At 36.6% G+C, this 72,089-nt stretch overlaps 3 protein-coding genes and 1 pseudogene across 3 annotated transcripts; all 4 read left to right on the top strand.

Annotated features, from left to right (window-relative positions):
• The first annotated feature begins 4,098 nt into the window (after positions 1 to 4,098).
• LOC124992523 (keratin-associated protein 27-1) lies at positions 4,099 to 4,716 on the top strand. The gene has a single exon (XM_047563372.1). The coding sequence runs from the start codon at positions 4,099 to 4,101 to the stop codon at positions 4,714 to 4,716; it is 618 nt and encodes a 205-aa protein (XP_047419328.1).
• A 33,319-nt stretch (positions 4,717 to 38,035) lies between these two features.
• LOC124993749 (keratin-associated protein 26-1-like) lies at positions 38,036 to 38,680 on the top strand. The gene has a single exon (XM_047565525.1). It carries the CDS (start codon positions 38,051 to 38,053, stop codon positions 38,678 to 38,680), a length of 630 nt encoding a protein of 209 aa, XP_047421481.1. The 5' UTR covers positions 38,036 to 38,050.
• An 18,901-nt stretch (positions 38,681 to 57,581) lies between these two features.
• LOC124993748 (keratin-associated protein 26-1-like) lies at positions 57,582 to 58,166 on the top strand. Its single transcript, XM_047565524.1, has one exon. It carries the CDS (start codon positions 57,582 to 57,584, stop codon positions 58,164 to 58,166), a length of 585 nt encoding a protein of 194 aa, XP_047421480.1.
• Positions 58,167 to 62,514: 4,348 nt separating this feature from the next.
• Positions 62,515 to 64,542, top strand: LOC124993747 (14-3-3 protein epsilon-like; annotated as a pseudogene).
• Positions 64,543 to 72,089: the final 7,547 nt, after the last annotated feature.

Here is a 72,089-nt window from a genome sequence, read left to right as displayed (position 1 = left end):
CCCTGCAAGTTCTCTGCATGAGTGACTTGTGGGATGGAGAAGAGCAACGGGTATAAATTAACTAGGCCACTTGGCATATGTTTGTCCATGTGACAAAGCCGAAGAAGGACAAAGAAAATAAATGCTGGGAGCACTGGAATGAAATATGTTACTGAAGAAAATTCTAATGTTTTATTTTATTTTACTTTAATGTGACTGAACAAGCGATTTGAACTCTGGCATAACCACACAATCAAATATAAAATTTGGCCATTCTATCTTTAATGGGAATGATCCAACCTTTAAAATAGATAAGCACATGAAAAATTACAGACAAAAACAACATAACCTCACACTTTTTATTTTTTCAAGAACTGGGAATTGAACTCAAAGTCTCATACAGTCATGCCAGGCACCCTATCTCTGAGCTATACCCCCAGCCCTACAGTGCAATCCTAAACATGGAAAGCATACTATGCATGTATACTCTTATAATTTATCCCAGATTAATAATGCTCTGAGTCTTTGACTGCACAAAGGTCCTTACCCTGTTCAGAAACAATAGCTACTAATATTTTATGTACTCACACAAACTGTGATAAGCAAGTTGGTACTACCTACATAACTTCATTTAATCAGTCGGTTTGTAGTCATAATTCGCATTTTAAAAAACGAAGAAATCAAGGCAAAGAGAGATTAAGACAATTATTCTAGGTTATGATATGGGAATGCTGGCATTCTGGCTCTAGAATTTCTTATATTTAATTGCTTCCCACACCAAATTGTAATATTCCACCCTCTGGTGGTTAGGCCATGTTCCTGCAGCAGTAATCATTTGTATTTCAAGACCAGGGAGTAACCTGGGCAATTGTTTAGTACCCAGGCTCCATATACAATTAAGGAATTAGTTGAGTCTACTTCTTAAGAATACTCAGAGATAGACTATGTCACTGTCATCACCCAAGTGCCTACCAAGCTAATACTTAGTTTTTAGTAGGCTGCCTGAAACAAATCCAAGGTGACCAATCTCTCTAGCCTTCTCCATTCCGTAGTAACAGTCAGGGAACTCCCTCTATAAATCCAACAATGACTGAAATCTGTAGGGACATATACTCATTGAATCAAAATTACATGGTGAAATACCTTCTAACTTAGTAATTAAACAGAATGTGCAAGTTAATGTCTCATCTCAAAGAAAAAAGAACTTAGGGAATGTCCTTATGGACAAATGATAGACCTAACGTCACCATTTGAATATTTGGAGAGTAGGATCTGCACGGGTTTGTGCTAATTTGCTACACATTGTGAGGTTAATAACAGGGCTGTCTGCTGAAGAGAACTGTGTGAATTCCATCCTGCATGCTGTCCTGCTTTACCCACACGATTTGGCAATAGGACTCTGTGACTGCCGTGAAAAGTAGTGCCCTTCTTACCGAAAAAGCTTTTGAAAACACACCTACGTACAGTGAAACATTACTTTAAAATAATTGATGTCAGCTTGTGCTCTACTAATAAGAGACTTTCTTGGTAATTTTATTCTTTCTCTCACAAAAGGAGAACTAAAAGGTAGGCAGAAGTGGGTGTTTGTTGTTGTTATTGTTTTGCTTTGTTTTTTAAGCTCAGTACTCTTGCCAATTCTTTAACATTTGAGATACATCAAGGTTTTAAAAACTGTGTATCTCCATGCATCTAGTTACAGTTTAGCATACATTTTTATTCAGCACCTTTCATTCATTAATCTTATAAGACATATTTTTGGAGATCTTATTCTGTGGCAGGCACTAGGTTGAGACTCACTGTTGCAGGTACAATAGTGAAGAAATAAATAGTAAGCAGGCTCTTGCCTTCATTGAACACAGTATAAAGGCAAAGACATGACAAGGAAACAAAAAAAAATCATACTAAATTTTCTGAAGGGAAAGAATTCGATTCTAAGAATGAAATCCTTTCTTTAGATGCAGTGGTGGAGAGTTCCAATAAGAGGTAACTCTGAAATTGGAATCAAGAGAAGAACTGCATATAGAGGGGTCAGGGGAAGGCAGGAAAGAGCCAAACAAAGAGGAAACTGTGTGTTGGACACCAAGGCAAAGATCTCAGACTGAGTCAATGCCTCTAGAAATGGAGCATGCTGGCCAGAGGGAAAGGACAAGAGTGAGGGTCAGAAAAAGGTGCTGACCAGGTGTTGTAAGGTGCTGCAGTCTAGGCTGAGGGAAACAGGTCAATTCTAAGGACAATTTAATCCCTTTATGGAGAGTCACAAGCTTCAGTGGAAATCTCTGTCCAATAGCATATAAAATACAGTCTGCATAAGAATCAAATTGGTTATGGTAGGGCTCTGGTGGCAGACATTTGGGGGCCTTCAAACATATATGAATGGTCTTTCAAACTATCCATAACTCAGAAGTACTGAATACATGCTGAAAGTACAGTCAGTCAAGCTGAAAATATTTACATGTGTCCTTTTCCATATACGATGTGTCCTTTTCAATATATGATATTACCCACAGTCCTTCAAATATCGAGGATGGGCTTTTTGGAGAGTTATTCAAAGATCCTAGATAGTCTTCATTTTCTTCAAATATGAAAACAAGACGAGGTCCCTGGGCTAAGAAGTATTTCTGTTCAGTTTCATTGTCGTTTCAGTGGTGGTTGGTAAATTGCAGAATGTGTTCTAGAAATTATGCTGGCAGATTCTGTGTCGTGGGCATGAAACTGCTAAGTGCTGCATGCAAATGTAAACCATGTAGGAGGTGAACATCTGCCGGCAGTCACAGACCAAAACCAAAATAAACACAAATGAAAACACGTCAGAAACCGGGTTGTTCCGAGGGAAAACTACCAACCTGAGAAGCACAAACACAAGCACAGTGCTCGATATAAAGCACAATTATAATAAAAAGGGGCTGAAATTTATTGAAATAGTGGATATGGAGACTAGGAATACAGAGGAGGTGGGAACAAAAGAAGTTACATAATAGGTACCAAAATAAAGTTAGGAGGAGTGAGTCCTAATCTGTAGACTGGCGGACAAGTATAATCAACACCATCTATGATGAATTTCACAAATAACTTGAGGAATCCAAAGTTCTTTGGCACATAGAAATGACAATTGTTTGATAAGATGCAAACTTGGATTACTCTGAATTAATGATCACACATGGTATACATGTATCAAGTTATCCCATGTACCCCATAGATATATACAGCTATTATGTCAATTTAAAAATTATAATGAACTCACTGCTTTGTAACTCCCATTCCCACAGGACACACTATAAACCATATAATGCATCTTCTTTTACTTAATTTTATAATTTTCATTGTTTTCTTTATTTCAACAGTAGTATACCATCCTCATTAAATCTTATTTAATGTGTACAAGCAAAGAGAAAAGGTAAAAAATGACCTATTTTCCATTTAAAAAAATCAATTAGTAATTTGGAGGAAGAAGCAGTAGCCTCTAAATGGGAATGGGAATTGGCTCCAGGAAGGGCTTTCAAGGAGACAAGGAAAACAGAATTCCGTCACAGAGGGAGGTATTGGCAAAGCAATGACCACATTCAGTTTGTTGAGTGGACAGGAGGAAGGACTGCTTTAGTGGAGTCCTCTTGCATCTGAATGTAGTCCACTGGATCCACCTCTGACTCAGAATGTCTACATCATCTTACCACATCTGCTCAGTGGGCATTCTTAAAACTCCAGCACGGAATGTAAACCAGCATTCAGTTGGTAGTTTCCACACATTACTGCTGTCCACCTACCAATATAAAGAGTTGGTGGCTAAGGGAAAAAAATTGTCAGCTTGAAGGACACGTTGGAACTCGCATCTGACAAACCCCACCCTAATGAGTCACCTTTGGAGCCAACATGAAAGCCATTTTGAAGATCCAAAATGGACTTGCATCTTTGTTCATAAGACATCATTTGCTATATAACTAAACAGTGTGTTAATGAGATGTTATCCTTCAAATTAGCTTTAGCAATGAAATGCAAAGGAGTCTTGAAAAAAGCCAACACCCAGTTTTCTGAGTGGTATAAAATCTCCCCTGCAACAAATTTGATCTTCAAACTTGGCATCTTGAGTCCTTTTGACTAACTTCAATTAGAGGTTTTAGCAATATGTCTGAGAACCACTGCCACTCACTCAAGGGCTTCCGTAATGCCCCACCACTCTCTGCCATTGTGCATGACTCTAATCCTGTGAGCTTTGAAGATGGGTTCTGTTTGCCCAGCAGCTGCCACAACAGAACCTGGCTCTTGGACAGCTCTCAAGAAACCTGCAGTGAAACCACCACCTGCCAAGTGACCAGTTGTAAACAGGACCAGTTCAGAGAGGATGCCTGTGCACAGAGTACCTGCCACTCCAGAGTTGTCCAAACAACGTGTTCCAATTCCGAGCCCTGTGAAAGGACAACATGCCCACCAGGAAGTTGTGCACTGCAGCCAGAGTGTGCCTCTCAGCCTTGCCAGCCAGCACGCAGTAGGCACAGAGTTTTTGTAGCCCAGAGATGCCAACCTGCAAGCTACATGGTGAAGTATTGTCCACTAAAGTCTTCAGTGTCCAGGCATCACCAAACTCTGGACTATGAATCCAGCCAGTGCCAATCTCAGACCCTTTCATACAATTCCTATAGCCCTTGGGTCCAGGGTGCACCTGGGTCACAACTCCTGGAATCTTCTAGCACTTATGAGCCAACTTGCTGTGTTACTGGTGGTTTGCAATTGCCTAGTAAGTGAAAAATTATGTAGATTGATTTCTGAGATAATTAGGAACTTCACCTCTCTAAATGTAAAATATTGTGTTTGTGAGTAAATGAGCTTGTCTTTTTCTTCTACTCTCTCAAAAGTAAGACTTTTTTTTTCTCTTTTGGAGATTTCTGGTGGTATATTGGGATTGGAAAGCAAGTTATATAATTTAGATCTCTAGACATTCTTTATTATAGAGAAATAAGTTCTATCAGGGAATAAAATGAATCCTTCAAAAGTTAACCTTATAGATTGTTCTAGTAGTTACTATCTTTGGAAATATTTGACATAGGATCTACTTATTTACCATTGTGCTACTAAATCAGAAATCTAAAAATGTTGGAATTTAAGAGAGACCTAAAGCCCATATAGTCTTACGAATTAAATAGGTTCAACTCTGTCAGAGAGATGAACATGTAGTTATTAACATCAGAAACATAACTAAACTCTGGGCCTATTCATTGGCCATTCACTATTTTACCCACTGCTTCAATACACTCTCAAGAGAGCAAAGAGATGAAATCTTTTACTTCAAAAGTGCAAGAAAATTCTGAGTTCATTTGCATGTTCTTTAGAGTCACAAAGTTCCCAGACATCTTTGAAAATGATGAACTCAAGTTTAGTATCCTCACTCTCCTGCTATACCTCTTCCATTTTTGCTGCTTCTTAAGTGATTTATGAGTTGGGAAAATGTTCTTTCTGTTAAATAAATTTACTTCATTTGGAATTATAGACTTAGTTGTCAAAATATTATTCCTATATGACTCTTTCATGAGTCTTGTGCTATAAAATTTTAAATGGTTTTTACCTAATGAAAATAGGTAAGTATATATTTTTCTACTATGGTTAAGTATATATTTTTCTACTATGAATCAGAATAGGAGAACATGGTAGTGGCAGTAACCAAAAGATGGGAAAGCATACTTAATGTGAAAATCATAAAACTATGGGGTATGTGTAGAATTCATTTGATATTGACTTGATAGTATTACTATCCTGAGACGTTGGGTATGCTCTTATTTGGGGGAGCAACACTAGAAATGGTTAAGAGTGTGGGTTTTGAAGACACATTTCCTGGGGTTGAAATCTGAGCCGTCCTGGGTGAATGCTATTTGAATCCCTATCGTGACTGTGCCAGTTATTTAACCACTCTATCACTCAGTTTCCTCAACCCCAAACGTGAGGCAATATGGGGTTTAAGGTAATAAACTAAAAGTTGTCAGGACATAGTAGATGTCCAGTAAGATTTAACAATCCAGACAGCACAGAAGAGGGAGTGGAGATTAATAAATCCAGATAACCATGGAAGATTAGGAAATTTAGTCATCCCACAAAACAAAGATGAGCTGTTTCATATTTTGGAAGATACAGGTAATATCATCTATCAAAGGGAAAGGATTAAGAAACAATTATAGGAGACTAAAGCTATTGATAATTTGCCAGTCAGTTTTGCAGTTGAGTGTGACAAGAATTCCATGAGTCAAATTGCTTAAGTCGAGAGGCAGCCGGATGAAATCATTTATGGACATGTCTCTGAGGAGTTTCTCTGGATGAGATTAGCATTTGAATCAGTGGACTCAGTAGATTGACTTCCCTAATGTAAGTGGGCTTCATTCAGTTCATCAGGGGCCTGATAAAAGCAAAAAAGCAGAGGAAGGAGAAATTTGTTCCACTTTGTTTCCTGCCTTCCTGCTTGAGATGGGACATGGGTCTTCCCTGCCCTTGAAGTGGGATTCACATTGTCAGCTCCTAGGTTGTCATTATTCCTACTCAGATTGGAACGAAACCACAGGATTCCCTGTGCCTCAGATGGCAGAATTTAGGCCGTCTTAATCATCATCCACGATCTTGTGAACATTCTTCATAATCAATCTCTTTACATATATACAAAAATGTGTGAAATTAACAAACACAAATACACACACACACAAACACGCCCACACATCCTATGGTTGGTTCTGTTTCCCTGGATAACGTGATTTATAAAGCATTATAGAGTCACAGGAAGGTTTGAACCTAAATTCTATAAACCAGCACCTACACAGGTGCTTTGTAGAGGGTGGAAGTGAAGGAGAACTGAGGGTTGTCTAAGAGAGGCCCCAAACTGCTCTTAGTAACATTGATAGTAACAGAGCCTGGAAACAGAAGAGCATCCCTGAAGCCAGAGACATTGACAGAAAGCTTCCGGCCTTAGCAGTGGCGGCAGGAACACAGCAATACAATAACCAAGGGGGACCTAGTCTCATGGCAGCTTGTCAGGATTCCAATCACAGCCAATCATATGAACACAGATCAAATTTCTTCACAATGAAGACTGTTGCTAATGAATCTCAAATTGGACTGTTGGAGTGGAACTCAATTCACTTGAGCCACTGTTTCTGAAGACAAGAGGAAAAGCAATCAGTGTGTGTGCCTTCCAAGTACATGCTCCTTTATGGACATAGCTTATTGAGAAGACAGGACTTGGTTGAAAATTGGCTATGAGCGGTGGATGTGTTTGCAGATGGGAAAATGCCAGGAATGAGGGGCAACAGTGTTGCATGAGTTACATTTTCCAATCTACCCTGCTCATCATTCTAGACCCTAACTCATCCTTTCCAAGCTGAGCTTGGCTTCTCCCTCAAAGAGAAATTAGCTGAAAAAGGGGCCAATATTGAACCTAACCCAACATAAAGCAAATTCAAGCTCTTCATAGAGACAAATTGTGAGGCTTCAAGAACAAATGACTTTTGATATTTGAATAGATGATAGCATAATTGCAAGAAAAGATCCTGCTAGAAAATTTAGCGTAAGGGGAAGATCATTACAAAGCCTTGCCCAATTCCAAAATTTATCAATTATTAGCTGTGCACCACCCTGGAAGAAACTGGTATTTCAGACTCAATTTTTTTTCACTATAGAACAGAGAAAATAATGCCTGATTCAATAGGTAATTATGGAAGCTAAGTGACATAATGCCAATTAAATATTTTTAATACATGATACTTTTGTAGTCCATGATAGATATGATTTGATACTTCATTTGATATTTGATTCTTGGAATTCAATCTCAGTTTGCTTTATAATTGAGTATACTGAATTCATTCCCAGGACAGAAACCAAGAGAACCTTCCATTACATGTGGAAAGGATGTGAGTAGCATAGAACATAACCTGTATGCTCCATGAAGAACTCACTTTCAATAATATGAAAACAACATGGTACAAGCTGCAGAAGATTTCTTATAGAACAAGACACTTTGCAGCTTCCACCTGTTAGAGAAGACATCTAACCTTTGGTTTGGGGGGACTGGCTTACTTCAGTCATATAAACTAAGAAGAATCAATAAATCGAAAAAGAGAGATAGAGACTGTATAGAAAGATTCCAGCGGTACTTGGGTGCTGGTTCTTGAGACCCATCAGGACATAAATGACCTAACTATGTGCTTCTCTCCTAGAATGTAAGTGTAATGACCATCAGGAGCTTTCACTTTCCTGTACAGCGCTGTTGCAAGAACCGTAACAGAGCTCTTGGTGATCAAGCATTTATTTACCAAACATTGTATCTGTATCTTGTCATTTTAAATGTAATTTGATGGAAGAAGTACTATTTTGTATTTTTTTAAATATACATGATAGTAGATTGTATTTTGACATATTATATGTACACAGAGTGTAACTTCCCATTCTTGTGGTTGTACATAAGATGGAGTAAGTACTATTTTTAATGCACACTTATCAAGTGGAGATGAAGGTTCAGATAAATTGAAACAGTTTTCCAATTGGGATTGAAAATGCAAAACTAGATTTTCAACATATGAGTTAGGCATCAAAGCTTGAGTTAGGTTTCCTAATTACCTTGATCTGATTCCACTTTTGGCCATCAGAGTAGTTTCAAAGGTGAGAGAACTACTTGTGCCATGTGGAATGTCTGTACAAATAATTTGACAATTATTCATCCGGCAATACTCTATGGCTATTTCTCTGTAGAGCGAGATTGAGAGAACTATATATAGTTGACCGATGGTTTATCTGTAATTCAGGAATGAATGTAATAAGGGAAATGGGCACATGTTTATTAGAGTTTTGTAAAATGTGCATTTGAAATATCTCAATAATGAATACTAACTTCAGATCATGTGAAATTCTCAAAGTCTGGGTACCAGGGAAGGTGTTGAGGTGGCATAGAGTCAGACTCCCCTACGACATAAACTTTGTTACCTTAATCTTTTCATTCCACACCCCTCAGGGATTGCCATGTTTTAGTTAACTGAAGTTCTTTTTGTAAGCTTGATGCCCCTGGAGATGGGGCCAGGACTTTGCTCCAAGTTGGATGAGACACACACCATTCTTAAGACAGACTGTCCTTCCTAGTTCTGCTTCCTTTTTCTACCTTCAGGACTCTGATTTACTTGGCTTGAAATTATTTCATTTGTTCCAGATACTTCTACTTGGACTCAAATTGATACTTGATTGAAAAAAATGTAATTAAGGTAGACACACTCAGTATCAAGCAAGAGCATTAAACTTCTTTGAACAACTAATAATTCACCACTCCAAGTTATAATAGAGCTATGATTTGGATAAGGGACAAAATTCACCCTAGGCAGACACGGACAAGCATATTAAATACCTAAAATTAAAATTAAAATTAGAAGAAAAAGTTTTTGGTGGCATAGTAGAAAATATTTTGCCTGACTTTTTGTGTAACTTTCACTAACTTTATGGAAACAAATGTACTAATGAGATTCAAAGAGAAGTGTTCTTGGAGGCCAAAGGCAAAACCAATGTTGTTGCCTTCACACACTTCACACACTTCAGATATTTACCTCTGAGATTTCTCGAGATTTCTCAGAGGTAAATATCTGAAAATTGTTAAGTCAATTTTTATTTTTCCATTGCTCTATAGGCTATCACTTCAAATGCTGGGCCAATGCCCCTGCAGGAGGTCAGTAAGTACCAATCGGCAAAGATAATGAGAAAAAGAGACTGAAAATCAAAGAGAAGGCTAAGAATAGCACTGCTTAGTTCACAGTCTTGTCATTGCACTTATGGCAGGGACATGTTCCTAAATTAAATTGACTATGTACAGTGATACACCTGGATCAAAAATCCCTCTTCTGGTATAAACCATGTCAAAATTCAGACTAGGGTTATTAACTATTGTTCTTGTTTCGCCCTTGGCATGAACTATAGATTTGCATTGGCACTTTCTATGTTCGCAAACCTATCTAAGAAGGCACATTGAACTTTTCAAGAATACCATAACTTCCTTCGTCCTTGTATTTTATTGATGTACAAAAGAGAGTAAAATCGGAAAAAAATTAAATTTTACCAGTGTTGATATTCACAAAGTCTGCAATGCAATGTACTCATTTAGTGATGAGATATACAGTAAACCAAAGTAAGGTTGGTAATGATTATAAGAGTACTAACCAGCTTAAAGTTAGGATATCCATTACCACCACTGAATGAAATACATGTCTGGAAAAATGGAAGTAGGCTTCCTCAATTCCTCAATGTCGTTTTCATTTTTCAAGTCTATATTTGTCCAGCAAGTTGCTGAAAGCAGATCCGCTCCCACTTTCCTCTTTCCCTGGGGCTGCAACTGATGGCAGCTTGGTCCCCAGGAGTCTGGTTTAATTTCCTGCAGTGAATGACTGAGGAGATCAAAACATTGATCTTGAGAAGGGTCCTGGAGGGACTTTTAATACAAGGCCAGTCCTCTGGGGCCCCAAGGCTGCAAATGGAAGGATAAACAATCAAAAAACCACATCCTGCACTCTGAGCCATTGAACTTTCCTCCCAGGACAAATCTCAGCCCAAGCTGTGCTTTGCTCTGAACAGTGTCTAATCAGAGCTATGCATTACCCATGTCTTCCCCAGGGTGTTAAACGAAATGCTGATGGCTGAAGTATTCACAGCAAGGACTAATTGATCTTTTCTGCTTGGTTTTATTTGTGTCCTCATTTTTAATACAGTTATGTTTTCACAGAATCATAATTATGTCTCAATGTGTAAGAGCCTCACTTGTTATGGAGTTGAACAAATCCACCTGCCAAGATTAAATGTCTTACTCAAGTACCTACAGCTCATAACCAGCAGAGTCAGGCTAGAACTCAGGCCTTGTGACCCTCATTCCACTGCCCCATTGACTGTACCTCAAAGTGCCCGTCGTGAGAAGTTTATTAAGCATTTTAAATGCACTAAGCACAATAATCGTTAATGACACCTATATGTACATTAAAGGCTGCATATAGCACATAAAAACCCTTTATTAGATCATAAATGTGGCCCATCTGAGTATATGCTAGCTCTAATAAACATTAATCTAGCCATAGAATTTTAAATATCTTTAAATAAAAATTTGTAGAAAATTATTTTTCTAAATGTATGCCTTACTGAATGGCAAGTAAGACCATGGGTCCCTTAATTTAAAGATCCAATGAGCACATTTTCAGGACCATAGCATCATCCGTGGCATCTAAATAATTGAGTTGCATTCATCATCGTGTTCAAAACAGTGAGTCAGAATAAATTCTGCACTAAATGCCAAGAGCCATTACTAAAAACTTCTAGACCGCAGCACAGAAGGGAAATAGAACTCAGTGAGTGTAGCTACTTTGCCTAGAAACTAAATGAAGGTCATCTTGTCTTTGGGTAATTGCTCAGCTGGAAACTACAGCTGTCATTCCCTAGGGGTTGCCATGTTTCTGTTTCTGTCATCTCCCCTAATAGTCCTTTCCTCCATGTGAGCCTCGAAGGTGCCCTTTGCTAACCCAGTATCAGCCACAGCAAAGAACCCAGTTTCTGAACAACTGCCAAGACACCTAAGGGGAACCACCTGCTGCCAACCAGCATGCTGTATCCAGTCCTGTGAAACCACTCCTACACTGTTCTGCTCGTGATGTGTCCATACAACCATCTTCTGCCTTTTTCTTTCTAAGTCTTTACATCCTTCCACCTAATAATCTGCATTCAAAAATGTTGAGCTAGCATGGCATCGATGACTGTCCCAGGATTCCCAAGTCTCAGCTGTTGTCCTCTGGGAGACGACGGGTATCTCAGCCTGGGAGTAAGCAGCTGCTGACCCCTAGTGGACCTTTAGCTTGTTAACAAATGAACTTGGTGTTCAACACCTCTTGCCACTGCCTTCCACATCTTGATCTCTGAGGCATTTTGAAAAATCCCTCCTGTCTGCCAACTGCTAAAAAAAAGTATCCAGATAATTCTACCTGGCATAGTTAGAGGGTGTTCTCATCCATGCAGCTGGATGACTTCAACAAAAGTTCTATTAGACCCATCAGTTGCTATACCATTCAGCCACAAGACTTTATTTGCTCTACCAGGTTTCACATTTATGCCTTTTCTGTCAAATTTTTCTTTTAATGTCTTTTAGGACTTAAGGATATGTTTTCAATGTGGTATCAAGTTTCTTTATCTTCTAATAACTTTAATTAATCTCTACTAGTTCCTGCTTCCTAAATCGCCTATCATTATTTTAATATTGCTGTGACTACTGTATTGCTACCAAAAAATTCAATGTCTTATTAAATAATTGTCAAAACAACAGAGTTGGTTATCAGGATGGCACTGCAGAAACAACTAGAAAATAGCAATCTTTAGAAACAGGCATTGGGAACTGTGAAAAGTCAAATAAAATACTTTACCCTATGTTCATACTAACAAGTGAACGTGTCATAGTTTCAAGAATGATAGCAGTGAACTTGAGACACTGAGGTCAGAGGCAAAGACTTATTCATGGCAATAACAGAATACTGACTTGAATATTTTTGGCCGGTTCCCTGAGTTCCAGTTCCCACAGGGCTGAGCAACACCTGCATTTCCAGAGAGTTGTTTTATAGGAGAGAAACTCTGAGCTTAGGAACCCTGGAAATTGGACATGATAATGGACAGTAAGCATGCTTGGCATTCACAGCAGATAGAAAAAAACGTATCTATTTTCAAAGGCTCTTTTCTATACAAACATCCTTGGAATAATAATTCAGAACAAAGGAAACAGTTATGCTCCCAAGACATACAGAAATACATGACCCTCTTGAGGATGATTTACCCCAACAACATCCAATCATTGTCTCTCCATGTACTGTTCCTGGAGAATTTTCCAATGAGTATTCCAGTCGACTGACTACTCCGATTAGTCTGACCTAAAGAGATTGTAACCAAATCTACCCAGTATTTTTTAGACAGCATTCAAATAAGACTCATATAAGCCAGACCTCAGGCACCACTCAGTGGGTGGAGCCAGTGTCCCTTTGTATCTGATCGTCTCTGAATCAGCAAAACCATCCCTCAGACTAACTTGTGGCCGAAAGGGTATGATCACTTCTCTAGGGACTGGTCACCATCAGGAGAATCCTCCTGGAAACATACGGACGGGGAAATATAAGCATATCATTCTGACAACAATACAATGATTTGGTTCAAAGGGACCTACCTGGAAGGTCACAATACCATTCATTCCTTCATCACTATGATTTCTCTAAAACCAACTCGAGGGAAATCTAAGCATTTCCTGCTTCACTTGTTCACTGCACTGTAAAGAAAGCAACATGGACATGTCCATCCAAATTACAATGAAACATCGGATACCTCTTTTCCCTGACATACCCCAGCATATTTGAATGCATGCATATGGCCTCAATCTCCATTGAGGAGAGAAAGAATGAAAGTCCTATCCTGAATCATGATTCTTCTCACAATGACGAACATCAGAATAGAGAGACAGTCAGGGATCAACAGGTATAGAAAGAGAGAAAGAAGACCTTGGTATCGGAAAGTAAGGTGTCCTTACTCTCATTTTGAGCAGCTAAACACTTGTTAGAGACTTAACCAAAGACATTTCTAAGGTTTTTAGCTCACTCAATGTCCTATAATTAAGCAATAACAAATTTAATACTGACACCATTTATCTAAGTCTTGGAATTCTGTGGACTCAGCAGCCTCACCTATGTTGCTTTCCAGCTGGGAAAATAAGGTTTGTTCCTGTGGCCAGACATGAGACACATAGAATAAATCATTTTTAATCTGGAGCATATAATGCCCATATTGTTTGGATGTGAAGTGACCCCCAAAGCTTATGTGTGAGCCAATGAAAGAAGGTTTAGAGGAGAAAGGATTGGGTTTTGAGGGCCTTAACCTAATCAGTACATTAATTCATTGATATGAATTGTCTGGGTCGAATTATGGGCAGGTAGGGTGTGGCTGGAAGTTTATATTTTGTTCCTGGTGAGGACAGCTCTCTCTGCTTCCTTGCTTCCTTGTTACCACATTCTGAGAGCTGCTTTCCTTGGACACACTCTTCTGCCTAACAACATCCAATCGTTGTCTCTCCATGTACTGTTCCTGGAGAATTTTCCAATGAGTATTCCAGCCAACTGACTACTCAAATTAGTCTGACCTAAAGAGTCCTGCCTCACCTTGGAAGCAGGCCTATGGAATTGGCCATCTATGGACTGAGACCTCTGAAACCATGACCCAAATAAACTTTTCATTCTCAAAATATTCTTGTCAGGTCTTTTGGTCATAGTGATAGAAGAACTACCTAAAATATCTCTATAATTGTCTAAAAAAGAACAGAACCCATTCCCACCCAGGTGAGTTTTTGAATTAATTATTGTACTATGGGAAACTTGAGACTCATTGCCAGATTAGGGTTCCCCATGCTCCAATCCAGGCATTGTTTGATTGGCTATTTTTGGAACCGTTTCCGAGAAATTGGCTTTCAGTCACCTCCTCAATTCCTCTTCTTCAACAAACAATGGTGTGGGTTATCATATATTATCTCGATTTGGTCAACATATCTACTACTGAGTCCAGTGAGATTTTTTTCAAATCCCATTAACTCATCTACAAGTTCCTTTACGTCCCTTTTCCAAAAGTCACGTCTTATCAACATCTGTATTTGTACATTTCACACAGAAAATATGAACTACTTATTTCTAGTTTGGATTAGTGGTACTTCTCTTTCTTTATATATTGATTTCAAAGTCAATATATCAAGAGAAAGACAGCACTTAAGCAAGCAGGGTGGTTGAAAAAAGTTCTGTAACAGCTATGGTCACTATAGTGTGAGACTTTTTCATTACTTGAATTGTATACATACCCTTTAAACCTGCAGGCAGTTCATTCCGGATCACACCTCAGGTAGAAATGCTAGGTGTTGAGTGACTATAAAAGTATCCCAAGCCAATCCATGGACATTTCAGACAGGAAAGTACCCTCCATTCTTTTTTGAATGACTCTGCATTCCTTGGGAGAAGGGGTTCTTGGTGAGATCACAAAGGTGAGAATTGAATAAAGGTCTTTTTCCCCACTCCCAAAATGAAAGAAAATGAAGCTGCCATTTACATTCACCAATCTCAGATTTCTATCACCAATATTCCTCAAACATAAAAGAAGACATACCCAAAATTGTTAGTCCAGAAAACAAATAAGTTTTAAATAGGAGAAAACTTGCAGGAGAGAAAACTTCCTCAATGCAGAGGGAACAATTCTCTCTCCACTTGGGAATGGCATAGAGCTGGATGAGCAATTGAATCACTGAAACTCACTGAAAGATGCTCTATCTTTTGTGAAGTTTTACAACATAAAGTTTCAGAGGAAGTCAATATTTTGGCCAACTCAGAATCTTCATTGGACCCCAAGTGCTGTTTGAGGGCATAAAGGTTTCCTAGGGTCAAACTCCCAAAGAGCACCTGCTGATGTTAACAGGAATGCTGAGTTGCTGACAGATCATAATGTCCCTATTTTGAATCTCATATTCTATTAGAAAAATGGTCTACTGTGGATTCTGAGATGATATTTCTTATCATATTGTTCACCAGAGTTCCTATGTCCTTAGAGAATTTGGAGTACAAAAAGTCAAGGGAGTGACTTACAGTTGGCAAGGAAATAAGTGAGCTAGAAAACCCTGGGAGGCAACTGCATTTTTCCCCTTGTTGGAAACAGGTTAAAGGGAAAACTCGAGACTTCCATGACAAGTAACATTAGAGACCAATGCCTCACTTTTTGTAGGAAATATATAGAAACTTTTGCTTTTGCTCAAAGTTCTCAAAGAAACAAAGACAATGATAGTTTTTTATTTTTTTATTTATCTTTTAATTTTTTACAGACTGCATTTTGATTCATTGTACACAAATGGGGTACATCATTTTGTGTGTACGATTGTTCACAATGTAGATTCATACCATTCGTGTAATCATACATGTACATAGGGTAATGATGTCTGTCTCATTCCACCAATTTTCATACCCCCTCCCTCTCATTTCCTTCTACATATTCTAAAATTCCCCCATTCTTCTCTCATTCCCTACTCCACCTCCCCCATTATATATCATTCTCCACTTATCAGGGAAAACATTTGACCTTTGGTTTTTGGGGCTTGGCTTATTTCACTTAGCATGATATTCTCCAATTCCATCCATTTATTTGCAAATGCCATAATATTATTCTTCTTTATGGCTGAATAGTATTCCATTGTGTATATATACCAGAGTTTCTTTATCCATTCATCTGTTGAGGGACATCTAGGTTGGTTCCACAATCTAGCTATTGCAAACTGAGCTGCTATAAACATTGATGTGGCTGTGTTACTGTAGTTTGCTACTTTTAGGTCCTTTGGGTATAAGCTGAGGAGTGGGATAACTGGGTTGAAAGGCGGGTCCATTCCAAGTTTTCTGAGGTTTCTCCATACTGCTTTCCAGAGTGGCTGCACCAATTTGCAACTCCATCAGCAATGTAAAAGTGTGCCTTTTCCCCCACATCCATGTCAACATCTATTATCATTTGTGTTCTTGATAATAGCCATTCTAATTGGTATATGTCGGCTTAGGATCAGACTTCCTCAACAAGACTCCCAAAGCACAAGAAATCAAAGCAAAAATCAATAAATAGGATGGACTCCAACTAAAAAGCTTTTTTTCAGCAAAGGATACAATCAAGAATGTGAAGAGAGAGCCTACAGAGTGCGAGAAAATCTTTTCCACACACTTCAGATAGAGCACTTATTTCCAAAATTTATAAAGAACTTATAAAACTACACCAAAAATACCAAAACCCAATCAATAAATGGGCCAAGGAATTGGACAGACACTTACAGAAAAGACATACAGGCAATTAATAAATATATGAAAAAAATGTTCAACAATGATAGATTTTAATGTATAAAATTAAGGGTTATCAGTTGGATGTGTAATGGACATCTAAACATATGTGAACACATTGGAATCAACCAGAAACTCATAACTACATTAAGAAAATCCTTGCCAATTCCCAATTTTCCTCAACAGCTATTAGCCATCCTATATATCAATCTACATGAAATTCTTCATTCTGATGTGAAAAATACTTAAAGAGAAAATAAAATGTATGAACTTAATAAGAAAATAGTGACTAATATCTTTTCATGCCCTTACTTTTTATTTACTTACAAAAGCAGATAGCATGTTTGGTATTTTTAGCAATATAAGCATAAACTAGCTTATAATAAAATTATCACTCAGAAGCACACAGATTGAATAAAATGTTAGGTGTGAAACAATCAGTGTAATAGGAGATATGGAAAGTTGAAAAGAATGCAAAAGGATAAGATATTACTTTTGGTTAGGAAGAAATGAAGGTTTCCTTGTAGTGATTATATTAGACCTGAGCTGTAAGAATAAGTAGGGTGCAGGTAAGTATAGACAGAATAGAAGAACATTCAAATCACTAAACCGGAAAGCAACAACAAAATTGAGACAGTTGTTGATAAGGACAAATAAATCATTTAGAGTTCCATATATAATAAGAGCTGAAGAACTCAGGATTGGAAAATTATGTTGGAGTTACATTGTAAATAACTTTGAAAGACAACGTAAAAATCTTCAACTTTATTCTGTGGGCAATTGAAAGATAATGAAGATAACTGTGACCAAGGGAGAAATATCACCATAGGTGTACTTTACGTATAATCTCACCTTTGGGAAGATGACCCAGATGGAGGTATCCATGAGGGTAGTTTATATGTTAAGCCTCTGTGACTAAGAAAATGTATACCATAAGTAGGTAAACTTCATGGAAGGAGGAAACAACTTTGGAGAAAGTACTCCGTGTATATAAATATTCAATTTGAAATGTAAGATACCCTCAGTGGAATAATCTAGAAGACAGTTGCAAATGCAGAAATGGAGATCAAGATAAAACCATGCCTGTAATCAAGAACATAAGAGAATTCTTATGGAGTTATTAATTGCATGCTTGTGATAAACGAATATTGATAAGCAGGTAGAAGGAGAGGACTGAGATATATCTATAACCTAGAAGAAGAAAAGAGAGACAAATATGAATATAAACAGGTATTGATTACAGTATAAATCAAACCATGTGATGAAAGCACTTCTAAAATTGAAGTAGGTCAAAATGTAAAATAGAGAATAAGGATAGCAATATCAATTGTGTGATCAAATTAAAATGAGAGCAAAACATGCATTGGATATAAAGAATTAATCACTGATAATTTTTACAAAAAATTAAAATATTGGTGAGAAAGCTAGAGTTTTTAAAAAAGATGAGAAAACCTTAAGATATTAGATTTAGCAAATTTTCTTAGACACAATATAAAAAATAAAATGCAGTAATTAAAAATTAATAAACTTCATAATAATTAAAAATATCTGCTCTTCAAGACTCACTATTAAATGAATGAAAATACAGATTGGTAGGAACTATTTGAAAATCATACCTAATAAAGGAGTTTTATCTAAAATATTTAAAGAACTCTCCAAACTTGCCAATGAAAAAGCAAACAAGTGAATGAAAATAAAGATAAAATCTGGAACATACCTTTCAATGAAGAACATAGAGAAATGGCAAATGAACAGTGAACATACCCAACATCATTTGTCACTAGTATATTAAAATCAAAATGACATGCCACTGTACACTTGGTAGAATGATAGAATTTTTAAATGTTTGATTATACCTAATTCTGGAAAAAGAGATGATTATACATTTTCTTGGGAAAAAAAAAACAATTCTTATACACTTGTGTTGAAACTGTAAAATGGTGCAGTCATTTGTGAAACAGTTTGACAGTTTCTTAAGAAGTTACAACAATGACCAACCATATGACTGGGTCATTCCACTCTTCCCATTTACTCATAAATGAATGCATTTGTCTGTTAAAATGGTACAAAAACATTTGTAACATTTACATTTTCAATTTCCCCAAATATGCACAATTCAAATGTCCATCCCCATGCGAATGAATAAACTTTATATCCCTACAACCAGACACTACACAGAAATACTACTAAAATATTAAATAGAAATCCTGGAGCTGAAGAATAAAATGAGTAAACTAAAAAATGAAAATATTTTTGTAGATTATTTCAACAATAAATTCAATCATGCACAAGGAAAGAGACAAAAATCAAAGACTTGTTTTTGTTTGTTTGTTTTTGTCTTTTTGTTGTTGTTGTTGTTGTTTTTCCATGCTGAGAATCTTGCCTGGGGCCTTGTGCATGCTAAGCAAGAGTTTTACCACTAAGCTTCACTCAGTCTCAGGTCATTTAAAATTGACCAGTTAAGGAAAAGATATTTTTAAAAGTATAAGGAAAGCCTACATGACATATGGATGACATCAAGTAGACCAATATACGCATATAGAAGTTATAGAAGGAGGACAGAATGAAAAAGAGGCAGAAAACATAGTTAAAGAAGCAATAATCAAAAATTTGCCAAATCTAGGGAGGGAAATTCACACTTAGATCTATGAAATCCAAAGAACCACAATAGAGCGAACATGGAGAGATTTTCACCAAGATATATGTATTAATCACCTTTTCAGCATTGTGACCAAAATAATATCTGACTAGAACTTTGGACTCATGCTTCAAAGGTTCAGTCCATGTTCAGTGGACTCCATTGCTATGGGCATGAGGTGAGGCAGAGCATCATGGTGGAAGGGCAGGATGCAGGAAAGCAGCCCAGAACATGGAAGTTGAGGAGGACAGCAGAGAGAGAGGGCATGGAGTCAGAGACAATATATAATCCAAGTGTACATCCATGCCAGTGATTTACTTCCTCCAGCCACGATCCACCTGCCTAGATATAGGTTGGTTTTAAGAGTCTTTTCAAATTATTAATCCATCAAGTGGATTAAAACACAGATTGGGTCACAGCTCTAATAATCTAATCATTTCACTTTTGAACTTTGCTACATTGTCTTGGGAGCTTTGGGGGACAGTTTATATTTGAATCATAATAAAACATTATAATAAAATTGACAAAAGTCAAAGACCATCTTGAAAGCTATGAAGTAAATTTACTCATCACAAACAATGAAACCTATGCAGGATTCTCAGTCAATTTCTCAGCAGAATCCTTCCAGGCCAGTAGAACACATAGGATGGTATATCCAAAGTGTTGAAAGAAGAAAAACTACTGCCAAACAAGAATGCTGTCTATAGCGGAGCTAGTCTTCAGAAGCACAGGAGAGATGAAGACTCTCTCAAACAAAAGCCAAGAGAGACCTGCCCTACTAGAAAAGCTAAAGGGAATTTCTTCAGTTTGAAATGAAAGGACACTAAACAGCAACATGAAAATAGAAGAAAGCATAAAATTTACTATTAAAGTTAAGTATGTATTAAAATTAAGAGTACTAATAAACAACTTTTTACTTTACTAAAAATGTTAAAAGACAAAAACCAAAACAACAAAAACCCAATTCTAGCTCTTTCGATGCTTAATTTTATGTCAGTTTGACTGAGTGAAGGGTTACCCAAAGACCCACAAAAGATTATTTCTAGATAGGTATTTGGGGGATGTTTCTAGAAAATATTAGCATTTGAATCCTTATATTTAATAAAGAAGAGCGAATGTGGTCAACCATCACTGAATCTATTGGGGGTGGGAGGAAACACGAAGATAGAGTGAATTCCCTTTTTTTCTTGAACAGCTCTCAGACATTGGAGGTCCTGGTTCTCAGGACCTTGAAACCCAGGACTTAAGCTTGCACCACCACCCCCTTCAATGGTTCTCAGGCCCTTGGACTCACTGCATTGATCACTGACTTTTCTGGCTATCCAATTTTCAGATGGGATACCTCATGGGAATTTTTGGCCTCCATAATCTTGTGAGCCAATTCTCATAATAAATACCTTCTAATATATCATTATTCTTTCTATTATTTCTGACTCTCTGGAGAACTTTGAGTAACATAGATAAAATAATTTATTAATGGATATACAATAATAAGACTGTAATGATGATATCAATAACATTGCATGTGTGGTTAGGGGAAGTGCAGGGTTTTTATATGTGATCATTGTTAAGCTCTTACTTTTCATTAGACTGTTATAATTATGGTGTGTTTTATGTGATCACAAAAAAATTTGTTGTAAGTTCACAAAAGAGAAGGAAATCAAAGCACACCACTTGGGAGGGAACATCAAATCATGAAGAAGATAGCCACAGCAGAGAGAATAAAAGAACTACAAAACAGAAAAAAAAAATCAGGAAACAACACAATGACAATAGTAATTCTTTGTTTCCCAATAAGTACTTTACATGTAAATGGATCAAATTTTCTAGTCAAAAGACACTGAGTAACAATTGATTTTAAAGAAAACGAGATCTAACTGTACACTATTGGAGACTCACTTTAAATTTTAGGACACACAGGTTGAAAATGAAGGGATGGAGGCAGATTTTGTGTGCAAATGATAAACCAATAGGAGCAGGGATGGTTATACATATATCAGACAAATTAGACTTTGTGTCAAAAACTGTTGTAAGAGAGAGAAAAGGTCACTGTAAAATGAAAATGGGGTCAATTCATAAAGAGAATATAACAATCACAGGGAACACTTACATAAAGCAAACATTAGCACTGCTGAAGGGAGAAATAGCAATATCAGAGCAGGGAACGTCAATATGCAACTTTCACTAATGTACAGATCATCCAGAAAGAATATTAATAATGAAGCAACAGTTAGAACAACTGCAGACTAAAACTGACAGCTACATAAGGAACATCCCATCTAACAGCAACAGAATATACATCCTTCTTTTTCAAGTTTTTATTTTGAGCTAATTGTACATTGATACTTTGCAGTTGTTATAAATAAAAGAGAGCAGTACCCTTTACCTGATATTCCCCAATAATAACATCTTAGGAAACTATAATACAATATCATAACCCAGATATTGATATTGATAGTTAAGGCACAAAATTTTTCTTTTACATTTTTTTGTTTTTAATTTGGTACTAGGGATTGAACCAGGAGCTCTCAACTACTAAACCACATCCCCAGATCTTTTTAAATTTTTTATTTAGATATTTAAAGTCAGGGTCTTGCTAAATTGCTTAGGCCCTCACTAAACGGCTGGGGTTGACCTTGAACTTGTAATCCTCCTGCCTCAGGCTCCAGAGTGGCTGGGATTATAGACATGTGCCACTTCACCTGGTGAGATACAAAACATTTCACTAGGATACCTCACATTGCTCTTTTATAGCCACATTCACTGTTCTCCAACTTCATACCCTTCCTATCCCCTAGTGACTCCTAATCCACCCTCCATTTCTGTAACTTTGTCATTTCAAGAATATTATACAGATGGAATCATACCTTTGGATAGACTTTTTTCACTCTGTGTAAGTTTCAAAGAATTGAACTAGACTGTTGTATATATTAATAAAAACGTGTTTCTTTTTATTTCTGAGTAGTATTATATTGTGGGGATGAAACATAGCTTGTTTAACCATTTATGTGTTCCAAGACATCTGGGTTGTTTCAGTTTTCAGAACACTACAAACCAAGCTGCTATGCATGTTTATGTACCTGTTTTTGTATAAACATTAGCTTTTATTTCCTGATAAAATGATCAAGAATATAATTATTAGGCACCTCATACCTGCATATTTAATTTTTCAAGAAACACTGAAGTTTATTCAGAGCAGATATACCATTTTACATTTTTATTTCCTTTTAATGTTTTCTTACTGTATTATATAGCCTTATATAAAAGTGGGGTTCATTTTGACATAATCACATATGCAAGGAATATAATTTGTTCCTTTTTCTCCAGTTACCTCTTCCCTCCCCATCCTTCTCCCTCCTCATTCATTGTCTTCTACTCCACAGATCTTCTGACCATCTATTTATTGTTTTTAAAAACTGGTACTTTATAGGTATGCATAAGGGTGAAAACCACCATGGTACATTCACACATGCACACAGCATGATTTGGTCAACTTCATTCCACATTTTCTTCCATTTCCTGTCCCTCCCTTTCCCTAAACCCTCCCCCACCCTTCCATTTTTGTGGTGCCCACACTCATTCCCCTTGTTTTGCTCTACCTTCACATAAGACAGAAAACATTCCACTCTTGACTTTTCTGGGTCTGGCTCATTTCACTTAGCATGATGTTCTCCCTTTCTCTCCATTTACCAGCAAATGCTGTAATTTAATTGTTTTTTATAACTGAGTAAAATTTCACATTTTCCTTATCCATTTATCTGTTGACAAGTATCTGGGCTAATTCCATAGCATGGCTAATGTGAATTGCACTACTATAAATATTTATGTGCCAGTACTCTAGTGGATGTTAGTTCCTTTGGATAAAATACAAAAGAATCATACTTGGATTCTACTCCTAAACTTTGGAGGAACCGCCATATGACTTTTCAAGGTGGTCAGACTAATTTGCAGTCCCACTAACAATGTAGGAGTGTAATTATTTCCTCAAATCTCACCAGCATTTATTATTAATTGTGTCTTTGGTAATTGCCATTAGAATTGAAGATGACATCTCAATGTAGTTATAATTTGCATTTCCCTGATTTAATGGAGATGTGAAGTATTTTTTCATATATTTGTTATCCATTTGCATTTATTATTTTTAAAATGTATATTTTGTTCTTTCACCTATTTCTTAATAAGAGTATTTGTTTTTCTGGTGTTAAGTTTTTTGAGTTTTTTATATATTATGGATATTAATCCCCTGCCCAAGGAGTAGCTAGCAAAGATTTTCTCCCATTCTGTGAGTCATCTCTTTATACTCTTAATTGTTTCTTTTACTGTGTTGAAGCTTTTTAATTTGTTGTCATCCCAATTATTGATTCTTGGTTTTATTTATTGAGCTTTAGGGGTTTAAAGAAGGTGGTACTAGTGCCAATATGTTGGAGTGTCAAGACTAGGTTTTCTTCTAGAAGTTGCAAAGTTTTTGGCACAATTTCTGGTTCTTTGATCCACTTTCAGATGACATGTGTGTAGGATAAAACATAAGGGTGTATTTTCATTCTGCTTCATAGGAATAAGCTGTTCTCCCAGCAAAGTTTGTTAAAAGACTTTCTTTTCTTGAACACATAGTTTTGGAACTTCTGTTGAATATCAGAAAATATATGAGTGGTCTTTGTGTTTGCTGTACTGTTCCATTGATCTTCATGTCTCTTTTGATGCCAATACCATGCTGTTTTTGTTACTCTGACTCTAGTATGATGTGAGAACTGTTACCATAATATTTTCAGCATCTCTCTTCTTGCTAGCAATTGTTTTAGATATTATGGGTCTTTTATTCTTCCCAATGCATTTTAGAACTGCTTTTTTTCTTGGTCTCTGAAGAATACCATTAGTATTTTGGTAGGGATTGCACTGAAACTTCATAGCATTTTTGGTAGTGTGGTCATTTTGACATTATAAATTCTGACTATCCAAGAACCTGGGAAATCTTACCATTAACTAAGATGTTTAAATTCCTCTTTCAGGTTCTATACATTTCACTGAAGAAGATTTCCACCTCCTTGTCAGATTTTTTCTTTGTAATTTTATTATTTATTTATTTATTTATTTATTTATTTGGAACTGGGGATTGAAGCACGGAGTACTTAAACACTGAGCAATATCCCCAGCTCCTTTTTATTCCTTTTTAGAGACAGGACCTCGCTAAATTGCTTAGGGCATTACTACATTGCTGATGCCAGCTTTGATCTTACTAACCTCCTGTCTCAGCCTAAACCACTAACATTACCTGCATACTCCACCATGCCCAGTTCTTTGGTTAGATGTGCTACTAAGTTTTTTGTTTGTTTTGTTTTTTGAAGTTATTGTGAATGGAATAGTGTTCCTGATTTCTTTTACAGAAGATTCATTCTTGGAGTATTGGAAATTTATTGATTTTTGTATGTTGACCTTGTATCCTGCTACTTCACTGAATTTGTTTATCAGCTCTAGAAGTCTTCTGGTGGACTGCTTTGGCTCTTCTGGGGATCATGTCACCCACAGCCAGATATAATTTGTCTTCTTCTTTTCCTATTGGTATCCATTTAATTTTCTTCACTTCCCTGAGTACTTTGGCTAGAGTGTAAAGAATTACATTGAATAAGAGTTCTAAAATCAGGCACAGTCAGAAGATCAGGATATTGTTTTGCTCCTGATTTTAGAAAAAAAAACAGTTTTCTGTTTTTGCCTCATTTAATGTGATATTGACTTTAGGGTTGTCATACATAGCATTTGTAATGTTGAGGTAATTTCCCTGTATTCCTACTTTCTCTGGCATTTTTAACATGAATATGTGCATCAAAGGTTTTTAAATATCTATTGAGATGATAATGTGATTCTTAGCCTCAATTCCATTTATGGAGGGAATACATTTATTGATTTACATATTTTGAATCAAACTTGCATCCCTTTAATGAAACACACTGGATGATGGTGTACAATTTTCTTAGTGTGTTTTTAAATATAGTTTGCTAATAGTTTTTTAAGAATTTTTGAATCTATTTTCTTCAGTAATATTGGTCTACAGTTTTCTTTCTTTGATGTGTTATTCTCTGGTTAGGTTCCCAGAGTGATACTGGCTTTGTCAAATGAATCTGAGCATGTTCCTTCTGTTTCTATTTATGAAATAATTTGAGGAATATTAACATTAGTTCTTTAAAAATTTGGCAGAACTTGGCTGAAAATTCATCTGGTCCTTAACTTTTCTTTGTTCAAATGTTTTTCATGTGTTCTTCAATCTCATTCCTTGATATTGATCTGTTTAGGTGTTGTATAACCTTGTGCATCAATTTGGGTAAGTCTTAGGTCAATTTGTCAATATTTTCTAAGTTTTTCTGTTTATTGGAGTATAAATTTTAAAAATAGTTTCTAATGATCCTTTGGATTTCAAAGGTGTCTGTGGTGAGTTATCTCCTTTTTCATCTCTAATTTATTTTCGTCTTTTCATTCTTACTTTTGGTTAGTTTAGCAAAATGTTTATCAATTTTGTTTATCTTTGCAAAAACCATCCCTTTGTTGCAAAGATCCTTTGTATTTTTGTTGTTGCTGTTGTTGTTCTCAATTTCATTAATTTAATCTCGGATCTTAATTATTTCCTATCTTCTACTGATTTTGGAATGAGTTTATTGTTCCTTTTCTAGAGACTTGAGATATAATATTCGATTATATATTGGAATCTTACTATTCTATTAAGGGAGCCACTGAATGCTATAAATGTTCCTCTTAGAACTAATATCTTACTATCCCAGAGATTTGATATGCTATTTCCATATTCTCATTTGGTTCTAGAATTTTTTTTAGTTTCTCCCCTAACTTCTTCTATGATGTTCCTCATTCAAAGTGTATTATCTAATCTTTAGTTATTAAAATTATTTATGTTTTTGTCCTGTTGTTGATTTTAAATTTCATTCAATTACAATTCAATAGGATGCAAGGAATTATCTCTATTTTATTGTATTTGCTAAGATCTGCTCTGTGTTCTAAAATATGGCATACTTTAGAAAAGGTTCATGTGACACTGAGAAGAAAGTGAACTCAGTTGTTGATGGATGGAATAGTCTACAAATGTCTGTTAGATCTATTTGATTAATGATGAATTTTTCTTCTGAATACTTTTTAATTAGTTTATTCCTGACTGACCTATTGGTGAGAAAATTGTGTTGAAATCACCCAATGTGCATTGGGGTCCTTTTATTTATATTGAGTAGGGCTTATCTTATGTACATATGTTCACCAATGTCAGAGGCAAAAATATTTGCAATCAATACATTTTACTGTCGGATTATTCCTTTAACCAGAATGAAGTGACCATTTTAGTCTCTTCTGATTAATTTTGGCTTGAAGTGTATTTTGTCAGATATGATAGTATCTACCCTTGCTTGCTTTTGGATTACATTTACATAGTATATCTTTTTTTATACTTTCAACCTAAGGCTGTGGGTGTCTTTGTGTATAAAGTACTTCTTTTGTAAACAACATATAGTTGAGTCTTGGTTTTTATTTGATGCTGTCAGTATGTGACTTTTGATTTGAGAGTTTAGACTACTTGCATTCAGCATTACCAAGAAAGATTTTTTTTAGTATTTTTTGTTTTTTAATTACAAAATTTGTTCTAATTATACATGACAGTAGAATGCATTTATTATGCATTTTGATAAAGCTTACATAAATAAATTATAATTTCTCATTTTTCTGATTGTACATATTATAGGATCATATCAATCATGCAGTCATGTATGTACATGAGGTGATAATGTTTGCTTCACTCTACCATCCTTCCCACACCCATTTTACTTTCCTCCACTCCTTTTACTTCCCTCTACCTAATATAAAGTAACTCTATTCTTCCCTAGGGTGCCCCACCCCTTGTTATGGATTAGTATCCACATATATGAGAAAACGTTTAGCTTTTGGCTTTTGAGGTTTGGTTTATTTTGCTTAGCATGACATTCTCCAACTCCATACATTTACCAGAAAATGCCATACTTTCATTCTTCTTTAAAGCTGAGTAATATTCCATCATATATTTTCCTTATCCATTCATCTGTTGAAGGACATCTAGGTTGGCTCAATAGTTCAGCTAATTTAGTTGAGCTGCTATAAACATAGATGTGGCTGTGTCACTGTAGTATGTTGATATTAAGTTCTCTGAGTATAAACCAAGGAGTGGGATAGCTGGGTCAAATGGTGGTTCCATTCCAAGTTTTCTGAGGAACTTCCGTACTGCTTTCCCTAATGGTTGCATCGATTTGCTCTCCCACCAGCAATGTATGGGTGGCATCCTAAAGTATTGGTGATGCTTTCAACTGAATTTTTAACTTAATTTCTAAAGTATTTCATTCTCTTCTAGAATAACTCTATTTATTGGAATGTTCTTTAACTTCTTGCATACTCACTCTCAGTTCATTCCTTAGATCTTCTCTTGGTTTGTTGAACATTTTGATTGTCAGCCTACTAAATCCTTTTTCTGACATTTCCTCTACTGTGTGTTCATGGGGTCAATGGTGTTGTGTAGTATTTGGGATGGCATCTTTGCCGTTTTTTTTTTTACATTATTAGTATTTCTACACATCTTCTGAGACGATTCTTTCTTCTACTGTTATATGAGAAAGTTTTTAGTAACTTGCCTTCTCTTCATCGTATTTTCTGGTTTGGGTGAATGTTTTGGTGTCAGTATTTTCACTCAATTTAAACTGCTACGTACATTCTCTAAAACCACATTGAGAGGAGATACTCGTTCCTAATGATCATAGCCCCTTCAGAACAATGCCTTATATTAATAAATTCTAAAAAATGAAAATAAAAACTCAATAACAATTTTCTTCATCAGTCCTCTTTTTACATGCTAAATGTAAGGTTGGTCTGATTTTTGAAGTAGGTTGTTTTATTTCTGGTGTTTCAGCTATTGTGCCATTTGTTTCTGCTTGGCTCTGACCAACACAAGTTGGGAGTCCAGATGCAGAGCCCTCCTGAAGTTTCCACTCCCTTATTGGCTGGCCAGCTCTGGTGCCACTCTTTCTGGGAGTTGTAAACCAGGTGTTGACTGAGAAGAGTGGAATGAACCATGCTCTCTCCCTCCAACCCTTTCTAGACTTAGAAGAGATGACTCAGAACTCACCAGATTTGTCTTCAACATAGTTGGTCTCAGCTAACCCAGAACACGTCTGCCAGATTTCTAATCCCAGAGCTCATTTCGTCTGTGAGTTCTTTACTCTGCTCAGCTGCAGAGACTCAATTTGTCGATGCCGAATTGCTGTTGTGATTCACTCTTGTGGAGCTGCTGTGATAGCATGGCTTCCTCCAAACCACCTTACTCCATTCCCTCAAGGAATATGATAGATTGATTAAACAGAAGTTAAAAATATAGTTCTTTAAGAGTAAAGAAGTTGGGGTATGAAGGCAGCAGGAAGTTTGGATTATTACATTTAGCATGTAAATTTCTGACCCGTTCTGAAGGACTTTTTCTACAAGATGTAAAATTTAGGTTAAATTTCTTTTTTATCAATTATTCTTATCAACAACTAATTATGTAAATTTATGGGATAAATGTAATGTTTGTAACCATGTATACATTGTATAAATATTTAATTAAGCTAATTGACATATTCATAACCACATGAATCTGTTAGGTTTTTGTGTGGTGAAGACATCAAAAATATATTTTGTTGTTTGTCTGTCTGTCTTTCAGTACTAGGATTTGAACCCAGGGTCATGCTAACGCTAAGTCATCACATCCCAATCCTTTTTATTTTTATTTTGAAATAGGGTCTCACTAAGTCACAGGAATTTGTGATCCTCTTGCCCTAGACATCCAAGTTGCTGGGATTATAGGCATGCAAACTGTACCCAGCTAAAATTTTATTATTTTAATAAATTTGAACTATACAATGTATTGTCATTAATTAATAATTAATTGTCATTATGAAATGCAATAGATCATTAAAGCTTATTTCTTCAGTCTAACTGAAACTTCTTACTCTGATGAATAGCATCTCTTTCCCAAACCATTCCCTCATTCCTAGGTTCTGGTAATGATATATGTGCTCTTTCAATGGGATTGACTTGTATAGGTTCAACATATAAGTGAAATCATTCAGGATTAGTTTCTGTGCCTGGCTTCTCTCACTTAGCATAATATAATCTGATTCCACCCATGTTGTAAATGACAGAATTCTTGTCTTTTGAAAGAGTGTGTATTATTCCATTGTGTTTATATGCCACATTTTCTTTATCCATTCATCTACTGATGTGGAGTTAGGTTGCTTAATTGAGAAACAAACACTGGAGTGAAGATATCTCTTTGAAAGTTCTTTATAGTATCAGAAGCAATTAGTATAGTAAGGAGACAATCTACAGATTGGATGAAAATATGTGCAGACCATACATCTGATAAGGGGCTAATATCCAAAATATGTGAAACCCAAATATTCAACAGGAATAAATTATCAAAATATGACCAAAGGATCTGAAGAGGCATGTCTCAAAGAGATGTAGATGGTTAACAAATATATTTTGAAAATGTACAACATTTCTAGTCATCAGGGAAGTTTTAATTAAACAACAATGAAATATGACTTCACACCTGTTAGGATGCTATTATTAACAACCACAATGATAGCATGTGTTGGTGAGGATTCAGAGCAAAGAGATTCCCTGTATTCTGCTGATAGGAATGTATATTCCCATAGTCAATTTGGAAAATATTTGGAGACTCCTAAGAAAATACAACAGAATTACCCTATGATCCACCAATTCCACTTCTGATTACATAGCCAAAGGAATCAAGTTCTCATAGAGCATTCTCTAGCATAGATCATAGGTTAGCTCACAAAACAAGTGCTAACAAATTTAAGAAGATTGAAATCATATCATGTATCTTTCCCAACCACAATAGTATTCAATTAGGAATCAAAATCAAGGTGAAAACTGAAAATTTTTCAAACAAGTGAAAAAGAAACAAGTCTTCCTGAAGAAGCAATGGGTCAAAGAAGAAATAAAAAGAGAAAAAAAATCTTGAGATGAATAAAAATGAAATTACAGCATAATGAAACTTATGGGATGCACTAAAAGTGCTTAAGAATTTTAGAGCAATAAATACTTATGTAACGAAAAATAAATATGTCAACTAAAGCAATGTAAGCTCTAAAGGAATTAGAAAAAGAAGAAAAAGAAGCTTGAAGTCAGAAGAATAAAGGAATAATAAAGATTATAACAGAAATAACTCAAATATAGAATAATAAAGGTATAAAAGACCAACAGAAGTAACAAGGTTTTTTTTTGTTTTTGTTTTTGTTTTTTAACATTTCCAACTGTATTTTATAAAGCCAGTACCCTGACACTCAAGTCAGGTATGAACATTGTACAAAAACTGCAGGCCAATATCCTGGATGAACATATGTACAAAAATCCTCAACAAAACACTAACAAACCAATTCAACAGAACATTAAATGAATCATGCAACATGCAAGAAGACGTGCATATTGATAAGCCTGATATATCACATCAACTGAATAAAGGTTAAAATACTATATCATTGTGAGAGATGCAGAGTGAGAGTTTGACAAAAGTCAACACACTTCCACAATACAAACTCTCAACAGATTAAGTATAGAAGGAATGTACCTTGATGTAATAAAGACCGCATATGACAAATCCACAGCTAATACACAGTGATGAAAAACTCAAATATCTTCCTCAACGATCAGGAACAAGACAATTATGTCCATTCTTGCCACCTCCATTCACCACAGAACTAGTCAGGGATATTACTGGAAAAAAAAGAAAAAAGAAAAATAAACATACACATACAAATTAGAAAGAGGTAAAATTGTTTCTGTTTTGCATATAGCATGATACTAAGAAGAAAACCTTAAGGACTCTACCAGAAGAAAGAAAGGAAGAAAGAAAGAAAGAAAGAAAGAAAGAAAGAAAGAAAGAAAGAAAGAAAGAAAGAAAGAAAGAAAGGAAGGAAGGGCAATTGTTACAAATGATACATAAGTTCAGCATAGTCGCAGGATACAAAATCAACATTCAAATATACACTAAAAACAATCTATGTTAAAAAGAAATTAATAGTGAGCTGTGGTTGTGGCTCAGTGGTAGAATGCTTGCCTAGCATTTGTGAGGCACTGGGTTTGATTCTCAGCACCACATATAAATAAATGAATAAAATAAAGGCCTATCAACATCTAAAAAATACATATTTAAAAATAAAGAAATTAATAAAGTCCTGATTATAGTAGAATAAAAAAGAATAAAATAACTAAGGAAGTGAATGATGTGTACACAAAACATTAGAAAACATTTATGAAGGAGATTTAAAACAAAAGATGGTACAAAGATATTATATACTTATGGATTCAAAGAATTAATATTGATAACTTGCTGTTAACCACCCACAATTACCTACATATTCAACACAATCTCTAACAAAATTCTAAATTGCATATTCACAACAAAAGAAAATTCTTGAAATTCATATGCAATCACAAAAAACTCAAATAGGCAAATCAATCTGGAGAAAGAAAAGCAAAGCAAAGCTAGAAGGACACTGTTTTGAAACATGTTACAAAGTACAGACATCAAAATATGGTACTTGCATGAAAATAAACACATAGACCAAGGGAACATAATGGAGTGCCCATAAATAAATATACACATTCACAGTCAACTGATTTTTGACAGTGTTGCCATGAAAATATAATGAGGAAAGGTTAGTCTTTCTAATAAATGGTTTTGGGGAAAATGGCATTAACCACATACAGAAGAATTCAGTTGAACATATATCTTACTCCGTTTGTAAAAGTGAACTCAAAATGGATTAAAGATATAAAATCAAAAGTTGTAAAACTATGGGAAGAAAATAGGGAATAACTTATTGACATTGGTCTTAGGAAATGATAGCCAAAACCCAAATATAACTGAAGCAATAATAGACTAGTGGATTGCATCAAGATTAAAAGCTTTGCAAATCAAAGAAAACAATCAACAGAATAAACAAGCAACCTATGGAATGTAAGAAAATATTTGTAAATCATAAATTTAATAAGGGGTTATTCAAAATATTTAGCAATGCATATGACTCAAAAGCAAAAAACAACAAATAAAATTTAAACAGCCCAATTTAAAAATGAGCAAAGGATCTGAATAGGAATCGTTCCAAAGAAGACAAACAAATATCCAACAGGTATATGAAAGGGTATCTTCAGCATTACTGTTATCATGGAAATGCAAATAAAGACCAAGATGAGATATTGCCTCACAGCTGCTTGTATGGCTATTACCAAACAAATAAGGTAAGACCTGGTGAGCATGTGGAGCACTGTTGATAAAAGGGTGCATTGCATAGACTTTATGGAAAACTTTCTAGAAATATCTTTAAAAATTAAAAAGAGGACTATCATATGGTTCACAGATCTCACTTTTGGGTATAAAACTGAAGAAAATAAAATCAGTAACTTGAAAAAGTATCTATACTAGCATTTAATTCAGCCTTAAAAAAAGGAAGGATTAGTTTCTGCATATCAAAGAAAACATAAGGAGTGGGATAGGGAAAAATAGAGTTACTTTATTTTACGTAGAGGGGAATGAAAGGAGGGGAAGGGTGTGGGAAAAGGAAGGATAGTAGAGTGAAACAGACATTATGACCTCATGTACATGCATGACACATGACTGATGTGATCATGTAATATGTACTATCAGAAAAATGAAAAATTACACTCCATTTATGTATGATCTATCAAAATATATAAATGCATTCTACTTTCATGTACAACTAATTAGAACAAATAAAATTTTTAATAAAAATTTATAATAGGAAGGAAATCATTGCCACTTGTGACAAATGAATGCAGAAGAACACGAGGGATGTTACATTCAGGGAAACAAGCCAGTCACATACATGGACAAATACTCCAAAATATCATTTGTAGGTGAAATCTAAAAATGTAAGACTCGAATGCAGTGACCAGAGGCCAGTGCATGAGAGGAGTAGGGACATACCATCCAAAACTTAAGAGTTGCACTTTTTCAGGACTAATAAGTTTTGGAGATCTTACATATGGCATGGTGCCGGTAGTTAATATTGCTGTAGATATTTCAGATTTGCTAAGACAATAGATATTAAGTGTTCTCATCAAAAAAGAAACACATGGTAACTATGTGAGGTGATGAAAATGTTAATTAGTTTGATGTAGTAATCGTTTCACCATGTATATATATATCAAAACATCACAGCCTACACCTTAAACATAAACCATTTTTATTTGACAGTTTTGTCTAAAAAAACTGAGGAAAATTAATAAAAGCAACATTTAAAATATAAACATATGGATAAAAGAAAGAAATTTTAAAAGACCTTTCAAAGTTGAAAGGACCACAATTCAAGTACTCAGCTATGAACAGTAAGAAGGATTCCTCCAACTTTACTCTCTTTGATACAGGTATGAAAGGATGTGTTAATTAACATCCTGTTAATTAGCATCATCTGGAAAAAGGTTTTGAGCATTGAGGAAATGGGAATGACATGGAATGAATGGGAAATGTTGTTCAAGTCATGTATAGACTGCAGCTTCCACACTCAATAATGCTACAAGACAGTAAAAAAAAAAAAAAAAATGCATTCATCAGTGAATTGCTGCCTGAAAACCTCATCTACCCAGAAGTCTGCATTGCTGATAGGAAATCAGTGAAATCCTTGAATGGATAGATGATTCAGAGATTTCACACATGACTTCCAACCCCTAGAGGGTGCTACACTTATGTCACTTTATTAAGTTGTAAAGTACAACAAACTTGACTCCGCTCAATCAACTGTCTTCGCTAATCCAAGCTAAGGCGCCTATTAATCAGATATATTACACTAGGTGGGAGCAAAACTTGATAAAGGATTTGAAGTGCCCCGCACTTCCTTCTATCCTCCTGTTCTTTCATATGCCTTGGAAGTTGGTTTTGCCTGGTAAAAAGAGAAAGATGGTCAGAAAAGTTTATTAAAGAGATTATTGACAATATAAAAGTTAATTTTTATTTGATAAATAAAATCAAGGCTTATTGTGAGATTTCTATGATGTTGGTTGGCAAATATTTACTAATGAAAGACTAAGTTTCCTCAAATATATCAACAATAATGATCACACCTACTCAGACAGGGCTTGGGTTAGAATTCAATTCACTAATAAACCTGGAGTATGGAGGCTACTGACTGGTTTATAATGAGGATAACAAGCACTTAGTAGCTAGCTTCTAAAAAGAGTTCTGTAATACAATTGGAAAATAAGATACATACTGCATACAAGGCAAATGTGTGTGTGTGTGAGAGAGAGAAAGAAAGAGCATGCACACTCTTGTTTGTGAGGGAGAATTAAGCAGTGGTAATTATACATAGTTAAAGACTTGAGAGAGTTAGGTTGGTGGGAAAGGGTTAGGAAGTATTTTTTAAAAAGAGCTGGTTTTCTTGAGATCTGAACAATTGATAAAAAGATTGAAATTATTTCTGAGGACAGGGAGAGTAACATAAGCAAGTAGATGATATGCCAAAAAGAGGGTGCAATGTGAGACGTGAACAGGTGAGCCACGCAGAGGAGGGTGGTCAAGAAAGTGGACAATTCCCTGTGGACTAAGGGAAGTCATCAATGTCTTGGGTAAGAGAGTCACATGATGAAATTAACTCTAGGCCTATATTCTAAATATAGCGTTCAGGCAAAATAGAAGACAATAAGGACAGAAATCAAAGATGTCAGTAAGAAATTTACCCAAGGGGTACCAAACTCCATTTGAATAACAGTCATAAAAAAGAGAAAATGGATCAAAAGACATAATTTTAGAAGGCTGAAGAAGAAAAGCATTATAATAACATTTCCCACTTTCCAATCTATGCTGCAACTTATTCTTGATACTCCTTGAAATCAGCGACTGGACCACAGTGCCTTTAAAACAACACCCTGTCTCCCTGATGACCCAGTGAAATTTGGCAAGTGGGTCTACTTTACTTTTAGTTACTACAACTTGCCACTAAGAACCCTCCATGGAAAACACTGTGTGGTCATTTTTTTGCTTTTCTATCTTTTCCACAGACTAAAATCTCTCTCTCTTCCCCAAATCCCTGCTATTACCTTCCATCATTCAAAATTAATAACAAACACCACCTTTCACCTTACATCATTAAGCTACATTTGCCCTTCTCTGTACATAACTTATAGAACTTGTCACCACTGAACAGATTTTGAACCGTATTAGCACACATACAAGACAGAATGTGTCTGAGAGAAGAAAATAGTTTTGTCTTGTTATCATTGCCAGGTTCTATCATGATATTTCACATGATACTCAGTAAGTGTTTTCTGAATGAATGACCGGAAAATCGTTGTTTAATAACATACCTTTATTTTTTGAATGCTCTGAGGATTCGTTCAGGAAATTCCATTTTCTGAAAAATTTTAGGTATTGTGTGTGTGTGTGTGTGTGTGTGTGTGTGTGTGTTATGCATATGTAAAATGACAGTAATAGGAACTAGGGATCAGAACAACCATAAAAATTCCCAGGTTCACGAACTCAGTAAATGAAGGTGTCAATACATCTCTATGTAGTGCCCATATTGGATAGTGGGAGAAAAGTATTTGGGGAGATAAGAAGCCTTTGTTTTAATGCTTATCTTCATATTTATTAATGTAACTTTCTAATTCTCAAGTTTTTTTATGAGTACTTGAAATAGGAAAATTTGCCTCCAAGAATTATAAGGATAAATTGACACTGCTCATGTGGATACTGAAAGATGTATTACAGGGGAAGTACTAATGAGTGTGTTTCCCCTTTCTCCATACTCCTTCCTTTCAGGAAAAAGCATTCATGTAGATGTAGAACTTATAAAGTTCTTATACATGCATCTATTGACACTGATGTGCTAATGATACATATGTTTGACTCCTGCTTATATGAGAGAAGAGCAGACATAAAGAGCATCAAAACATAAAGTTGATAAGCATTCAGCTAAATATGGCTGTACCTATTACTGACGCCATTCAGCTGATGCATCCAGGATTTCTCAAGAAGACTCTAGCAGCCATGTCCAAGAATCATGTGATGGGGCCCTAAGGTATTGGGATGAGTGGGGATCCTTCACATCCCATACAAATCATCAAAAATTAATGGCCTCCGACCTAAAATTCAGGGAGAACTTCAACAGGATACTGCAGGATCTCATAGAGTGTATTGCTTTGTTTTCATATTTCTAACCCTGGTAGTAAAATAGACCTGTATTGCCCCAGAGAGAAACCAAACTTGTATTTCAAATGTTCTATTCTCCTGGACAGAGGGAGGCTTGATAAGTATGACTGTGTCTTTTGAACATTATAATAGAGAAAAGTGTGATTTAAATTGAAGTTTTAGCCAAAAGAAATTGGAATTTAGATTTGAAGATAAATTCCCATTAAAATAACCAGTGTTGCTGCTGGACATGTCAATATTTAAAAAATAGAGTAGGTACACTTGATACAAACCACATTTATACATTTTTAAATATTTAGACACTTTTTACAGAAATATATACTCCCACATAGCCTCCAAAGTCCTCAAATTTAGAAAAACTATATATTTATTCTGAAGCCAATGCTAAATAATGATATTTAGAAACTCCTTTTAGAAATTGATATCAGGACCAATGCAAGAAACAAAACATACCCATGTCATATCAGTATACACTATTTTTAAAACTAAGAATGATAAGTTTTAGGTCATAGTATGAATAGCCAGGTAATACCTAGTCCTATAATAATCATGAAAAATGCTGTTTTGTCCACTTTCTTTCAGGGGTTTTACTTATTTGCTTATGTCACAATGGAATCCATAATTTTAACTGAACTCAACTTTGCTTCCTGTGTGTAAGATTCCCTTAGATAAAAACCTAGCTTTTGATTTGACTCCTTTATTCCTAGAAGTGAATAAATGAGCAGATTTTCTGAATAAAGATATTTTGACAAGAAGTAAATTTTATTAGGATTTTGAAAGGCTACAAAACACATTGAACATTTTGTTAGTCTAAACTCTGTCACATAGGATATAAGATTTTCACCTTTGGAAGTCTTGGTTTCAAGTTACTTCTGGCAATTTCTAAAAAGAATACAATTTCTCTTCCAAGTCCTAATTTGCCGATTTTCAAAGAAGTTTGTCACAACTTTTAAAGACAATTTCAAGGGAGGAATTCTAAAAATGTTTGTGCACTGTTGAGTTGATTATTACTGGAATAAGGTCATAACCTTCAAAAGTGTCTGTTTTGGTTGGAAAATTTAAAGAGGGATCCTATTAAAATTCAGTGACACCGGTTTATAGATATACTTAATCAATGGAAGGCTTGGCAGGAACATCCAGTTTTATGGGAAGTGGGAGCCCCACTTCCTGGGCTGTCATAAAAAGCTCTGATGCAGACTCATAGGACCAGGAGGAAGAGTCTGTATACAGAGCCTCTGCTCTCCAGGGATATATAAAGGGACAAGCCAAGTGTGGTTCAGAGTGCAACTGGAGACTGACTCTTGCTCCTTTCCTTCAACCACAGCCTGCTCTCCAAACCTCACCATGTCTTGCCACAACTCCTGCTCTGCAAACTACAGCTCAGGATGTCTCCGAAACTCCTGCCATGTTCCTCTCAACGCCCCTGTTGCCCTCTGCTCTACAAACGTGGGCTGTGGAGACATCCTCTGCTTACCTGGTGCCTGTCAAAACCAGGCTTGGTTCTCTGGCAACTGCCAGGAGGCCTCCGGTGAACCCAACAGCTGCCAGCCTCTCAGCTGCGAAACCTCCGGCTGCTCTTCCACTGCTTACTACGTGCCCAGGCCCTGCCAAGGATCCAGCTTTCTTCCGACCTCTTCCTTCCTCTCCAGCTCCTGTCACCCAGTATCTTGTAGGCCTCTGAGCTATGTGTCCAGCCACTGTCGTCCAACGACTCCCCTGATCACTGGATTCCAGCCCACGGGCTGTGTGTCCAGTGGCTATCGTCCCCTAACCTGTGTGCCCAACAGTGGCCGGCCCCTGAATCTCCTCCCTTACGGGTACCGACCCACGGGTTGTTTGGGCTACAATCCTCAAACGGTACACGTTGTGTCCAGCAGCCTCAGACCTCTGCAGCCTCACTGCAGTGGCTGCCAGAATCTGCCCCACGTGATCAGCACTTGTCGTCCATCTTGCTCTGCCCAAGGGGGCCTGTAGTGTCCTCGTTCCAATGAAGAATCATGCTGAAGATCCAGGACAAGAATTCAAACTCCATGGGCTTTTGCTTCTTTCCTAGGACTGACTGCTTTCCTTATTTTCACTGTGCCTAATCTAAGCTTCCTTTGCATTTTATCTTGTATTCATCTTTACACAAAAATTTAACTTACAATGCTATTTGATGTTGCTCAGGTGTGGGAACAATGTATTTGATTCATACCATAATAAATGAGATTCAGTGAAAATTAAGAATCTGGTTCATGGATTTGTTTTCATTATTTCATTCTAACAACCTTAAGTGGGTAAGACAGGTGATACTCAACTGAATGTTTTTACCTGACAGTAGGGGGAAGGCTTGATGATTTATACCCCCAGTGATTCAGAACTCTGCAGATTTCTAATCCTGTGTACTAGAGAGACCCAAAAAGGTCCAAGGTGGAAGTTATGTTTGAAAAAAAAGATTAGCAATGATCTCTCTTATCTCTCCTTCCATTGAACACAGTTCTACCAGAACACTCGGTCCAGCTGCAAACCTAGCCATCAGCTTCTCCTTAAGCCTCTCTGACTGCTCCTGTGTTCTATTCCAGTAAGATAAAAGTCCCAACCCCTCAGGGTGATATCTGTTTTCCCTCATTGTCTTTATCCCTCCTACCTTTCTGGCTTCATATACCCTTCTGCTCGATATTGCAAGTGCTAAGCTCTTGCAATCCTCTCCAAAAGATAAGTCCCTCAACATGTGCTGTTTTAGAGTCACTTAACCATCTACCCTTTTGCATATATCAAGACCAGATTGCACTTTGACTCTATCTGCTTGAAAATTCATACTCACTTTTAAAACACAGTCTATGTTCATTTATTTACATGATGATTTATTTTTTAAAAAAAAGCTATTGCTTGCTTATTATGTGCCAAGTCACCATGTGCCAGGCACAGGAGAGACAGAGGTGAAAAAGACTGACATGTACTATCAGAGGTTACCCAAAGTCATATACAATGGTACATATTTCAACTCAAGGTGCAGTTTTTCCTTCATCTAACTTAAAGTGTTAAGTTAAATAATATATATTTCACGAATTAAAACTAAACTGCGATGACATCGATGTTCACCTTTTGGAGGAGCTGGAATATCTGTAAAATGTGCCTGACATACAAGGAACACAATGGTCACTTGAAACTGATTAGCATCACTTCTTCTAGCAAGGTCTTGTTAGTCCTAATCTTGCCCCATACAATTCCTGACTTTGAAGCAGAATGACAGTACTTATCCTGTCCATGGTACTGTTTTAAAATCTTTCCCCAACTCTGTCTTTTGCCACACATGCTTAGCTCTCCTGGATATTTTGAGTTTATGTCATGCACACCTTCTCTTTTTTGAAACTTTTCCCAGACCCGCTCCTGGACCTACCCTAGTATCGCTCCACCAATGTAGCCATTATTCTCACTTTTGACCCCATATGAATCTTGCCAGTTCTTGAATTTTGAAATAAAACTATAAAGTATCTCTCCAATGTGTCTGTATCTGGCTTTCTTGCACTAAATGTCTGTGAGGTTCTCCCATCTTGTTATGTGTGTCAGTATTCTATTTCCTTGAAAAAACTTACTGAAGCCATAACTTGGTAGGAACAGTACAATAATCGTGTTGAGAAATTGCTGGAGGCTGAGGGTGGATTAGCATGCATAAGAAACCTCCTGGGGGCCAGAGTCTTCAGGGTGGCCCTCATTTTGTGGGTTTCACTTCCAGGAACACTGCCAGTTTCTCATGGCAAATCCCTGTGGGGAAAAGCTGAGTAGTAATCCCAGAGAGAATGCTTAGGGTCCCCTACATAACAAATTCCCACTCTCTAAGAGTAAAGAGCTTCACTAAAACCTTATACACCCATGGGAGGGCATCTCTCCCTCTCCAGCCCCCACTAGGTCTCCTGGCTCATTCAAGTGGGGACAGGTAGGATTAAGAAACTCTTTGAAGGTCACAGCTCAGGGACACAGTCCCATTAGAATCTGATATTTAATTATAAGATTATACAATGCTTCCCCTCTCCTCTACCTTACCACCACACCGACATGTCTCCAACATAATAACAGTGGAGTACAGATGAAAGAGCTACTTGATGCAGATTCTCCCTAAAGAGGAATAGCTAGGAAAGCTGAGAGCTAAGTATGGAGACAAAATCAAGGATGCTAGAGAAATAGGAAGACTCTGACGCCTACAGCTACAGCAGATATTAAACACAACCTAACTTGCAGCCAGAGTAACTTCAAATCTCATGCCAAAGTCATATTTATCTCAGTTCCTATTGCAGGATATAGCATGAGTTCCAACAGGAAAATTGAAAGTCGTGCCAAAAAGCCATAAAAATGCAGCCTCCAGAGAAAAGGAAGCATCAAAATCAGACTCCAACGTTGATGTTAAAATGATCAGACAGGGAATTTAAAATAACTCTGACGAATATGTTCACAGTTCCAAAGGGAGAAAAAAAAAGGGACTACATACAAAAACAGATGGGCAATGTAAGCAGAGAGATAGAAATTCAAAGAAGTTTGAAAATACTACAATCAAAAACTATGCAAAAGCAATCAAGGGTTCCTTTGATAGTCTCGCTACTAGGCTTGACATGACCAGGGAAAGAACCTGTGAGCTTAAAGAGAGATCAAGAAAAACTTCCCTAACTGAAGTGCAAAGAGATATGGATAATAATAATAATGAGTAAAGAGAACAGAATCCCCCAAAACTGTGGGACCATTTTAAAAGGTGTAACGTCTCCTTAATCAGAATACTGACATAAAGAAGGCAAAGCAAGAGAAGATACAAGTGAAGCAATAATGGCTGAGAACTTCCAAATTTCATTGTTAAACACCAAACCAGAGATTCAGGAAACTCAGAAAACACATTTCCATTTCTATTTCCTTTAACCATTTAAATCGTTAATTCAATACTTTCTTGCCCCCCCCCCCCCCCGGCTATGTTCCCTGAAATGACATGCCATGTTTTAGATCTGAACTGTTCCCCAAAGGTACATACATTGAAGGTTTGGTCCCCAATTGAACAATGCACAGAGAGAAGTCTTTGGGGAAGTGATTGAATCATGAGGGCACTGACCTTATCAGTGGATTAATCCAGTGATGATTTCATTATCTGCTTGAACTGTTGGGAAGTTAGAAACTGTAGATCATAAAATCTAGTTGAAGGAGTGGGTCCCTGCGGATGTGTCCTTGGGAACTGTATTTTGTCCCTTTCCTTCCCCTACCCACTTCACCAGCTTCCTGGCAACCATGAGCTAGAAGCTTTCCATCACTACACCCTTTCACCATGCCTTGGGCCCAAAGCAATGGAGTAGTCAACAATGGACTTAAACTTCTAAAACCCTGAGCCAAAATAAATCTTTTCTCCTTTAAATTCTTTATGTCAGCTATTTTGGTCACAGTGATGAAAAGTTGACTAGCATACTACAAGAGCCTCTATTTAAACATGTGAACTGTTTCAGATTGGTAAATCAATATTGCATTGTATCACTTGATAAGGACATTTGTGTCCTTTGAAGTAATTTCAGCATGCAGAGTCACTCAGTAAACAAGGAACTCCTATCATGTGCACCTTCTGGGTGCTTGGAGTGTCAAATAAACAACTAAATCTGAGGGACTGGTGAAAAATAAGTGGTAAATGCTGAAAAATCTGATAATACTGGAGTGTATAAAGTAGTATCTAGTGAATAAAAATGGTATTACAAACAAGGGAACTGGTTGCTTTTAGCAAGATCAGGAGTATTTTTGTCTCTTAAAAAATGACACTTAAATTATACCTGGAAGGATTAGAAGAGAACTCTCTGTGATTGGCTGGAGTAGGGGGTGTTTTAAGCACAGAGAACAAGGTCAAAGGCAGGTACTGGAGGGTAGTGAGTGAGGAGAGGATGGTAACAGAATTTGCCAGTATTTTCAAAATATTCGACCCTCTCACCAATGACAGGGTCAACTTCATCAGGTATGTCTAAAATGTGCTTAGCAAACATTGGTTGTTTTCCAAAAGCACAGCAAACTCAGCCAGATGGGCCTCTAATTAAGGATGACTCTTTCTCCCAGACTTGCTATAAATCACAGCTTCTTGCTGAGACAGCAAAACTCAAAGTGGTCCATATGACACAAGATAGACTGTTTCATGAGATAATCTTTGAAAAGAGCTTGCAGATATAATTTTTAGAACCTGTTAATCAGTTATCAATGTAGCATTGGAGTTGCTCTAGGTTCCGACATAAGGTTTAGTAAGGAAATGTCCTGTGATGTCTCTCAGCAAGGGAAGCAGGGAGGCTGGGTGAGGACATTTTATTTTGGCTGTAGGAAGTGTGCCTGTAGTTAGAAAGGTGGGCTACCCTCATTTCTTCCTGCTGTTCACTCACTTAACCTTCTAAATAAAAGCATGGAACAGCAGATTTTGAACCTTCAGATTTATCCTTCTAAAGTATGTGATATAAGAAAATGCTATATGAATAATTGTTAAACCAACAGAAGGGGAAACATAGTCAGTTTGAGATCATAGGAATGGCATATGGACATGACCCTCACAGCCAATTGAGGCAGTGCAGAACGGTCTCCTTGCAATATCCAGAATCTTCCAGATTTAACTAGGTTTGTTAACTTTCAACACAAAGTCATTCAACCAATACCTTGCTCACTTTTTGAAGGTTAGCAAATCACCAAACTACATATTGGGACATCAGAGAATCCCTGATTGTAAACTTCAAAAGAAGTACAGTACAAAATATAAAGTACTCTTAATTCTGTAGCTTTTGGCATATGTACCGTGGCAGTTGTTAAAGATTTGTTTTGTTTTACCTCGTTCAATGTCTAAGTATTTTTCATCTCTCAAATTATTTAGACATTCATGACTTTTTTCTGATTTCATTACTTCTTTGGCATACGAAATTGATCTGCATATTTTAATGCACTTTCCTAATCCAATAAGCATATGCCATCAAGACATATTAATTGTTGCTGACATGCTCACCATGATTATTTTACTATTTTTTATTGAAAATTCAGATGTTCAACACATTGGTTTCATCTCCTACTAATTTAATTTGTGTTTATAGAAGTCTAGCAATGAAACTAAGGTTCTACTTTAAAATGAAACATAAGACCATGGATACTCTGAGATTTCTAGCAATTGTCTTGATAAATGGCATTAATTAGGAAAACTCCTCTACATTAATAATAACCTCCATGTCCTATGCATTCTCCATATTATGGAAGACAATGACCTTTCTTCAGTGGATGAGTGTCCTTTATGTGACATCTGGGCCTCCAAGATGTCAGGAGCAGGCAGTTTAGAGCACATAAGGCACTTGTAAGATGTGTTAGACATGGCCAATGCTTCTAGTGAAGGACTGCAGGATGAACTAACAAAATCTTCAAAGTTCATATCACAAGAAGGGTGGACTGAAGAACAGCTCTTCTATGTTGACTGTCTGATGTCAAACATATCATTCTGATAAAGATCCCTCATAAGAAGTCAGAGATAGTATGGCCAGTTGGGCATTTGTTTTATATTGATGTTTCAATTAAATGATGGAAATTTTCATCAGAAAATTAATATGAACCTGTTTTTTATAATAATCCAATCTAATTGAGGCATTAGTAAACATTGAAGTCCCTCAAAAAATGCATTTAACCGGACTTGGTAAGTTTCTTAAAACTCCATGCTAAATTAATCTAAAAATGAAGTTAATAATAAATACCACATAATTATTTAATGCATCACTGAAGAACACAATGAAGTGCCAAGCTTTTCAAATTATACCTGTGAACAAGTACAATATTGCCTACATTATGTTTTGCTTTCTTAATTATAAGTGTGTTGATCAACTCTATCACAGTGTACATATATATGAATGTATATATATTTCATATAGATGTATATATTTCATATATATACATAATATATAAAAAATGCTACATCCCTACTTTAAATGGAAACATTCACTTTCAAATGATTCTAGAAATATGTTCACATGAACATTTAGAGAAATAAAGTATCTAATTATGGGGGCTCATACTTCCTTACACACAAATACCCATCAGGAACCTACTTGATTATAATCAGCCAGCCATGGACACTAACTTGCAGTTCTCTAACTCACATTGCATGCTGGATGACAGGTAATTCAGCTCTGTATTTCCTTTTCCATTACTCTATTTTCTCATCTAAAGTCAAAAGACATTAGCATACTCTAAAGAAATGAATCTCAAAATAATAAATGTGTTCTTGAACTACTTGAATTTCTTGGCAATTATTTAAAAATTAAAGGAAGGATGTAGAGTTTGCAACCTAGGTCACCCTCCATGGAGTGGAATTGATTAGGTATCTTGTAACCTCAAACCATAGCTTTATTGAAAATGTTGAAACCATTTTATTTTCATGACCTAAAGAAGTGAAGTTTACTTAAGAGTTTTTCATAGAACCTTCCAAGGAGCAAGATAGACTTGTGTAGGTATTTAAGATTAATGGTTTCAGAGACAAATTGAGAGGACACACAAACACACACACAAACACATATACATGATATTTTGCTGACTCTGTACTTTTTTACTTCTCTTAATTCCATGCTTGCAACCTCTGGATTCCAATATAAGTAGACCATCGTCAGATCTAACTACACAATGGAAGAGAGCAAGCATGTAAAAAGATCTCTTGCAGTCCACACAAAGCACGGTGTTGCTCCTGTTTCTACTACTGGCAGTCACATTGATGAGCCTCCATTTTTCATCACAGTAGAATAACCAATATTCCAATTTTCAGTATGAAATTCTTATTGGTTGATAAATATCTGGTATTATCAATTCAGCATGAACTGCACTGCATCTCTGGAGGTGATGATTGCCTGCAAGATCTATCTTTAACACAAATTTACAAATTCATTAGAGAACTTACTCAACAGCACGGTGAAAAGATCACTATGCTTTTAAGCATACTTGACATCTTGTTTCCTATAGAGAAACTGACTCTTCATTACTCTACGTATTATTACAACAAAACAGTACATTAAAATTCACTTGTATTTCTTTTCCAGTAATGTGGGAGAGGGTGAAAAAGAAGAAAAAGAAAGACAGGAAGAAAGACCAAAAAATTTATTTGTTCAAGTGTAGTGTCTGAAATGTTTTTGGTAAAACACAACTCAATTGTTTAAAATTGTATTGACAAACACATTGTTTGAGCATTATTTATTTAACAAGTTTTTTGAATTGCCATAACATACTGAGTATTTGCACAGACAACCATTGTATGAATTATTCTGTATCAAAAAATGGGCAGTTTACAAATACTACCATGTTAATGCTTTGGAATATAAAAGTGTAACATGACTAAAACTTTAATCCAATTTGTTACTCTATAACCTCATCATCAAATGTCAAAGCAATTTGATGCTAGTGGGAATGGGGAGCATTTTCGGGAAAAGAAAATATTTCCAGAAAGATCATTCACCAGTAAGTTTTAATGGGGAGGAGTTTCTGCCTCAATATTGTCTAGAATGTAATAGGTCTGTTGTATTTAATACAGACATATATTTAATTAGAGACCTTGAGAATTGGTGGATGCCAATTTACTTATCCAGTGTATCCCCAACCAAATTTTGTAGAAACATCCTCAAAGTAAATCAACTTCTCAGTTCAATCACTGAGTCTGTAAGTTGTAGGTCCAGAAATCTGCTTTACTTTTGTCCTAAAGGCAAAGCAACATTTTGTTTGGCAATAATCATTTGAATCTATTCTTTCTGGAAACGTTTACCTTCATCTGTTTTTTTTTTAGGAAAAGATCCCCTTCCAGGAAATTGATGTTTAACGAGTGATGTTAAAATCTATAGTCAAGATACAAAGACTAGAAAGCTAACAATCAATAAAAATATACCAAAAGAGGAAACCTTACCAGTCATTTAATACATACTTTTTAGATCAATAATTAGATGCTATTTTCCATTTTGAAATTGTAAAAACAAATAATGGTAACAATACCCAGTGTTATTCAGGAGTTGATCAGCGAATACTTACATACTGAGGTAGAAGTGTGGATTTAGACACTAGTATCAAAAACTGCTAAAAAATATTGTGCTTCAAATAGGTGTGTTCTTTTTTTAACTGATATAAAAATCTAAACAGAAAAAAGCAGAAAGAAGAGCAGACTCGAAACAAATCCTAGAGAATTCAATGGTTGTCATGAGGGCCTATGGAAACATTTGCAAAATCTCTCAGGACTTTGGGGTTCACTTCATCTCACTTCAGAGAGTATTACAATTAATTTGAATTCCAAATGCTAGTATATTCTTTACAATGGGGAAATTTACATGGAACTGTAAACTGAGTTTAAGTTCGAATGAATGAGAGTATTTTGTTTTGAAAATTTTGTTTATAAAAAGTCCACCATGTTGTATCCATTTCCCCTTTTGCTTCCAGCTAGAGTGGATGAAATTCAAGGGTGAGAGGTCTTCTTGCCTTGTCAGTCACTGGTGCAGCCTTTGCTATGCTGTACCCACCACTGATAGCTGGGAACACTTACCTTCTCCCCTGCTCTTAAACATATCCTGGAGAATATGTCATGACCCATCTTAACTACCATGACCCTGGCTCTTTCCTGGATATAATAAGAGGAGTGAGGGTTAATAGCTAGAAAAGGAGTGTTTGAAAAATGTAATTAAAATTATATGAGAAGGCTGGAGGGTGTTTTCACAGTCATCTGAACAATTATTAAGGGAATGCTGTCAGATGAAGGAAGCACATCAAGATGGAAGTGAAGGTGTGTAAGGAAGGGTCCGAAAGAGTGAGTGCATAGAGGAAAGTGCCCTGGGAGGCAAGAGTCTCACCTGAAAGAGTCACATCTCAGCAGGCATCTCTACCTCTACTGAAACACTCTCTCAACTTGGCATCTTTCAGCCACTGCTGCTCTGGGAATTGGAACCCTTATTCTTTGGGGAGTCAGTGCTACGTTGCTTTACCTTGTCTTCTCAGCTTGCTGCTCTGTACCTATGCTGAAGGTCTGCTCTCTACTTATTAAGCAGTTGCCGGCTTGCTTCCTGGATTGCTGCCAAGAGAATTGTGGTAAAACTAGACCCACCAACCAGGCAACCATAGACCCAGCATCTGAGACCTCTTACTGTCCTCCTGCCAATTGCCCTGTCCTGACCTTGCCAAGGAATTCACTTTGTTCCTGCTGCTCCCTGTGTTCCAGTTCAGACCATCCACCAACACAGATGAGATGTCCAAGATTCCCATGCTGCCCCTGTCTCCCAGCCCCTGAATTTCATGTCTTCTAGTGGCTTCCTTTTGATTTATGCCAGTCACTGATCAGGTGAACAACAGTGGCCAACCACTTATCATCCAGTAGATCTAGATCTCTGACCTAGGCACTGGCGGTTTCTGAAATTTGTCTTGTTGTCTAGAGGACCTGGCATTTACCTTTCAGTAATTTTAGTTAAAAAGAATCAATAATAACACTATTTTTTTTTAATTTAAAATGTGTTCCTGTATATCACATCTTATAAAATGTGCTGAGTAAAATTATTTTCTTTTATACCATTTATTTCAAGATTCTCCAGGGCAGTCCAGTCTCTAACTCAATTTTTGCTCACGTGTCTTCAACCAAGCAAAAAAAGATTTGCTTTAACTTCTAATAAATGTGCTTCCTTGAGTCTTGCAAATATTGTTTTTGTTAATATTCATTTGTTAATCCAATTAAATTGGTGATTTTTTTAAATTAATGAGAAAGCTCTGTCTACTTGATAAAGGATGGCAAATGTAACCTGAGTTATGTGATTTCTTCTTTGTTTCCTTCAGCAAATATATATTAACTTTTAAAGTTGTGCCAGATACTGAATTATATTGTTTTCTTTGGATTGCACCTGATGTTGATTTTTCTAAGGTCTTTTTTTTTATCATTAATATGGTAGTGTGGTATTGTGTCATTTACATAGAACTCTCAAATTCTCATTATGAGGCTTTCTTGGGTAGGACTGAAAGGGATTAAATCTAGTTCAATGGTGGTTCACAGCCCCAGTTAAGAGGACAATAGTTGGTGTTTATTGTACCTTTTTATCATTCTCAAAGATGTCCAGGTGATCAGAAATGTATAATCCTGTTGGAAAGTCTCCAAGCGATTGCTGTAACTGAAAGCATAAAACTACTAGGTATACCTGATGGGATCTAAGTATGGAAGAATTATCACTGAATGCTCAGTACAATCCTTGTGCAAATTCCCCAGAGCAGTATCAGTTACTATCCCATCAACTCTTTTGCAACTGGGAAAATTATGCTTAAGTACTTTATTTACAATGTGCTATTTCAGAAATAATTAATTGCACAAATTGCAGAAAATCATGAATTGTTGCAATTAAAATACAAATGCAATCTGACAAATGTGAAGTTTAAATTCTTCTCAGTACTTTATTTACTAATACTGGTAAATGAGCCAAATGATCTGGTTCACAGTGATAGCTTAGATTAACTGGTGGTGAATTAGTTTTCTATAACTTTTTAAAATTGGGAAATTAGGTGTTTTTTATAAAGTTAATGATCTTTAAAACTCAGGAAGACATTGTACAGTGCCTACTAAAGGCAGGTTTAGCTGTTGTCCATTCCTCACAGAGTCACTAAATTGTCACAAATGCTGTGTTCTCCTTCCCTTGAATACTGCCTGGTGTGTCCAGAGCTTAATAACAAGGTGGCTCACCATGAAACTCATTAACTTACTTCATTTCCTGAGAAATAAAGTATAAGGAAAACTGCAATCAATTATTGCCAGAGGGAGAGGAGAGCCATTGCAGGGTGTGACCTAGGCAGGTGCACTGTCACCACTGTGCTAGAGGCTATACTGGAGCTATTCAGCATTCCAAACCAGCATGGTGACAGACATTTTGCTCTCTGAAATTGTCAAGGGAAACATTGCTCTCATCTTGAAAAACGATATGGATTTTCTTAAGGACAATACCCAAAAATGCTGAGTGAAAAGTCACTTATGGACTCAGCTTCTTAACAATTCTGTAGCCTGGACACATCGAGTAAAGTTTGAATTCAGGTTTCCATCAGGAGAAAACCTTTCTGCCTGCCTCAGGAACCCTCTGCAAAAGTTAAATAAGGGGAAAGATGAGAAAGTGCATTGCCAATGATACCTGAGTGGTATCAGTACACAAGGCATTATTAAATTGTAGCTTATTTGACAAAATAAGCTAAGTCCCAGTTGCCTATGGCAAAAACTGATGAAGAAATTAAAAGATCTCTTTGGTTTATTAGTGGTCAATACTTTAGCCCATTGTTCATAGTTTATTTCACCTCTTATTTCAGGATTACTATAGATTTACAGAAAAGTTATGGAGATAGTAAAGTGAGTGTCATACTCCACATCTAGTTTCCCTATTAATAAAAGTTTACATAGGAATTCACTTTGTCACCATTAGTGAAGCAATGCAGATTTATTGTGAGGCAAAGTCTATACTTTATTCAAGCTCTCTTTAGTTTTTTGCTAATATCCTACTCATGTTCCAGAATACCATTTGGGATTACCACATAGCATTTAGTCATCACGTCTCCTTAGACTACTTTAGTTGTGACATTTCCCCAAATTTTCCTTGTTTTCCATGTCCATGAGATTTTAAGGTGCATGACTGAGGAATTTTATAAAATGTCCTCAATTTTGATTTCCCTCACATTTTTCTCAAGATCAGACTGGCACTCTGGGATTTCAGGAGAAGGACCACAGAGGTCCATATCAAGAATATACGCTATAGACATGACTTTTCATGATGTTACCCATGTTCACTTTTTTGCTGTATTAGTGTTTTCTTGGGCTGTGCTGTGTAATTGTTTGCTTTCCTCCTTTTCTATACTGTGAATTGCTGAAGAGCACCACTTTGTACAGTCCATGTTTAAGTGGGAGTCAAGTTCTACCTATTTAAGTGTTGAGTAGCTCAATATCCTATTTGGGAATATTCTTTATGAGGTATTTGTCAATTCTCTCCTATTTATTGTTTTTACAATGAATTATTTTATGGGTGTGAACACATGGGTATATATTTCATACTTTGGTGTATAGCTAATATATTTTTATTTGTTGCCCAAATTGTTCCAGTTTGGCCATTAAGAGCTCTTTCAGTTGGTTTCTGTGTCTCTTTGACAGGTACCAAAATTGTTTGGTTAGGTTCGGTTTGGTTTTTGAGCAATCATTTCTTTCAAGCATAAAAAAAATTCCAGTTTTATCTGGTATATTCCCTGTGAGAAATACATATAGTCCACGTGCATATGTCATAGTTTAGGAATAAAAAGTACATGTAAATTCATTGAGCATTTGACCTCATGAAGGTCTTGCTTAAGTAAGACCCATGAAGGAATAAGGTAAACTTATTCTTACATCATAAGTGCTTATCAATTTTTGACATTTTTATGATTTTATGCTTTCCTATCACAGAATGGGACCTTTTAAGAAGAGAAGAGGAGAGGAGAGGAGAGGAGAGGAGAGGAGAGGAGAGGAGAGGAGAGGAGAGGGGAGGGGAGGGGAGGGGAGGGGAAAGGAGGGAAGGGAAATAAGAAAGAGAGAAAAATCTCCAGGGCATAGAAGAAAGCCCAATGCATATGGAAAATTATACAAAAGCAATGTCATTCTGGATTTCATAATAAGGAATTAAATTTTTGTTAAATGAAAAACTATCTTCTGGGTTTAGCCTTTGAGAAAGCCTTGGTAGAATATTTATTTATTTATTTTTTTTTGATCCCACTCATCAAAAAGCATTTATTGAGCACTTAGTTAATACAGCTTACAACTACATGCCTCAGTTTCCAACATGTTTACATAAATCACATGGGAAGCAGGTAGGTAGATAATAAACAAGTTATACATGAAACACTTTAGCTTAATAAACTATATAAATGACAGAAAAATGTTTCTACTATACACATAAGCAAATGGTGTCTCAGATTAGTTGAAAGATGTGCCTAATCTGACCACTGTGAACCTTTGCATCATGCTACCTCTGTATCAGTCTCCTCTGTGCAAGGCAATGGGATATATGGATACATTATGATTGAAAGAGTTTATAAATTAGTTATGAAGAAATGCCAGACACATAAAAGAATAACATGATGATGATGATGATGATGATGATGATGATGACGATGATGATAGTTAACTCATTGTGTTTGCCTTGTGCCAGGCATTGTTTTGTATGCAATGACTCATTTAATTCTCTCAGCAGTCTTGTGAGATAGGCATTACTTTTACCCTCATTGCAGAGATGAGATCATTAAGGCACAGAGAGCTTTAGTTACTTGGATAGTGAATAGTCACCAGGATAGTGAATTATCTGAAGTTAGGATTAGAATCAGCTACCAAGCTCCAGGCTCCATGTTTAACTAGTATACTCTACTACCTTTCTAAAAAGCAGTATCTGGAATACTCCATATTCATGATTTAATGAGTACACTAGAATAACAAGGAAACTTATATTGGAGGAACAAAAGAAAGCATTTGTTTCACACACAAAACTAGAGGTAAAGTTTTTTTTTTAACCAGAGGACATTTAAAAATATGAAAAGTAGAAAGGAAAAAGAAGGTCTTTGCTTGGTATTTTCAGGACCTCCTAATGAATCAGTTCAACTAAAGCAGAGGACTTTTGTAGTGGCATACTGAGAAATAAGACTGGTATGTTAGGGTGAAGAAATCGTGACTTGTCTACAATGAAATCTAAGTCTATATTTAGGTAAGAGATTGCAAATAGTGCCCAAGAGCTACATGTGGCTCATAGGCCTCTTTTGTGTGACCTATACAGGATTCTTTCAAAATTTGGGACAACATTTATATTCAGGTTTGGAGTTAAAAGCTTACACATAAAACTCAAGATTTCTAGCTGCTCTTTAAAACAAAAAAAAAATCACAATACATTTCAACACTGAGTCTGCTTTTCAGACTGGCCGTATTTTGGGGTATCAGTTCCTGAACTCCCTCACTGACAAACTGGATGACAGTTAAGTGAGAATTGCTACCTTTAGATATAGCTCATACCCATCTCACAACAAATACTGGGTGTCCCTTACTCCTTGATGTTCTCTGTCTGACTTCTATAGTATTTGAGCTTACAATTTTTCAAACATGTAGTTCTCTAGGGAGGTTCAACAAAGGTGCTTGCCTTTAGGAGATAGACCCAGAAATGTAGCCCTTCTGCAGGAGGAAGAAAGAGATGAAGAAGCTGTCCAATAACCAAAAAGGGGATCTTTCAAGAGAAATATACTTTGGTATTAGAAGTACCATCTTGAAAATATGCATGTACAATATGGCATAATGGATCCCAGTATTATGTATAATTATAATGTAGCTCAGGGGTAGGGTCCTTGCCTAGCATGTGCAAGGCTGCTTCAGTCCCCAGTATTGGGGAAAAAAATCTGTACATAAAATAAAAAGAAAGGTTAAAAAGAAAAAAGGGAGAAGAAGGAGTGTCTCCTTGGGCAAGTAATTTGTATTTTCTAAATTCAACTTCCTAATTTGTAAATTAAACAAAAAGGGATCCAGCAAACCCATCACTGGGTATATATATATCCAATGGAATGAAATCAATGTGTTAAAGAGATAACCAGAAAGCTATCTTAGTTGCAGCATTATTCACAATAGCCAAGATAAGATATGGAATCAAATCAAGTGTCAATCAAAGGGATGAGTGGATAAAGATAATGTAGTACATATACACACAATGGACAGTTGAGCCTTTAAAAATAAGAAACTCCTATAACTTCTGACAACAGAATGTTCTGGCAACATAATATTCTAGAGAATATTATGTTAAGTGAAATAAGCCAGGCACATAGGGACAAATATTACACAATTTCACCCATATGTGAAACCTGAAAAAGTTTAACTTCTAGAATTTGAGAGTAGAAAGGGGTTACCAGGAACTGAGGGTTGGGGAATGAGAGGCTATGGTGATGGTTAGTCTAAGGATACAAAATTTCAGTTAACTAGAAAAAATAAGTTCATGAATCTGTTGTATAAAATGGTAACTGTAGTTAATAATAATGTATTATTTCATGAAAATTACTAAGAGATTTTAAGTGTTCTTATCACAAAAATAGTGAAAAGTGCACTAGGTACATGTCAGTCACCTTGATTTAGTCATTCCACTGTGTATACATATTTCAAAACAATATACTGCATCTGATAAATGCATATGTTTGTCAATTTTAAAAAAATAGGCTTTGCCCCTCAAAAATTATTGATGCCATTAAATGAAATCATGCTACAGAAAACTGTTAGTACACTGCCTGAAATTGAATAACTGCTAAGTAAATGAAAAATGATTATTACAATTGTAAGTATTCTTTTCTGAGCTATCATAATCTTCAGGTGCAATGCACCTGATTTTTCTGTATATTTAATTCTTGCATGTCTATTGAGTATCTACTGTGGTGCTACCTCTATGTAAGACATCAGAAACATAAAAAATAAACATAGTTCATGTCCTTGAGGAAACAAGAGAAAAGAGTTTATGAAGTGTATGATACCATCAAAGAAGGAAAACTGAAGTAAGACTGAGAAGAAGCAAATAAAATTAAAGACCAGAATCAAGAAGAGAATATATAGAAAAGGGTCAAAAAAAAATGAAAGAATAATCCTCCTTCTTAAATTATGTTGAATTTGGATACAACTTATCAAACATTCCCATATAATAATTCTGAAACAACTAACCTTTACATAATACTTCATACCAAGAACTCTTCTGAATCTTTTATACATGTTAGTTCATTTAATTTTAAGAACAATTTTTGAAATGGGTTCATTTGTTTCTCTTCTATCAATGAATAAACAAGGGCTCACAGAGGTCAATTTCTACCCATTATTACTCAACTATTAACTAGTGGAGCTAAGATTTAGAGTTACTTTGGCTCCATAGTCCATGCTTTTGAGTGCTCTCAGCACATTTGAGGAAATCTGCAATTAGACGCTGGAAAAAATAGAGGTATTTTCATGGCAGAAATCTCTCCAAGGACTACGAAAAAATGTAGCCCAACATGATCAATCCAGTGTACTACTCTGGAATACAGATGTGAATAGACTCATGGGATCTGTACTTCCACTTTTTCTGATCAATCTTTGGTATCAGAAAAGACTCAAGCCAAACCATGATTTTAAGTTTTAAGGAGGAAATAAACAGATTTGGGAAATGATCAGGAGCAAGCACATCATATCTTCTGTCCCACTGAATGCTAAACTTCCCGGTAAGAAGGTTAAATTTGGGAAGTGAATGTCTTACTGTATAAGAAACATTGTAGGGCTGTAGTTGTGGCTCAGTATTAGAGCATTTGCCTTTCATGTGTGAGCACTGGGTTCCATCCTCAGCACCACATAAAAATACATAAATAAGGTACTGTGTTCATCTACAAACAAAAAAATTTAAAAAAAGAAATGTCATGGATTGGAATTTGGGTTACAGTTACACTTAAGAGTGCAATAGCTGGACACAGTGGTACATGCCTTTAATCCCAGAGACTAGGGAGGCTGAGGCAGGAATATTTCTATTTGTTTATCTTGGGGAAAGAATATGCTTGAGTAAAGTTACAGTTGTGAATTGTTTGACCTAAAATGGAACTTGACTTACTTGTTTTGAGGGAAGATATCCTGAGAATTCTCAAAATGAACCAACATATAACAAAGTGACTTTAAATAAACAGAAATAGTAATAATTAGGCTCAAAGAAGATTTTATAGTTAAAAGAAATGTCCCCATAATGAACTATGAAGAGTGAGACCTGAATTTAATTATGTTAAAAAAGAAAGGTAAATTTGATTTTCTTTATGTTTTGGATATGTATGTATATGGAGGCAGAGATTTAAGGGGTGATTTGGACTTCTGCTTCCAACCAAACTGCAGCAGCAGGAATAGGATCTATTCTCCCACCTGAAATAATAAAATATCTAAACACGATATCTAAAATCCTGAGCAACTGGGATTGTAAGCAAGAGCTACTACACCCAGGAGCTGGTTGATTAAGTTCTCCAAGATCAATGTATGTTGTTAGTTATAATACACACCTCCCTGTTCAATAAAGAGAATTACAACCTGAGTCACTTCATTTTCAATTTATGCAAAGATCATAAAGTGTGTTTATAGTGCTACCAGTATTATAAGGATTCATTTAAATATGACTGTTGAAATATGCACTCAGGAACAGATGTAGAGTCAATGCCAGTAGAGATGTTTCCTGATGTCTCAGATGTGGAGAATTCTTACCTGATGACCAGATCCACATAAATGAGCTGTGAAGAATTTTGAGAAATTCTAAGAGGGAAATTCAGCTATCCGTACATTTTTGGTTAAGGAATGGCCTTCTTCTGGAGGGAAGAGGTGCCTTTTTCCACAAACTACTATTTAAAGAGGCAGTATGTGGCAGCATTTTGAAAGGTCAGCCCAGTCAAATCGCCCTTGGCTAACTGCTGTGGGTGTGGCTGGGTGGACAGTGGTCAAGGCCTTTTACATACACTTTTTCCATTATATCCTGAAAGATATCAGTGAAATGGTATTCAATGTGCTTATTTTTGCATATGCAGTAAATGAAGTTTTGAAAATTTAGATCTGAGAGCAAAATAATTACATAGTACTGAGCTTGTGTGTTCTGACTTTATTTGCTCTGGCCACAAATGTTTGGTCTTTGGGTTTCACCATTCAGAAAGATAACTCTGAGAGCTGGAGGCAAGAGAGCGATTCTATATAAGATCTTTTATTTACCTCCTTTGATATGTATTACTAGAAGTCTGTTTCCAGATACACAAGTCCATTTTTCTAAACTATATGCTTTGAGATTGAGTTATAGAGTATAGCAATATTACTGACCTAAAACCACATTTCTTCCTGGCAGATTGGTCTAGGAATTCTACTTTCTTTCCACATACTAGTATATTGTAATACTAAATAATCTACAGACAAATAAAACTTTCCAAAATATTCACTTATAAATTATATTATGTTAAATAATAGGGAAGCTATGAATTATTTCAAAGGCTTTTACACATGGGGAATACTCCTTGTAAAATAGTAATATGCAAACTGGCTATAAACAACACTGTCTTTATATTTTCTATGTCACACTGAATTCACATATCCAAGGAGATATGGCCTCTTTCTTTTACACAGCGTCAATCAAAACACATACGCTAACACCTTCAGTTTTATGCTAATAAAAGATAGAACCACAGTCCCACATCCACTCATTGGGTGTGGTTTACCAGAAATTAACAAGGTTTTTTGGGTCACTATTCTTATTTGGGAAAGATGCATCTGAAAATGATATCTGTGTGAACTTTCTCAGACATGAATTGGATTTTGAATTTAGGTTAAATCTCTGAAGAATGAAAAACAAAGTTCAGTTCCCAAATAAAGATTTTTTTAACACTTATCACATCTAAAACAAAATATGTTATTGACACCTTTAAATGTTTACACATTTTTTATATATTTTTTTGTTTTATGAAACAAGTGACCATACATGAATTCTCACCAATTACACAGATTCATTAGTGAGGTTTTAAGAACAACTTACAGAAATTGTGAAGACTGATAAAGGAACACAATTTCTAATGGAGCAATTGACCTGTAGTGCAAGAAAACTGGAACAAGGTAGACCACATAGATTATGAAATAGTAGTTATTTGGCGATGTGATATTGATAATATGTCCTTTATAGGTTAGTGGGAGGAGTGCTTGGGAGGTACCTGAATAATACTCTAAGGAGATGTCTCACCAGTGGTTCTGAAATATGAGCAGGAGGATAGGCTTTGGAGGGAACCAACACCCAGCAGCCAGGATATATAAAGGGTAAGCACAACGGGAAACAATCACACTTCAGCAGCCTGCTCCCTGAAAATTAATCAAGGCCTGACTATCATCTCCACCATGTCCAACAATAACTGCAGCTCTGAAAACTACAGCTCTCCCTCTCTTGAGAATTCAGGTCACACTGCTATTACCACATCGAGTGCTCTCTGCTCCACTGACGTGAGCTCTGGAGATGCCCCCTGCTCTCCTGGTAACAGCCTTGGCAGCAACACACTCCAGGACAAGTGCCAGGAACTTTGCAATGAACACACAAGCTGCCAATCAACCAACTGTGGGAGGGTTTCCTGTAGCCCTTCTGGCTCCTCTCCAGTTATTTCTGATGTGTCTCCATCTCATCAAGGAACTAGCTGTCTTCCTATCACATCCTGTGATTCCAGTCTCTGTCTTCCAGCATCCAATAGACAACTTTTGGGCTGCCATCTTCCAAGTCACCGGTCCTACAGCTACCAACCCTTGCACTACCCGACCTTTGGCCGACAACCACTGAGTTACCTTGGCTATGATCGCCAGGCACTGAGATACCTGACCTGTGGATGCCAACCTCTCAACTGCTTGCCTGACTCTTATAGACCTATCAGCTACAGAGACAGAAATTTTCAACCATGCTCCTCTTCCTTGAGTGGCTGGAGGTACCGTTACTGAAGAAAATCATCCGGAGTAGCTGGAAACAACCTCTTGCTTACTGGCTTTGAAAATTCACTCTCTTCACATCCATCAATTTTTATTCTACAACATTATGTCATATTGTTCTAATTTTGTGCTAAATATCCTTTATGAGACTTTTTTCCTTTTCATTGAGGGGTTCCTATCGCTTACTTTTACTTGAAAAAAAGATGCAATGATTTTCAACCTGGATAAATTTCATTTCTTTAGTTTCTTTCTAATTAAATCATAATTTGGCATACAAATACTGCTTATAATGTGTTTTCATTTATGTGTACCCTATTTTATTGCTAGTCGTTCCCTTAAAATACATTAACCACTTCATGCAACTTTGATGATTTTTTTTTGGATTAGCTATGAAGAACATTGAAAGCTTTTAGAAGTAGAAAAAAATGTTTAATTGCAAGCAATCTATAAAATAATAAATTACAATGACTAATTAGTGACTGTCAATGTTCATGCACTATATGGTTTTGGAATTTGCCATCAAGATTCTTCAGGTAATAGTAAACTTAGCCTCAATTGGATGCTTCTAGTTATAGTAAATTGTGTTGTAACAAATAAGTCCACACATATGATAATGGTCCAAATTTCTTATTATTTTAATAGTATTGGCCAAAGAAAAATATCAGTAGGTAAGCTCTCCATCAGGTCATTTAGAAATAGTTGAGCAAGATTTGACTAAGATGTGTCCACCAAGATGGACCTAGAGGTTGCACTTCATTATAGCTGAGCATGGAAGGCAGTCCATTGGCCCAATCCAGCCACAAATGAGGCTGTTGTATATAATTTTGTATCCAGGAAAAAGAGAAAAATACAGAATTGGTAGAATAGCCAGTGGACAGAGTAGGGACTTATCTAAGACAGAATTGATTAAACAAAAGAAAATTCTCACCTATTTGCCATATTGTATCTAAGGTTCTGATTTACAGCTAAACTTAGGTTGTTTGACAGAGCTCAGACATGTAATGCTTTTGTTTTGGTCCAAAACTTCAGATGTGTTCAGATGAGGTATTTGTTTTTAACTTCAAAAGAGAATTTTTTTTTTTTTTTTTTTTTTTTTTTTTGTGGTACCAAGGATTGAACCTAAGGGCTCTTAACCACTGAGCCACATCCCCTGCCCTTTTTATTTTTTTATTTTGAGACAGGGTCTTACTAAGTTGCTTAGAGCCTCACTAAATTGCTGAGGCTGGCCTTGTACTTGCAGTCCTCCTGCTTCAGTCTCCTGAGCCACTGGGATTACAGGTATGAGACATGACATTTGGCTTCAGTTGAGTCTTAAACTTCCATAATAACTATGGGACTACAGTCCTCTTTCCTAAAATTGCTATTTTACCAATTCCAGTTTTACAGTTGCTCATTTCAACTTAAAACTTCCATATTTCATTAGGATGACCACTTGCCAAATCAACATGATGTCCATTACCAGGCACTGTGACTTGGTTTTGATCAATTCTAGAATATGTATTCGGCATCATATGGGAGATAAGTAGAACAGCTACTGTATAGCAGACACTTCTCACTCATGAACACATTAACCCTAATCCCCAACCTCTTTTACCAGCATTCTCATTACATTTTGTAAAGAAGAAGGCTTAAGTTCAGAATAATCAAACAACTTACCCAAGAACACATATATTCACATCTCCATATCATTATACCTCCCTCTTTCTCTCACCCTCTCTCCCTCTGTGCATGTGTGTGTCTGTGTGTTTAGTTTCAGGGTATAGTTGAAATTCAAATTCACATCTGTCCTAGAATCTACATCTTGTTTTATGGTAATTTCCTTGATTTTCAAATACTTCATATTTCCTGTATGCCAATCTCTCAAGAAAAATTATAGGGGAAAATAATCTACCACTTAAAATAATGGGGCCTGACATTTACTAGATAGTACCCCTAGTCTTTCTCATTAATAAATCATGATGGTGTATGCCTGTCATCCCAGTGACTTGAGAGGCTGAGGCAGGAGGATCAGGTGTTCAAAGCCAGCCTCAGCGAAAGCAAAGCCCTAAGCAACTCAGTGAGACTGTCTCAAAATAAAATACAAAATAGGGCTGGGGAATGTGACTCGGTGGTTGAGTGGGTCTGAGTTCAATCCCCAGTACCCCCCCCCAAAAAAAAGTGGTTATCATTACCTCTGTCTTTCTTAAGAAACAGAATCAGTGAGATAAATCCTCTCCCTCGAGATCTCATTGCTAGTAAGTGAGAGTTCAAATTTTTAATTCAAAGCACTGGTATTTATCTTACAATATGTAGCTGAATGCTAACATCATTCCATGGACAAAGTTTGATACACCAGTGAATTTTGATTGTGTTGTTAGTCCCCAGAGATAAAAGAAGGGAAAAAATAAGTCAAAATGGTATCAATGCAAGGTAGAAATTCAACATAATTGAACAGCTTGCTGTCTAAAGGAACAGGAAACATGCTTTAGCAGAGGAAATATGCCACAAATACTATCAGCCACTCATTTTGAAATCTCTTTTATTCACTAGTACCAAATATAAGCCAATATAAGAAAATTTTATTAGCTAATAAGTATAGAAGTCATATTTTATTTTGAACTACCTTTCAATTTTTTGGACTGTGTTGAGACTCCATTATCATTGCCTGGAAAGTTCTAATTGTTTCGCTCTGTCTATACTTAAGGTATCCAAAGCAATTATTCATGTCAAGTGTTTTTCAGTTTTATGGATGAATAAAGTAAGTTAAAGAGGTTTAAAGATCACTCTCTCCTATCTCTGCAACATTTAAAAAATATTTATTGGATAACTACCCTGTGACCAATAATGTGCTATCTAGTATGATAAAGCCTTGACCAATAGAACTGATTCTTGCTCTCATGAACTTGACATCTGGTAATGATTGACAAACATAAAAATAAATAACCTAATGTATAATTATATAGTCAGCTTATTCAGATGGTGAGATATATGAAAAATAATTTTGAAGAATGAAATAAAAAATTCCATTTAGAAATCAAATTTGAGTGGATAATAAAGAAAGAAAACATTAGTGGAGAGATAACAAATAGGTACTTTGGAATAAAAAAATTCTTATCTCAGTATTAAAAAAAGGGAAAAAAGCTCATTTTAGTAATCTAATATTCAAAAACACTTATTGATGTTTTACTTTGTTCCTGGAATCAGCAATGAATGACACTGACATCCTTGAATAATAAATAGCTTCTGGTCTCAGTGAGATAAAATCATATATGCTCAAGAGGCTTTAAGAAAAGAGGTTCAATATCATGTGTGAATGCATTAATTAGTTTGTGAATAAATTTCTGTAGAGAAAAGAAAAAGAAAGAAAGAAAGAAAAATGGAAGAAGTAGAGCACTTGGCTTCTTGGTTGGTGCTATTTTCCTGCTGTATATATTAGTTGTTTTAAATGTGATGATATATGGAATAATGCTATCAAATTGTTCAGTGAGCAAATGAGCATTGGTTGGTCTGGGTCAGGTTAATTAATGACTATATGAAAAAGAAAACAAAGAGGTTCCAAATAAAAATGTTGTTATATATATATATAGAACACACACACACACACACACACACACACACACACACACATATATATATATATATATATAACAACAACAGAGTATGTCTAAGATGAGTGAGGAATTGACAAACATTTCTTTCCCTTTTCTACACATATCCAAGACAATTAGCTAGTATGAAAATTACTTCCAACTCCTAGATTCACATGGAGAAAATCAAATGGAATTTTAAAGTTATCACCTATGGATATCAGTAAAGAAATGCAGTGTATCTCTCAGATCGTGTTCTATGACCTGCTATGAGAAATGCATTAATTTGCAGGAAGCACAGTAAAGAAGGTGCTATCATTTGAATCTTAATATCCCTCAAAAGCTATGTTAAAGATTTGGTCCTCAACTTGGTGTAATTTGAATGTGGTGAATTTGAATTCTTTGAAAGGTGGGTCCCCATGAAAGATCTTTGTATCTTCAGGGTGTCCCCTTGAAGGAGTTTGTGATAATCTGGCCCCTTTCTCTTCCCCTCTCTTTCACTTCCTGGCCACAAAGTGAGTGGTTTTACATCACCATATTTTTCCTGCTGAGACCATGATGTACTGCCTCACCACAGACCTAAAAGCAACTGGATGAACTTACCATGAATGGAAGCCTCCCAAACTGTGAGCCAAAATAAACCTTTTCTCTTTGTAAGCTCATTACTTCAGGTATTTGTTATAGTGATGGAAAATTAACACAGAAGCATGATACTGTTATAGACTTGCACAAAATCTGTGAGCTCAGAAAAGCAGGAATTTAGGAAATTTCAAACATTTAAATGAAACTGAAATATGGAATTTCTGGAACAGAATAAGAGAGTGTCTGAAAAAGAATGTTGGTGCCAGATCCTGGAGATCTTAGGAACAACATTTAAGAGTGCGGCCTTTATCATTTTGGCTGTAAGTCATAGAAATCTGTGCTTATAAAAAACTTAATGAAAATATATAAACATTAAAAAATTCAAAATGAAATTTAGCATGTGAGTCAACTACTATGTGAGAATGAAAACATCATGAGTTCTCAGAAGTGGTTTTCATTATTTTATGTTAATTCCATCATTCCTGTCACTAATCATCTATAGCAAAGAATATAACTTCCCAGTAGTTTCTTGATCTCAGACAAGTGAGCCAGGAAACTAAATGAAGATATATTAGTCTTAGAGAATTGTTGCTCTACAGAGATTAAAATAAATCACAAATGGAATTTTTAAAATTATAAATTGGTAGACACAACAGCTAGGTATGCGTATTGAGCCTCTCCTACGTTTATCATCAAGACGTGATATACTGATTGATGATACCAGGCTTCTGAAGTTACATGTCCTGCATCTAACTTGCATTTTAATTAGTGATGATTAATAACAGGACCATACTTAATTTGATAACTCTAGCACCTATGGTATTCTACCAGATGTATTCCTTTAACAGCTGTAGAGACCAATTCTATTTTCTCTATGGTCTGAAAAGAAAGGTTTTAGTTTTCTTTTTGAAACCCAGATGTAGCAAGCCTACATGCTAAGGAAGATATTTTTATAGACCAGGTGTGTTATCACTTGTTTTCAAACTTTATGAAGAACAAAGAAGTGAAAAGGAACTTGAACTAAATCATGGGGAATTTGGGTGAGGCACACAAACAATGTACTTAGGTTGGGAGTTTTCAAGCTGAGAAAAGGAATCTCCTTTGGAAGCACATAAGAGTTTGAAAGATTCCATTTATCTACAGTACTTAAAGTTCTCAGAAAAGATGGGTAAATGTCAGATAGACTTTGCAAACTTATCTCAACCCTCAATGACTCTAATCTCTTCAGTTATTTTCTACCAGTAACAGGACCTGCACTGATGTGAAGTGATCTGAAGCCTTGAGAAGAATTTGAAACAGACTTTGAAAATTCCCAATGTGAAATGTCAAACATTATTTTTACCACAGTTTGAAACAAAAAAGTTGAAATTCACAGGGGGGGAACTTCCATTATAAATGTCACTTTTTGGTGACATTTTAACAAATTAATAAATAAAAATATATCAAAATAGGAGGCATGATCTGCTTCCATCTGTCACACAAGCCTTACCAGAGATGCTGCTGCTATGTATAATCAAGAGTATCCAGAACATTGGTGAAGCTGATCAAGCAGGCTGAGTGATAGCATGCTGGAATCAATGCAGAAATCTCCTATGTCTGTTGCATATTAAAATGTGAATAGAACTAAGAAGAGAACAAGGGAGGTGAAGAAAAACAAAGACTGATTCAGGAATATCAACAAATGGTTGAGGTTGAGCTAAAGTCAACATGTGGTGATATTCTGGATGTAGGAGACAAATACCTTATTCTGAAGTTAACACTGACCAGTTCAAGGTTTTCTATTATAAAATGAAATGGGACTATCACAGGTATCTGGCTGAATTTGCCTCAGGAAGCAATAGAAAGGATGCTGAGGAAAACATCCCAGTGGTTTGCAAAGCTTCTAATGGTATTGCAATTACAGAACTTCTAGCAACACCACCTCATTCATTTAGATGTTGCTCTCTAACACAACATTCTCTCATAGTAGAACTTTATTCTACTATGAAATTATTGATTCTTCTGACCATGCATACAGGTTTGCAGAAACAGCTTTTGAGGATGCAGTTGCAGAACTGAGTGGCATCAGTCAGGAAGGCTATGAGGACTCTACCTTTTTCATGTGGTTGTTACATGATGATCTCAGACTATGGAAGTTCATACAGACAGGGTGACCTGAAGAGCAGAATAGAAAAGAACTGCAGAATGTGGAAGACAAAAATCAACAACTCATAAAAACCACCAAGAGAAACCATCTCTGACAACCACCACCCCGCCATCATTGTACCCCTTGGAATTTTCACATTGACACTGAACCATCAAATCCAACATTGACATTTAACTTCAGAATTTAGGTCCCTGTCTTGTTTTTCATTTGTTTGTTTGTTAAAAGTTTTCAAAAGTTCTTCAAGAAGAGAGTGAATTTTTGTGGATTTTTCTGGTTCCAGCCTTTAGTTTCTTAATGACATGAACAGGACTTTTTTCCCATATTGTCTCAGTGCAGGAAATGAAAAGATCAATATTAGAAATGGAGATCCCACTCAAAAGTCATCAGATTGTAGGTGATGTGTCTTAGAGGAATTGATCACATTATAGAGGCAAATGTATATCATTTTATTCCTTGTCCTAGTTGTTTAAATAGATTTAATACTAACATTTAAATAATTGGTTGTTAGTTTTAAGTGGTTAAAGGTTCTTTTGTGGGGAGTTCCTTGTAATGGATTTTCTGAAAAATGTGTTTCGAACTTGGCCAAAAAAACCTAGTGCTGGTAACAGTCAACAACACATGACTACTGTCCCCACCTGTTTTGACTCTCCCTCTAAAGTCCATTAGCATTGAAGGTCGTGTGGAGGAATTTGAATGCCTGTTCAATTCTTTGTTTCATCTTCTGCCATCTTTCCCTGCTCCCCTCACCAACCATCCAGGTGGGGAAGGGGAGTGGAAAGGACAGTCAGTATAGGTAATGAATGATCAGGTTGAATTGGGGGGGCACTGTTTCAAAAGGAAAGGAAATAAAATGTTAATACCTCCAGAGTCCTTCCCCCTCCCCTCATGTTGCCAAGGTTACCTGCCTCCAGGGGATTGTTCTTCCCTCCAGGGAGTTGTAGAAGTTGTTAAGGAATGTCTCCTAGGCTGCTCCCTTTCTGCCTATACCCCTGGGTGGTTTCATTCTGCCCTTGGATCACTCCAACTTTTGGGCCACCTTTTGGTCACTAGTCACATAGGAAGGATAAGGGGAGAAAGGGGCAGGAAAAAACAAAGGAAATCTAACATCTACAAAAGGGTCAGAACATCCCCAATTCCTTAGCCACCTCCACGTGGGTGTGGGGCCCCTTCTCTTCAGAAAATTGTCTCTTTTCTATCCTTTAAATAAAACTGGCTTTCTACGCTTACCTCACTCGGCCCTGATTCTAATCACTGGTATCATATTTGGATGTCTTGTTGGGACTAATGACACATTAACTAACTCAGGCTGACTCCTTACTTCCTGGTGAGTGAGCAGGATCAAGGCTCAAAGGCGGTTTCAAAGGTTCATGAGATAAACCGGACCACCCTCAGGGATTGGTTAACTACAGTTCCGCGAATGTGATCAGCTCGTGCTTGCCATATAGTCCAATGAAACTCTCGCCTGCGTGAATCCCCCTGCCTTGCTGACCTTTAAGCTGATTGGTTCCCACCTAGCCCCCACCCTACATAAAAGCTGTGGGATTTCCTCAATAAACTAGTTCCAGCTGTGACTGGTCTCCCTGATGCGTCTGATTGTCCTCCACCTGGAGGGCTGGGAGCGGGCGATCAGTCAGCCCTACCTATCCTGATCTGACCTTGTTGGGGAGTGTCCCCTTCCCTTGCCGCTGGTCGAGGAGGGCAAGGGGGCTTAAGATCCCGACATCTGGCGCCCAACGTGGGGCCCCCCAAGGCTGATCCGCAGCCAAAGCAAAGAGGCAGTTTCGAAACCGAAAGTACCGGCAGATCGGGCCAAGTGAGTTCCGAGGTAAGGCATCTCTGAAAAGATGGGGCAAACACACACCACACATGGTGACCCTGCACTCTCAGCTCTTAGACTCATGCTGAAGAGTAGGGGCCTTGAGTTGTCTGATACACAGGCGGAAAAAGCCTGGGACACCTTTACTTGGTGGCCCCTTGGCTTCCCGCCGCTAATCTTTTTGACTGGTCCACATGGGATTGTGTAGAACAACTTGTTAAGAAGAGGGAAATCAGTTTAGGGGAGGGTCTCCCATTAGGAGTCTGCCCTACGTTTTCTGCCCTTAAGGCCTGCTTCTCTCCAGGACCTCCCAAGGGGGACTCCAAGTTTCTCCCCAGAGAGCCGTCGCCTAAAGAACCGCCGTCTCCTCCCATTGCATCTCCTTCCAGAATCTTGCCACGTAGTAAACAACCTTGGGAGACTTTTAATGACGAGCCCAATCCATCTCCATCCGCTCCTCCCAAGGTTGAGGAACCACGAGGGCAGCCAGCCTCTACACATAGGGAGGGCCCACTACCGCCCCAGGGAGGCTCATTGCTGCCATCTTGTATTCTGGGGCCACATCAGACTCCAATGAAAGCCCTCGCCCTCCTCCTTCTGGATGGCGGGAAATCTTCCTGGTGGCCATTTTATGATACTGGGCAAGAACTCACAGACTCTAACCTCCCCCCTCCCTGTATGGCCTTCCCGGTAAATGGTAAAATGTTAGTTTGGGAAGGAATGACTACTGATCACAAATTGGCCTGTGCAGGGATGAAAGATTGCTCCATGGGAAGGTGGATTGTGGCTACCAAGGATATCGGCACACAGCTTCCGCAAGCAAGTGGGCAGATGGAAAAGGATTCCTTATCTTCAAGTCTCTTCTTTCTTGCGCTTCTCTGCTCTTCCTGCAAACTCAAACGCCTCCTTTTTCTCCCCCTCTTAATCCCTCCTCCTCTTCCAACTTCACCCCACCCAGCCCACTTAGTCCTCCTGCCATGAGGTCCCACATACGCCAGTGTGAAGGGAGTAACCAGCCCAACCGTCAGTGGCATGTCCTAGTAAGGAGTATGATATAGTAGCCCCAGTCCCCACAAGTATTGGGAGAAAATTGTTTCACAATTTTCTGCGTCCAAACCTGAATTGATTACTAACCAGGAATAAGAGTTAAAATACCCTAGGCATCAAGTTCCACTAGAACATTTTGGTCCCTTTCAGATCCAGATCTCAGTCAAGGCTTACATTGAAATGTAAATAGAGAAAGCCTGAAGAATCAGTAGGAGACCAGTCTCAAACCCAAGAAAAAAAAAAAAAAAAAAAAGAAAAAAAGAGCAAAAAGTCTTACCTGAACTCCAGCAAAAGTAAATTTTATGGTGCTTTACTAAAGTAATTAACGGCCGTATCATTTTTCCAGGACTCTTGTTTTTTTTGAATTCTACATTTTTTTTGAGCTCATGACTTTTTTGATCAGTTCTGTTTTTTCTTTTTTTTTTCAACTAGAGTTGTAGAACATCTGTTACATTGCAACGGAGATTCACCTATAAAGTTTCAAGGCCTTTGATTTTGTGTTATGTGTATGTTGTGCTGTCTGATGTCATGTTTTGTCTGTATCAAAACTGAGCGCTCCTAAAATTAAAGTTTAAAAATGGATCCAAATATTTTTAATTCACGTGATTTAAAGAGGTTCAATTTAAATTGGGTAAACTAATAGAAGTAAAATGTCTTGAAAATAACTTGCGAGTCTCTAGGTGGTCAAACTAATAAAATGTTGATGTTAATAAAATGTCTAACATCAATTTTTCTAGGACTTTCCTCCAACAAGAAAAAGATGGCAAATACTGTTCAGGACACTTGTCTAAACTAAAAACAAGGTTTACTAAGAGTTATGTCCTAACAGGTACAATTCTATATACGAAAGGTGGCAAAAGTTTCAACTGTGTTTCAATTAGAGTACTATAAATAACAAAATATTTAATCTTGTTAAAATAGAGTAATTTATCTAAATTCAGAAATTTCATAAGAGTTGTTTCAGAATGTGAACAAAAAGGGATCAACAGGAAAGAGAAAATAAAAGGTTCTGGGTATGGAAATATATTTAGTAAAAGGGAAAAGGAAATGTTTCTGGGTAAGAAAGTGCTTGTGTGATGAAATAAATGAGGGTCTAAGTAAGTGCTAAGAAAGTCTATGTAAGTAAAGGGCAAGTTTCAATAAGTTTGCATGTAACTAAATTGGTTGTATGTATGTGACACAGTTAAAGCTATTGAAGGTTTTTTCCTAAGGTGAAATACTAATGTTCTGATATAAACTGAAGTTTAATCTATATGGTAAAATGACAAGGATTTCTTAGAAACACTAATTTACTCTTAACTTTGTGTCTATTGTTTTATTCTTTAGAACAATTAGTCTTAAAAATCGGGGTATACAATTATGGTTAAACAACTGTTAGAGTATTGTACTATGTTACAGAGTCTAAATTTTTCTTTAAAAAACTAAATTTGGTAAGATAAAAGTGTCAAGGTAATCGTGAAATGTTCACTCTTTGTATATTAAATGTGTTCATATTTTCCAGGTATACAAGTTTTTAAAGCAGGGAATTTATCAAGCTGCTATTCTCCAAACTAAACTTGTCTGTAATGGTAATTTTAAACTTAGTAAATTTTATTGGGGATTTATTTCTATCATTTAATGTTCTATTATAGGACCTGTCATCAATAGGGTATATGTAAAATTTGTTAAATGTATTTCTGAAGGTTATTGAGAGCCTGATTTGTTCAAAGGTTAAACATAAAAACATTTTGTCACTTTGCCACACAAAAGAAAAGTTAAAAGCTCTCAGCATTTCTTAAATTCATGTTTAGATACAATGTTAAATTGTGTTAACTAATGTTCATATAGACTCAGGATTCAATATATGTAAACTTCTTAAAATGACATTTAAGAAAGAGTGTAATGCGCAGTAGCAAAAATGGGACAACAGTGATTGAGATTGGGGTCTCTGACCTTATGATTTTGGACAGTGGACTTCCTTGAGAGCTACACAGAGCTCCTAACATTGCACTTTGCAGCTCTACCATCTTAGATCTACAGGCTCAACTTGATTCCTTGGCCGCTGTTGTCCTGCAAAATCATCATGATTTGGATCTGCTAACGGTGAAGGAAGGAAGGCTTTGCCTGTTCCTTGGTGAGAAGTGCTGTTTCTACGCCAACCACTCTGGCATTGTACAAGATAAAATCAAAAACCTACAAGAAGATCTGGAACGTCGTAGGAGCGAGCTCCACTCTAATTTCCTCTGGACTGGGTTACATGGGTGGCTCCCCTACCTCCTCCTGCTTAGGGACCCGCTAATCACCATTATCCTTGTGTCACCTTTGGGTCTTGCATAATCAATAATCTTATCCATTTACTGAAAAGCCAGGCTAAGTCTGTGCAGCTCATGGTGGTCTGACAGCATTATACCGCCCTTCATGATGATGATTGGAAGCCCTATAGGATCATGGATCACTCGTATCAGGACACTGAGGTCTAAGTATCTCTCCCTTAAGCCCTGCTCCTCCTGAGGGGCCCGCCTGAAGTGCTAAGGTGGTAGTCAAAGACGGGTAAGATTCATGGGGAGCTCATACCGACCTAAGACAGGAAATGAGGGGTAGATCCTCATTGTCCAATGACGGTTAATGATGTTGCTCTGCCATGGACAACTTAAGACAGGCACACCTTCGAGTAAGGCGGACCTCCAAACTGCCAGGGTGATGTTCCATGATGGGTAAGATCCTCCCAGGGGCAACCTAAGACAGACACACCCTTAATATAAAACAAAAAAGGGGGATGTGTTGGGACTAATGACACATTAACTAACTCAGGCTGACTCCTTACTTCCTGGTGAGTGAGCAGGATCAAGGCTCAAAGGTGGTTTCAAAGGTTCATGAGATAAACCGGACCACCCTCAGGGATTGGTTAACTACAGTTCTGCAAACGTGATCAGTTCGTGCTTGCCATATAGTTCAATGGGATTCTCGCTTGCGTGAATCCCCCTGCCTTGCTGACCTTTAAGCTGATTGGTTCCCGCCTAGCCCCCACCCTACATAAAAGCTGTGGGATTTCCTCAATAAACTAGTTCCTGCTGTGATGGTTCTCCCTGATGCGTCCGATTGTCCTCCACCTGGAGGGCTGGGAGCAGGCGGTCAGTTGGCCCTACCTATCCTGATCTGACCTTGTTGGGGAGTGTCCCCTTCCCTTGCTGCTGGTCAAGAAGGGCAAGGGGACTTAAGACCCCGACAATGTCTCAGCAAGATCAACACTAAGGTAAGTTCCTTTACACACACCCAACATTTTTCTGATATGTGTCTTTCTGTCTCTTTCTTTCTGGGGGACAATAATGGGCAACCATCAGCTAATTAAATGCAGTTAGTGCAAATTGCCATTCTACAAGACTCGGGTGAGAGGATTTATGGCCTAGGGGACCAAATCACCTATCCTGCAGGTCAGGCATGTTGGGCACTGCCGAAGCTGTTTCTCTCTCCTATCCAGGCTTGGAGTACATTTGGCATGAGTACACAATCTCTAATCCTGGTCTGCCTTTGGATGCATGGAGATGGACAAAGGATTTGAACAACTGCTAGGTTCTGACCAGGGCCACTCCCTGATGAACCCCCAAAGTTTCTTCTTCCAACCTCTCTTCTGACTACTCTTATGGGGTATCCTGTGGTTACCAGTTGATCTAGTGGCATTCAGCAAAAGCCCCAATGTCATATGCCTCTGGATAAGCCATAATGCATTCCCCTGTGCTCACTTCTCCCAAGCACCCCCTCCCGTCAACAATGAAACTAGTCATTGAGAGGGGTGTTTTACATGGAGTCATTCATAAGAAAATGCCTGACTTTTCTTTGCTAGCATATTATGCCTCACAAGTCAGTGGGGATACCATTGTTTCTATGCTTCAATGTGCTCCACGAGTTTCTTTGTACTGTTACCTCCTACCTGGGTAGATCTACATACAAAGAGATAAAAGATCTGTTTCTTTTCTGTTTTACATATGTGTGCACACCAGTGCAGTTTCCTGTGTCTTCATGTGTGCTTGTGTCCATATATCATATAATGATATCAAAATTGACATATAGATAAATGAGCACTCATAAATTAAAATTTAAATGAGAAATGGATCCAAATACATTTTAGTTCATGTGACTTAAGAACAGGACAGGCAGTCCAATTAAAAACAGATGAGAGTAATGATGTATTCAAAATTACTAATTCCTAAGTTTTACTAGGTGGTCAGACAATTAATAGATTGCTGGTTTCTATAAAATATCTAAAATGTAATATCCATGACTTCTAGGAGTTTTCTTCAACAAGGTAGAGATGGCTAGTATTATTATCTTCATTTTCCTGATATCTTGGTTTTTATGAGTAAATTAGATTTAACATCAGTGGAATTAATCATAAATGTGTTTGTTAGTGACATCTGATTAATTTATAGAGTTGAAGTACTAAAACATCAACTGCTAAATTTAAAGTCAAATATTCTTAACTTCTTAAATTCCATAAAGTAATATATTTAAACATTATATGTGTTTTCATTAATGGGTAAATGAAAAATGTAGTTCTACTACAAATCCCAATTAAATAAAAGAGCTAAATAATTGTAAAATTATAGACATTAAAGATAAAACCCAGGACTCTTGCTTAAGACTGGTGAAGCTGCCTTGCTGGATGTTTAAGACCAAAATTTGGAGACTAAATAAAAGGCCAAGAAAGATAATAACCAATATTTGTCTCTTGCCCTCTGAGTCAACTTGAACCCAGGTAACAGGGGGACTTCTTAAAGAGCTTTACAACTGTTGGCCACATG

This window comes from Sciurus carolinensis, chromosome 9 (assembly GCF_902686445.1).
Source record: "Sciurus carolinensis chromosome 9, mSciCar1.2, whole genome shotgun sequence".
Taxonomy (NCBI): domain Eukaryota; kingdom Metazoa; phylum Chordata; class Mammalia; order Rodentia; family Sciuridae; genus Sciurus; species Sciurus carolinensis.
This window is presented reverse-complemented; position numbering and strand designations above follow the sequence as displayed.

Excerpts from the sequence above, each read along its gene's own strand:
- LOC124992523 (XM_047563372.1), top strand. The coding sequence starts at position 4,099 with ATGTCTGAGAACCACTGCCACTCACTCAAGGGCTTCCGTAATGCCCCA.
- LOC124993749 (XM_047565525.1), top strand. The coding sequence starts at position 38,051 with ATGTCTTGCCACAACTCCTGCTCTGCAAACTACAGCTCAGGATGTCTC.
- LOC124993748 (XM_047565524.1), top strand. The coding sequence starts at position 57,582 with ATGTCCAACAATAACTGCAGCTCTGAAAACTACAGCTCTCCCTCTCTT.